Here is a 60,948-nt window from a genome sequence, read left to right on the forward strand (position 1 = left end):
ACCCATACTTATTTTCCTTGCCATAGTTTGAACAGCTGAGGATGTGGGAAGAAAAACTTGCACAAAATAGTCCTCTCCAAGCCTGGAAACAGCAGAAGCAGAGAGGATGGTGCCCAACCACTGCTGTCAGAACTGCAGGATACAGGAGAGCTTACACAGTTATTACAGTTACTTGCGCAGGGCAAACTTTTTGAAATGAAAACACAAGCACGTGCACAAACCTCATCTCCATACAAGCACACGGACATTGTCAATGGGATTTCAGACAAGTAAAACACTTCTTCACCGACACAAATACAGTACACTGGGTAGCACTATAGGTCCAAAGAACTAGATAAATGAAGCAAAGTTTTTCAAAGGACATAATTACTCAGTAGTTTAAAACAGAGAAGGGAAGTAAATTGAAGGAAAAACGTTCATAGAATCACAGAATCATTGGGGTTGGAAGGGACCTTTAAAGGCCACCTAGTTCAACCCCCCTGCAAGGAGCAGGGACATCTCCAACCAGATCAGGTTGCTCAGAGGCCCATCCAACCTGACCTTGAATGTTTCCAGGGATGAGGCATCCATCACCTCTCCAGGCAACCTGTGCCATTGCTTTACCACCCTCAGTTGTTCATCTCTCAACCAGCATATTCACAGCAGGCTTAGCAAAGCCCCTCAATTTGGCTTCACTGTGGGCAAGAGACCATGCATGAGCTCCCAGAACTTTGAAAGAAGAAATGCCCATCCATGTACATATTGCTATTCACAGAACAGTCCAAAACCAGAGAGGAACCCCAGGGACTGCAGCTGCCTGGCCTGCTGGCTGCATGATTCACATCAGAGATCGTCTGCTGAAGCTCAGTCGCAAGGGTTGGCTGGGGATGGATGCCTGGAGAGTCCAGCCTGCCTTCCCCAGCAGCTGCTGAACAGCCACCCTGCGCGAGCTCAGCTGCTCCCTTCATTGCCAAATTATCTGCCTCTCTCCTCTTTCTGCCTGACTTCTCCCCACCGCTCACTTCCCGTGGCGAAACGCTGAAGTGTAGAAACCGTATTTCGTCACCGCGGCCCCGAGCCGTGCTGGGCACTTTGCAGTTTGCTCCCTGAAGAGTTGCTAATGGTTTGGTCTGACATAAAGTTCTCACACTTAAAATAAATGGTATAAACACAGCACTCTCCAGGAAGGTCTAAAAGGAAAATGAAAGATTTGTTTGATTTAAAGAAGCTTTTCCTTGAGTATTTTCAAATGCTTTTAACTTAACCGGTAATTCTGATGACTTTCTTTTTTTATTAAAAAGACAAAGTATTTTCCTCCTTAAGTGTTCTAGTAATTAAGGTCCAAGATTTATAATTCCACATAAAAGGAAAAAAAATAAGTTGTATCCTGTTTCAGCAGAAACAATGGCAAAAACTCTCACTGACTGCAGTTACCAACAGAACAAGGCCCATGTGCAAGCTTAGAAGCAAGTTCTTCTGGAAACTATTTACCAAATACTCCAAACAGGTCACATTTTTTTCTTATTTTCTTCTTTACTTACAGTAACATTTAAAGCAAAACCTCAGACGGTTTTGTTGAACTGTTTTTTAAAAATCTATATTACTGTGTCATATATATTGTTCCTGACTCTTCACATAAATGCTTTTTAATTTTTTAAACTATTCCTACAAAAAGAACATGGCTTGACTTCAGCAGCAGTTGCATAGACTTCAGATTAAATATAGCAGTCATTGACTTTCCCTGAGACTCAGACACTTCTGAAAATAAGCTTTCTGGCACCCACTAAGGAACACACTGAACATCTCCTTTAGTTACAAGTCCTCAAAATAAAAAGAACTTATAAAGTTCTTACATGTATCTCTAAGAATTTGTTCTGAGATCTTATTTAACCCTCCTTATAAATATTCAGGGCTGGTCCTGCTCTCACTGAAGTCAGAATATCTTCAGTGTAATCAGCGGTGCCATCACAGTGTACAACTGGACAAATAAGAAAATAATTAAACATAAGAATAAAATTATTCTGCTTTAACAGCCTCACCTGTATGTGTAGGTTTGTATGGAGGTCATTTAAAGGGCACCTGAGATACAACCCACACCAGACCCCGAATGCCGCAGCTCTAAACTTCTCCAGCGCGCACAGCTCTGCCCTGCAGCCACAGTTCTTAACATGTAAAATGACCTTTCCAAATTTGTTTTGTTTTTAATATGTTAAAAAATCTTTCCCACTGAAGTGAGTAGATTTTCCAGTGAACTCCAGCACTTAACCCTGCAGCATTTTGCTATTTCGAGATTAAAGCATGAGTTTCAAGATTTGTCCTGAAGAACAAATATCTGCATGAAGTTACGATGACGTTGTACTGAGCCTAAGAGTCATCCTGGAATAGAAAACAATCCAAGCAACAATATTTGGCCCTGGATAGAAATTTTCCCGAAGTTCAGGAGTAACTGCCTCAAGCTAAGGCAACAAATAATTCTGAGTCTGGGCTCCTGTGCATGGCTCCTCAGGCTGACATACTGTAAAATCTGTCAAAATGGAATATTCTGTCACAAATAGTTTATGTTATACCTTTTCAAATCCTGTTTTGTTACAAAGATGATTTTCTGAAGGGGGCTAATCCTGAAACATTTTTACCTCCTAATAGGTAATGCCCAAGTATAAATGAAGCCTTCAACACTTACCCTCACAAGGAAATAGAACAGATTTGCATTATTTCTTATTAAGATCATTTTGTTTTGCTATAAAAAAAAAACCTACCAGGAGTGTTTTATTACCACAGCTGACCACAAGATGGAAATCCTTTTCCATAGGATGCCTCCTGATTCAGAAACATATTAACAAAAAAAAAAAACCAAAAACAAACATACAGGCTTTTTCCAGCTTAGTGCTTCAGAAGACGCAAAGCAGGGTGTCTCATCCCATCAGCAGCCTGTTTGGGAGGCCTCATCCATTTCATGTTTTTCTCCAGAAGGTACTTCAAAAAAAGATGGGGAAGCTCCCGTGCCTCCTCCTTTGCAGCCTGTTCTGCCTGGCACCATGGCAGCAGGAGCTGAAGGGGAGGTGGGGGCTGCACCACCCCCACTTTCCTCCCCTGCCCAGGACAAGCGCAGCTCCCCATGCACAGACACAGCAGGGTTTGTACCAGCAGACACCTTACAGAAATCGATAAGCTCCTTTCACCCAGGTGGACAGCCAAGCTGCCATCAATTTCATTAATCTAACGGAAGTTTAATTTAAATTTGATTGAACTCCAAGTCTTTTCCTGAGAAGTCTTCCCTTTCCCAAGAAGGGCAGCTTCACTTGGAAGTCGTTCTGATGGAAATCCCTGGCTGGCTCTAGTTGTTACGCCAGCAGCCCAGATACACCAAGCAGAGAAAAGCACCATCGACATCTGCTCATTGTTTAATTTGGAAATGCAAAGGATAAAGTAAACCCTTCACACCATTAGAGGGTTTCTTCTAGAGTTAAAAAGCTCTCTGAGGAATGGTTCAAGCCATGGAAAGCCCGGGATGGCAGAGCTGGGGAGTTCAGTGGAATTTTATCTAACCCGCTACACCGTATCCTGCACAAACAAAGCCACTGCTCTGGCATCGAAATGCCAAATGTAATTTATTTTTGTTATTGCTTATTTACAAAAGTGTGCAGAGACTTGCACTGGGATGCCACCAGGCACAAAGAGAACAAAAAGGTCATTCCAGTCCCCAGGGGCAGGAGAAGGGTCAGTGCACAGGGCGGCGGGTCGGAGACGTGTCCCTTTCCCACCTCCAGCGCGGCGCGGGCTGCTGCATCTCCTGCAGCCCGGGAGGGCAGGGCTGGCTGCAGCGCTGCAGGGACCCTCGCTCAGGCTACCGCTGCATCCAGCCAAGCTCGCTCCAATCTCCTTTTGAACAAACTATGGCTATGAAAGAGATGAAATAATAGCTCCTCTGTTCTTAATTATCTGATCGAGTCTTCCACTCTAAATCTAATTGAGACAGCAAGCAGGGAGCTCCATTTAAAGAGAGACAAGACATTTGCATCTGTTTTGCTGATTATAGTAGTTGTGCATTTTACTTTAAACATCAATGGGCTGCAACTGCTGTTCAAATGATATGGAAATTGCTACTTTATACTGAAATTTCCCTTAAGCAACAAAGGAAAGGACTAGCACATGGCTCTGCTTTTTTGTCTTTTCTCTTCTTCTTTTCGTTTTAATAAAACACGGTGTCAGTGGAAAACTCTTTAATGGCTCATGAACAGCACTTGTATCTTTTAATATTTTATTCATATCAAGTTACAGGACATTTGAATCCTTTTGTATAACTATTACGACAACAATTTCTAACTAAAATACCCTTCTTTACCTGAAACACTGAATTAACTTCATTTTCACAAGACCTCTTCGCCACAAAAATATACGTACACAGGCTGTATGGATAATTATGCAGGTGAATTAAGGTACCAGCAACAATTTATAATTCTTTTCCGATTTAGAGGAAGCTAATCAACTGGATGCTTTTCTAGAGTCTCTCTTGTTTGCACATACCCAAGAAACATTTCTTATGTGATCAGTGCCTCTCAAGACAGAATCCTACCTATTTCTAGCAGTAAAGAGCACTCAGTGCAAATGAGAATCAGACCACAGTCAAACCACAGTGGGAATTTTTCCCACTGATGCTCTCATAAGTAAAATTGGTTGTGTTTGAGCAGTTTGCAGGATTGATCCTTTAATCCCTCTGCATCTTTTTAGGCAATCCTACAGACAGCAATTTTTAAGTGAATTTTAATGGTGAACTTCAGTCTGGGCAGCAGAGGTAAAAGGTGTAAGGGATATAAAGACAGCTTTACTAGTCTCCCAAAAACAGATTACATTTACAGAAGATTGATTAAAAACACTTTACAGACTTTGAATGTTACTGCAAGTTATTGATATGGTACAGAAACATGAGCAAATGCATATCACTGGCTTCTTACGTACCTCTTCCTTTTCCATTGACTCTGTTGTTACAGCATCTTCGTCATCCCCATCATGTATTTTAATCTGAACACCCCCTCTCAGCATAGCTATCCAGAATCTGCTGAGGAAAGTAAATCACATTACAAACAAAACATTTTAAAAATAATCCCGTGCAGATACATTGACAGAATTAATTTGTAAAACAGTCTGCCTAAACAGACTCATAATGTTTCTATTTTGGTGTCAAAGCTTTGAGGCTTCCGGGTGTTAGGATGGTGGGAAATTATCGTCTTGACCAAATCAGATAACTTTCTTGTTCTTGAAAAGTGTTAATTAATTTAAAAACTAAACCACCAATTTCAGTCACTGGGTTCTTGTGTTCCTTAAGTATCTAGCACAGATCTGGTCAGAAACTTTCAATTCTTCATACGCACGTTCAGAAAAGAAATGCAAACAGAATGATTACACACAGCAACTCCTTTTTCTCAACAAGTTTCAGTGCATCACCCACAGCAGACAGCAATGCCAGTCTAGAACTGCCTGCATCATCCAGGGGCACACATCCTGCTGTCAGTCACGCGTCCCTGCAATCCCACTGCCTTTGGTGGATTTTTTTCCTCACAAACGTAAAAAGGACAACACTACTTCAAACCATTCGCCCCGCATTCATCACACCAAAACCAACACAACAGGGCCAGCGACAATATATTCATTTAAGCGCTCCAATAACCACACTTGCACTTTTGGTTTTGTTAGTCCCACATGAATATTTATGCACAGTTCCATGATATGTCCCCTGGTTTGCATAGGGCACAGGTTGTCAGCAGCTGAAAGCCATTAGCATCTGACAGCTGCTAAAATAGCTCATTTGAAACAAATAGGTGGTCCCTGCATTGTCTAGCAGGCAGGTGATTAAGGCATCATTACAAGCTGCATCATCTTCGGCAGCTGCACGGACAAGGAGGGCCCTTCTCGCACGGCCCAGACCTGCCTGGTGGAGGGGAGATTTAATTATCATCACTACATAATGGGTAGTTTGCAGAAGACGAAGACCTGACAGAAACAGATAGTGGGCAAACACAGGACAGGGCTCGCAGATGATGAAGTAATTACAATCCAAATAAGAGTGTACGAGCTGGCCTGGAGCAGCAGATGTTGCTGCCCATCAGCATCTCCATACAAAACATACGTTCAAATGTTAGTTGGAAAAAAGACAGCAGAACATTATTCACAGAGCTACAAGATGCTTGGGGGTGACTGCTCAGGAAGGAAACAGATTCTTGCAGGGAAAATCCAGGGGGATCTCTCAGGAGCAGAGAATTGGAAAACATCCAGTGCACGCGGCAGGCTTGCATGGATGGATACCAGGAGGGACCAGAGAGAAAGATATTCCTTGGCCTTCAACTTACCAATGTCCTCCCCTCCCAAACCTGCTTCATGGAACTGCTTCTCAGGTAGGGAGAGTGGGAAAGAGCTGATGGATTGTAATTATGCTCAGAGGAAGAGAGAGATGAAACCCGTGCCCTGGGCAGGTAGGACAATGGCTTTCGACCTCAAGCAGGCAGCCATGGGAAGGTCAAATCCTACTCACATTTAACCTCCCTAGGTTGCACACACGGGAAGTAAAAGATGCTACTAAATTTTTGTTCAAGTCGTAGCACCTTGCTTTCTCAAAAACAAAAGCATGTGTTGAGGAGAGATAAAATAGGGTGGTCAAATACAACAGAAGAGAGGTGCAGTGCAAGACAGCCCTTCTGAGGCTGCTGGAAATGCTTGACCTCATACCACACCAATAATTATTCCACTCAAGGCTATTTCATAAGTTTTTTTTTTTTTTAAATTGATGTAAAGGCAGGAAATGTCAACACGTGCACATTACTTCCTTTCAAACTATTTTCTCGGCAAACACCCCATCTGTTCTACCTCAATCTTTCTCCCAAAAGAGAATTAATTTCTCTTAACAAACTTAACATTTAAAGAATTTCTGAAATGACTTACACAGCACCACCTTCCAAGACTTGCGATGCTGCCACTTTCACCACACTTCATACTTTCAGCATTCTTTTTTTTCTTCAGTATCTGGGTGAATAATTACCATTGTAAACACATTTATGCATCAGTTAAAAAAATATCCATACTCAACAGCAACAGAAATTTGGGTTGTAAATTGCCACGCAGCATTCTGTCACGTTAGAAACAAGGACGTACATGTACCGTTTCACTGCCTTTGATGCAAAGCCAAAATCAGAGCTTTTCAACATTTTCTTATTAAGGATAAATTACAAAACAAACCAGAGATGGCCTTGACGGGAATGGTGTGCGGCTGTTAGGGTATTTTGTTTAACATTGATATAGCCTTTCAAAGATTGTAGCCTTTTCTCTGGAAACATACAGAAGTCTCAGAAACAGGATTTTTTTTTAGTAAAAACATCATTTTTAGATAATGTCCACCTAAAGAGAGAATTGTGTCTTTTTATTTTATCATAGAATGGTTTGGGTTGGAAGGGACCTTTAAAGGTCATCTAGTCCAACGTCCATGCAGTGAGCAGGGATATCCTCAACTCGATCAGGTTGCTCAGAGCCCTGTCCAGCCCGACGTTCAATTTAGTTTCCAGGGATACATCGAATCCATGTCTCTCCAATTTAGAGACAAGGATGTCCTGTGGGACCGTGTCGAATGCTTTGCACAAGTTCAGGTAGATGGCGTCAATTGCTCTTCCCTTATCCACCAATGCTGTAAGCCCATCATAGAAGGCCACCAAATTTGTCAGGCATGATTTGCCCTTAGCGAAGCCGTGTTGGCTGTCATCAGTCACCTCTTTATTTTCCCTGTGCCTTAGCATAGTTTGCAGGAGGATCTGCTCCATGATCTTGCCAGGCACAGAGGTGAGACTGACTGGCCTGTAGTTCCCTGCAACTTCCTTGTTTCTCTTTTTAAAAATGGGAGTTATGTTACCCCCTTTTCCAGTCAGTGGGAACTTTACTGGACTGCCACAACTTCTCAAATGTGATGGATAGTGGCTTAGCAGTGCATCTCATCATGTCCCATGAACTTGTGCACCATCAGGTTCCTCAGATGGTCTCAAGCCTGCTCTTTCCTACAGCGAGTGGTTCTTCATTCTCCCAGTCCCTGCCTTTGCCTTCTGTGATTCGGGCGGTGGGGCTAGAGCACTTACTGGTGAAGACTGAGACAAAAAAGTCATTGAGCACCTCAGCCTTTTCCATGTCCTGGGCAACCAAGTCTCCTGTTTCCTTCTGGAGAGGACCCACATTTTCCTTTTATCTCTGACATACCTGTAAGAAGCTGCTCTTGTTGCCCTTGATGTCTCTGGCCAGACTTAATTCTATCAGGACTTTAGCTTTCCTAACCTGATCCCTGCCTGCTCCAATAATTTCTGTATTCCTCTCAGGCTACCTGTCTTTGCTTCCACTCTCTGTAGGCTTCCTTTTTGTATCTGAGTTTGTTCAGGAGCTCCTTGTTCATCCATGCAGGCCTCCTGGCATTTTTGCCTGACTTCTTCTTTGTTGGGATGTATCGCTCCTGAGCTTGGAGGAGGTGATCCTTGAACATCAGCTTTCTTGGGTCCCTCTTCCCTTCATGGCTTTATCCCACGGTACTCTACGAAGCAGATCCCTGAAGAGGCCAAAGTCTGCTCTCCTGAAGTCCAGGGTAGTGAGCTTGCTGTGCACCCTCCTCACTGTCCTAAGGATCTTGAACTCCACCATTTCATGGTCACTGCAGCCAAGGCTGCCCATGAACTTCATTGCTCCCCACCAGTCCCTCCTTGTTGGTAAGAACAAGGACCAGCATAGCACCTCTCCTCATTCGCTCCTTTATTACTTGGAGAAGGAAGTTATCATCAAGGCATTCCAGGAACCTCCTGGACTGCTTATGCCCTGCTGTGTTGTCCCTCCAACAGGTATCAGGGTGGCTGAAGTCCCTCATGATGACCGTGAGGCTGGTCCTATCTATCTATAGAGGGCCTCGTCCACTCGGTCATCCTGGTCAGGTGGCCTGTAGCAGACTCCCACTATAATGTCACCTTGATCACCCAATAGATTTTTCCCATGTTCTGCATACGTAGTTACTATTATAAGCACAATCACGGTGAATGTTTGTCCAAACGATTAACTCTGAATCTTCTTGGTACTTTATACATCTTTGTTACTATTTTTATTTCACTTGTATTTTTGGATACAGTGAGCATGGAAACATACCCCACTTTCCTGGAAGCATATGGCTCTAATTCACAAACCTTGAAGTTAGTAAGAACAGCAAATATTTATGCCTAAAATCATCAGCGAAGAACTGACCTCTATTAACCAGTCCCAAGGCTTACAAATGTTCATCACTGCATGTTTGTGCAGTGTATTTTTAAAACATGCACTGTTTAAAATATACACAATTAATATTAACAAAGACCTGTCGTTCTCAGAGCAAGCGGCTGGAACAAGCACTGCCTTCCGTCTGATGTGCAATGACCTTTTGCAATATTTTTAGGCACTGTCCTATAAGCAATATGTCTTGCACAAATTACTTCTGCCCAGATGTAAAACAACGTTAACTATGAGAAGGAGGGAGCACCAAGGGATGAATTTGTATCTTCTAAAATTGAGGGTAATAAAAAAATGTGTAAACTGCATAATTTTCTCTCTTGTTTAATCCTAACACATAGATTCACACATTCACAATTGACATTCACAAGCGTTATGTGATTCTCCTATTTTTGAGTAAAGGAAGAACTGCTGTAATCAGTTCCTTGTAAGAAACAGATTTAATAGAATCCGTTATGTATTTAATTAGAAGCGTTTGTGTCTTCCAGGGAGGAGAAAGATTAATTTAGGTAACTAAATTAAATTTTAGGTACTAAAAGTTTTCAATCTTCATAGCATTAAGCTAAAAACTAAAAAGTTAGAGGAAATTTGCAAGAAGAAATACTTCTGTGAAGTGATTGCCTCTCCTAGCCATGGGAGAAGCCAAACTGCATTGAGTACTGTGGTGTACAATTGGCTCACACAGTTATCTATCGATATATATCAATAATAAAATCTAGGAAATTACGCGAAGGATTAGGAAAATTTCAGTGAAATAAATAAAATAGAAAGTATAAAGCCAGACATTTTCACACCTCAAAATGTTTATCCAAGTTGGAAAGGGAATCTAGAAACAAAGGAAATGCAGACTCAGATTCAGGAAACTTAGCAACTACTAAATATATGCAAAATGTACATCCAAAACACCTTCTGTAATCTATTTCTGTGAAAAAAATGCATAAAAAAATAACTATTTAACTATCAAATGCTATGGTTCATCAGCTGGAGGAGGAGCCACTGAACACACTAACCTGCTGCCAGCAGCGGCCACAGCAAATCTGCAGAGAGGAGCACCACAAGCAAGGTAAACCCAAGGAAAGACTACTTGCAACACCCACTCCGTGCTACAATCAGCACTGCCGGCACCTCCCGAGACAGAGGACGACTTAAACCCACACTAACTTTAACAGGACAACTACAGCAACCAATTTCTTCCTTTAAAATTAAACTTAAGGTAGCAGAAAGGTTTGGTGCAGGCATTAAATATACATCTATGCAACTACCACATATAGAATGGACAGAAGACTTAATGACTTAATTCAAAGACTTAATGTACAGTGTTCATTATATGAAAACAAACAAAAAAGCCAACACATACTAACACAACTGATGTTTCAAAAATTAGATCTTATTTTTAACCCATAGATTTTTTGCAGAAGTAAAGCTTGCGAAGAAAAGAGAATCAGCTGTATTTTAGCTGCCAACAAAAACAAACGGTTGTGGTTATCCCACAGAGAAAAGCTAATGTACCTGTGTTCAGTCATTCTGTAGCAAATGAAGAGCTATGAGGAAGCTTTTTATCAACAGATCATACCACAAAACAAGCCCTTGCCAAAATTTAGACAGGAGGTATAAGATTAAGGGCCTTGTTCCTACCCACTTACGATTAGAAAAGCCAAGTGTCAGAGAATAATCACCAGCATCCAAAAAATCCAAATGGTTTCTTTATTTATTTAGCGAAGATTCCTGAAAGAAAAAAAAAAAAAAAAAGAAATAAAACTCAATGAAGAAATACTTCTAATGCAGAAAAAAAACAGGGTATGATTGCATAAAGGATCACCCACTTTAGGTGACACTGCCAGATAATTTCCTTCCCTATTACATCACCATTAGGTTCCTTATTAAGCTCATTTCTTTAAAAGTCACCCACAAATGCCCCATGGCATCAAAATGCCTTATGCACAGGCAGCTTTGTTAGTGAGGACAGGGGCCAGGCTCTGCTGCTGTCCAAAGGGCACGCTGAGCAGCTCAGAGCTTCGGGGATGGAAGTGAGTGGTGCTTTCAGTTAGCTGCTCTTGAAGCTCTAAGGCAAACAATTTTATCACTTCGGTATAGACAGTCAAAGCCTTGCTAGCTGCTAGTGTCCGTCTTTCCAGCTGCCTTGGATGTGGACCTTTTTTTGATAGAGTGTTGCAATTCTTTGTCTGACCTGATCTTCTCTGAAGCTCGCTAGTGTAGACTATGGTCAAGCCTGAAGCTCTGCTAGATCTAAGAGAGTCCTGTCAGACAGGAGAGCCAGAATCTCAAGGCATTAGCTCTTTCCAGAGTTCAGCAATAACACATGCATTTCACATAAAAATCTCAATATCTACATTCAGCTCCACAAACACTTGTTCTTCCTTTCCTTGTTAACTATTTGAGCCATGTTGACATGCTCAGTCCAAAATCTGCTCTGACCACCTGTTTCAATAACATCTGTTGTTGAGAAGGACAGACAACAAGCTAAATAGACTGACATCAAACTATGAATAAATAAAATACATTTTTTTTTCCATTCAAGCAGATTGAAAGATGTAATCTGTGGCATTTTTTCTGTTTAAGATTTGGATATTAAATTCTTCTGGTGTAATGGTGCCACCAGCAGATAATAGTTAGAACTGGTTTTAGCTGAAAAACCTAGACAAGAATACAAATTTCTCCATGCAGGTTATTTAAGCTTCCAAAAACATAACCTTAAATTTATTAAAACAATATTCTCATAAGAACAAGGAAGCTAAAAATTGGTTCTAGATGTGATCTACTAGTAGGTAAAACTTTTGATTTGATTCTCTGTGTAAGTTCCTTAAGTCTTCCTCTATGATCTATAAAGACAGGGAAGTGTTTGGGACAGTGTGGGGTTTTTTTCCCACAGTAGAAACCGGTGATTTTTCATGCCTGACAAACACTGGCACAGTAACAACAACATTAAACTCTGAGAACTGAATGAGTGGAACTCTTCAGTTTTGTTTATATGAATATTGATCTGATAAACACAATGTCTTAGTGGAGCAACATCTTTTCTCCAGAGAGACACAGACGGAAAATTGAGTACAAGTGCTTTTCCGTTGCAGACGGAAAATTGAGTACAAGTGCTTCTCCAGCCACTGCAGCATTGACTTTCCCAGCGTTACTGTCACCTTTCTATCTATAGCACCTTTATTACATTTAAAATCGGTTACTTCTCATCCATATTTACTTAGCAGTTTTAGGAACTTGGGATATGACCCAACACATCCTCAGATAGGTTTGCAGCATGAAGAACTCCCAAGAAAAAGTGGAAAAGAAAAGGGGACATTAAGAGGTATCATTCCTCCGTTTGTTAGAAAGCCAGAACAAAACCTTAATACAGAACCTTGACACAGTTCACCGGTGCTTTTGCATTCCCTGGTCAAATTTCCATGCCTCCTGGAATCTACCAGCTCTGGCACTGCCCGGCCCATCTTGGGTGACATAAATCATTCAGAATCAAGTAACTAATGTTTAAGGGGCAGAATTGTAAAATTACAAGCTACACAATACATTTGTTTAATTTGGTATAGTTTAATCTTTAAAACTTATCTTAGGAAAAAAAAAAAGCATGATATCCTTCACATACAACAGAGACAGCTGACAATTTAGGATGGGCCAAACAACACTGATGCTACAAAGCAAAAATGACACATAACTTAACGTCCACGCAGAAAAAATCTCATGTAAACTTTAAGGAGAGCAACGAAACATCAGAATAACAACTACCCCTTTTTTTTTTTCCCATCAAAAATATCCCTATATTTTGCTTGCCCTGACGAAGATTTCATGAGAAAAAATGTTTCTGTGTCAGCCTACAGCTTGACATGGCTTTTTCTCCCGAAAACTTCCCTAGATAGTAAGTCAGTCTTCCACTGCATCAGCTCCAAAACCACACACAAAAAAAAGGGCAACAATGCTTCCCCATTTTCACAGGGGTTTTTTGTGATGAAAAACACGTAAAAGATTTGGAGTTGATCAGATATCGCGGTAAAAGGAGCTTTAAAATGTCTTGGTATAAATTTGTCCCGGTTTTCTTCAAATACAATTACACTGAGATGTTGTCCATACCATGCAGGTATGGATTTCCTTCCATACAAGAAATTGGGAGTTAGATCACAGCTGCAGCAACGTAACTGAGCTAAACTCAGCTGCCCTGAGAAGAGTTGCTCCAGACCAAAATACAAACAGGGCAACACGAGAGTCACATCAGTCTTCAGCAAGATAATTTAAATCAAGTCTTCCATCGGCTGATTTACAGGTTTTGAATACAAGAATATTTGTAGGAAACACATTCTGCAGTAGTTTACAGCCACAGCCTCTCACGGGGTTTATCTGGAGTGCGATGGGGCTGATCCAAGCACCCCTGGCAGCCCCGTGGGGCCAAGTCACCGTCACCCGTCGTGCAGTCACACTGCTGCACCTGCATATTTTATTTTGCACACAAAAGGTCAAAAGCTTGCCAGCAGGCTGCCTGCCTTCGCAGACACACAATGCACTGAGAAAAATCACTCCAAGGAGCTGCTTGCTGTAATTTCCTGCAATTTAAGACTATTTATTTTTAAAACTTTTGCTGCCAACCTCCCCATCTGACTGTCACACTCTTGCTGAATTTTATCATCAGAGCACAGCAATTTATTAGAGATCAAATCCAACCGGTTATTTGACTGTCTTGGTTTTAAATACTACTCAGCCTTTTTAGCTGCTCTGAATCCTTGGGCTCTCTATAATTAATGTTCCTTTAGCAGAGGCAGAAAGGGGACTGGCTGTGCACAGGCCGTGTTAACCCTTTGAGACCAACGTAAAACCACGGTGAGGGCTGCATACGCAAAGGGATCGCGACAAATGAGCCACAGAATTGTTTCTACTTTTGGCATTTGACAATTACTCTTTTACACAAGTGGGCTAAATATAGCCACTATCTACCCACTGGCTTAGAAACTGGCCTGTGCCTGCAAGTGTTAATTAACAGCTGGGGGTTGCATCCACTTATATGGCATTTTGGGGGAGACTGGAACTTCTGCAAAGCTTTTGTGGCAGCTGAAGGATTTTGAGACGGGTGAACAGGAACGATCAAGCAAAAGGCTGAATATTGACAGCACCATGGTACATCTCTGTTGACTGTAACTGTGGAGCAGCAGGAAACATCTATGTGAGAACCACGGGCAAGCTAGCATGGAATATTTGAAGAGAGCACCAGAACAGAAGAATAAACATGTCCAGCATCAAGCACACTGATTTTCCCCTCCAAATTTGACCCAAGACACTGAAGCATAATGGCAGCAAGCAAGCCAAAATGAAGTGCTTCGTTTGAGGGGTGAGAAGGAGGGGTCAGCCCTTCGCAGCCTGCCAGCACACACTTATCTCAAGCCCAATCTACCTGAACGTCCTGGCAACAGAAGGGTTTGCCCAATCTCACTCACATCGGCCACCCCTAACCAGCTGTCAGAAGCTTCTAAAATTGAGCTCTGATAGACTTTTATTTATAATGCCAAGCAGTATATCAAAAAGCACTAGAATGCCCTTGAAAACTAAAAATGAGCCATAGAATCACAGAGCAGCCCAGGCTGGAAGGGACCTCAAACCATCATCTGGTCCAGCCTTTCATGGGAAAAGGAGCCTGGATGAGATTATTCAGCACCCTGTCCAATTGCATCTTGAAAAGTTCCAAGTTGCTGCTTTCCTCTAGAAATGCTCCTTTGTCCCTAGCACAGGTAAATGTTCAAGCCAACTTCTGTGAACTCCTAAACGAGCTTGACCTGACTTAATGAACAAGGCTTACATCTGCATCAGGTTCAACGCTTTTTGTTCTGCAACTTGCCCTGCAACCTCACTCCTCCCCATTTTCCTCACAACCAAACAAGAACCAACATAAAAATATTTATGAGTAAATGTTGAATTTTATTCCTGCATTGGAAGATAATCTCCTGTGCTCTTTAGGTCAATATTGTCATAGCCCAGAGAAGGTCAAATAGCAGGTATTTGGCAAGAAGTGAAAACCATCGCACAGTAAAAGAAACCCAATAATGAACAGATTTTCCTTTAAATTTTAATGTCTTGTTATAATCCTTTTTTTTTCCAGTTATCTGATCTATTGCCACGAAGACAAAAAAAAATATAACCTAGCATAGGAAAACAATGATATTGATCAAGGTCTTCTCTCAGCTATGTATTTTTGCATTAGCGAGTTCTTCATAGTTCAGAGGGCTGAGTATGACCTCAGAACATTCCAATAGTCTGTTACAAAACAAAACTACAGAAAATTTACTATATTTGATATTTACTTTCTAAAAATTCTTACTGCAATTGGAATTCTGGAGGGGCTGCCCTAAGAAAGCTTTGTCCTTTTCTGGCTGGACTATTTAAGGCAGTATCCTTGACTGAACTGCCAGCATTCTAACTCATTTGACCATGTTTGTCTTCTAACCAAAGCACTCCCAGCAAAAATAGCTGCCAGAGCTTCTGTTGTCTCAAGAAGACAGTCTCCAATTTTTGCAGTTCTTTTATACTGTATTTTAAGAAGATTTTTTTTTCCAAGTCTCTCATCAAATAGCTTTTAGTAGTGGCAGATATGTTTGGTGTAAATCTGTTAGTGTCCCACAAGCAAGGGCTTTGGGGAGAGTATATTTGAATTACAGACACTGAATGAATTATAATTAAATATCAAGAATGAATTATAATTAAATATCAAGATCCACAGTGAGCACAAAGTACTGCTATACATTTTGCTGAATAAGTGGTAAAAGGGATAAACTAAACGACCATAATATCAGACTATTGTTCTGTTATAAAACTAATATTAAACATGTACAATTCTATTTTGAACTATATATTCGTTATTTCAAAGAAATTTATACCAAAGTAAGCAAAGAATCAGTGATTTTTACGGACTGTGTGAATATTTTACTGTACTAAATGGAGTCTGAATCCTATAAACAACTTGCACTAATCTAATTCTAGAGGTACTAATCTATGTTGGCACAATTTTTCTTATGACTATGTTACTACCTACGTATTTTGTAATAGTAAAGACAGGTTTAAATGAATACTTGCATGAGAGTTGTACGATGTAAACCCCTATGTCTCTTACACTGCAGCCTTTACCAGTGTGACAAGTCTCAGCAATTTAACTGAACAAAAAAGAAACCTGACTGAATAAATTGCAATATGAGAGCAAACCTTTATTATTATAGTACCTACACTGGCATCCACTTTAGAGACAAGTACCTGTCTTTCCTATCACACTTTCTTGGAGTTTGAGTAGGAAAAAAAAAAAAAAATAAAAATCTATGAAGAGGGAAATGAGAGCAGATTAAAAAAAATGGAAGTGGTTTCCAGAAAACGGTATTCTTCCCTGCCTTTGTATAAGTGTCGGTAGGAAAGGAGCATGCCTCGACATGCAAACCAGCCCCAGAGTGCATCAGAGAGGAACAAGTCTTTGTTTGAAGCTGTGCAAGGTTAGCCCTGCACTTCTTTATTCTGTCAGCTTCTGGTAACCATAGAAAACTGAGATACAGAACACAGCCTGAACGGTGAAGGTAACTGTCTGTTAATAAATGACGTCATAGGTAATGTTGGATGCTTACTTACCTTCCTCACTAATGGCTGGCTAATCAGATTCTTTATGTAATTTTGTCAGAAAATGAACACTATAACTTCTTTCAAAATCAAACACTTCGCTTCCAATCCCTTGGATCTCTGGTAAAAAAAAAAAAAAAAAGTTTTTTTATTCTTTATATAATTAAACCCTAAGTGCCAAGGGCTGGACTGACAGATAACAGCGTTACTTATTGCCTTGGTTTCACTGAGCAATGCAACCACAAAGCTTTTGGATTTTAGTCCTTCCCAGTAAGAAGCATGAGACTGGCTTTGTTTTGTAACTCTACAAAGTAGCATAAAATTATATCATCATTTTTCTATCTTTTGTAAGGCATAAATATAAGCTTGGAACAAACAGTTAATCTAAAACGTCTACGCTGCAAGGAACAGACTGCTGTCAGTGATCAATACGATTTACAATTTCTTTCTAAGTGCACAGTCATCAAATATTGAGTCATATTCAAAAGGAAAAGACATTCCTAACAGCTGAGCATTATGGTAAACGTAAATAAATATACTTATGTGCCCAGTTTGTGCTGATTCCCAGGCTAGATGCATGTCCCACAGAGCACAGGCTAGAATAGAACAAATTTCATCACTTCCTCACTTCCTTACTAAAGCTCTCTGTATCATGCAGCACAAGGACTTACATAAGTTACTTCTTTATTAAGCAAGAGTACACATATATTCAGGCAAGACATATTTTCTCAAGCCAGGACACTCAAAACACAAAACATTTTCCATTTCTAAAAATAGGATTTGATCATGAATCTCATTCTTTCAAAATCTTAGAGGGACTTTTACTGGTTACAAACAACCACAGAACAATCTGAATTCTGAAAAATAAAAAATAATCTTTGATCAATAATTTCAGTGGACATTGCACCAAGCAGTTTTGCCTACACCTATTAAACAGTGGCTGTTCTCTAATTCAGGCTTGCTTTCACGTCAAGTGGAGTCACAAACAGGCTGGAGGGCACAAGATGTTTTTTCACCTGGAAGCATCATCAGGTACCAGCGCACCAGCCACCCCACAGACTGAGCCATTGATGCCTTTGAAAGTTACATTTGTATTTTAATGCATTTTGAGACACAAATACCTCTGAAATTACTTGTATGTTTTCTACGAAATTCAGATGGTTTCACCTTCATCTCATTTACAAGTTTAAGCAGCTAGGGCCAAAATATCTAAAATTGCTACCTAGCTGTTGTGAGACTCATTTTTGAGTCCTAGCCCATAATAGTTAAGCATTTATTTAACAGCAACTATTGATACGCTGAGAAATTTGATGTGCTTTCATTGCCTCTCATTCTCCAATATGAATTCTCATTCTAATGCTTTAGCATTGTTGATTTCTGTGCCTTGTGAAGGGGTGGAATAAAGAGCTAATTTTGTGGCAGGGACGCTGCTTGTGTCCTGTCTGCAACTGTTCACTCTCTAACAGAAAAGCTTTTTGTATTTACTTGTAAAGAAGTCACTGGACAAACTCAAGAAAAACAAACTAATAACTAAGAAAAAAGGTGCATTTTCAAATTAAATATTATTAATCACGTATATTCTCTCCTTCATGCTGCTTAATGGTATTTGTTGTGAAGTAACAGCAGGTAGTTATATTCAAAGGATTTAACACTAAATGGTATTTTTACATTTAAATCACAACCACTTCTCTGTTTCAGAATGGGACTATTTCCTATTCACCTGCCAATAAGAGAAAACATGGTTGGATTAAATCAAAGAGAACTTTCTCCATTTATATCTCATGAAGGAACTTTCTTGATTTAAGGCATAGGATGAAGTTCACTGTCAAGTATATATTTACAAACAGAATCACCGCCTAATGCTTTGTGATAGGAGCTGCATCCTCAGGGTGCAATTACAGCAATTATCTGGATGGATCGTCTCATCAGTAACCTTTGACTCATCTCCTACAAACTGTCAGTCTTCATCATCAAATGGGGAAAGCAACGTATTGTTCCTATTCAATCATCTGCTTCTGAGAAAGAGAAAACTCCGCTATTAGGACAGCCTGCCTGCCCATACATACGACCTCCTGTAGCTAGCCTGCATCTGCCAGACGGAGTGGCAAGCCCAGAATAAAAACCAGTTCACTCCTACACTGTCCTTCTGGCAAGACGAAGCCAGCAGGCACCCTCACACACTTCTGCATTTCTCTTAGGAATTTCAAGACAAGCAGAAAAGAATATCTATATGCAAAGTACAGATGCATTGCCTAATCTTAAAAGCTGCTGAGTATCTCAATCTTCAATGGGATTTGTTGGTTATGCATCAATTTTTGGAAGCTAGCCCCAAAAGGAAGAGACCACTGTCTCCACTCCCATCGAACTGGAATAAATTCACTGAACTAAACTGATTTACTGTAAACTTACACCTATGCAAAGATGGAGCATAGTCTTACATTAACACTATTATGACAAATATTATCACACAATTGTTATTGAACTATAACTCCTGCAACGGTTTTGTCAGAGGGCATGGCCTGGAGGATACATCCCATTGAAAATCAAGCAATTTCAATTCACAGTCAGTAATGCTAAATGATGAAGGGATAAATAACTCAGTTCAAAGTTATAAACTGCTTTATAACTTTCACTTCACAGTGAAACAGCTGATGAGTTAATATAACAGAACAATGAAAAATAACCTTTGCCTTAAAGGGAGGATAGCTTAGTTCTCTCAGCATACAGTGCTTCCAGAAAAAGGACGGCAGTTCAAAAGCTTACTTATAATCACCATGAGCTGCTACCTACCATTTCACTAGTTGATCATAAAAGCAAGGCTCTTTCTTATCAAAGCAAACAGCAGTGTCACTCTTCCTTCGCATTCCTCCCACTAGCTGGAAATGTTGTTATGTGGATGGCACAGGGATAAAACCAGCAACCGAGCCAATCTGGAAAAAAAAAAACAAAGCTAAAAAAACCCAAAATAATTTACAGAGGTAATTCAAACAGCGAACTACCAAAGAAGAAAGAAACCAAATCCTTCATTGTCAAGTGCCAATTCAAAGTGAAAACAGACTGAACCAAAACTGTCAGAAAATTCTTTACCATTTTGTAAAGATCACACACCCATAACGCCAGACAGAGTCCAACTGTTTCAGTGACTAACTTCAAACAATAGCTGGGCTGTTTACAAGCACAATAACAGGGAATGATGCTTGCCTGAAGGCATACTGTATTAGTGTAAATTGCTTTCAAATGCACATTCAGTTTTTTAAACAAAACAAAAAATAGATATTAAACTGCGTGAGTGGAAGTTACTGTTGGGCCATATATAACATTGTTAGCCATAACTCAGTCATCCATTAGTGACTGCAGGGAGTGAGCTTACTTCAGTGGGAAATGCAGCAAAAGGGGCCTCTACTTTTGTCAAAGGAAAACGTTACACATTTACTCTTCCTACATAAGAAAGGTCTGAAGACTATTGAGTCTCTACCTCCTTCAAGAATCTTCCCAGTTACCACCAGATGAAACTCACTGTTTTGTCCTTTTGAGATGCTACACCACCACTCACGCCCATGGCTGACAGTCATGCTGCCACAGTGCCTTTATATCATCTGAAGCACTGACCTTTAAGAAGTTCTAAATGTTATTTCAGTTTTAGTATTCTGAGTTTAATGTCTCTGGAAGAGATTAACAGCACTGGCTTACTGTCATTAGGCCCTTGCCCGTTTGCTCACCACCTTCTGCTAACGTAACTTAATCACTACATGCTGCAACACCCTGGGTTTCTATTTCTACTTCACCAAGATTAAACTAGTAATAAGCAGCAGCATATTCTATCATCAGTGGGCTTCATTGCTCCTGAAGGTAAAAGGATTAAATCAGAGATTAATTTTGTTCTGCGTATCATCTTCCTCATCTGTATAACGGAAACAACATGGCTATGATTGAGAGAGACAGCTTAGGCTTTCTCAAAAAAACCCAACAAAAATTAAATGCCCATCTGTTAAATTTTTGTCAGTTATATCTGCAGTACAATTGTGAGATGGTTAAGAAATCAAATTCATTTTAACTACCAAAAAAGTCATCATGGCAAAGATCTTCACTAGATGTACTGACAGACAGCAGACATGTTTCCCTAATCCAGACTCATTAATCAGAAAAAAACATTTGAAAGACAGGAAAAAGATTAGTTTGGATATGAAGGAGAGGATGGCAAGAATTTAACACTTGACAGTTCAATAAAATTTCTTGGAACATTCACAAAAATGCATATCAGCTGAAAATCCACTATTTCCCTTGTCTACTCTGCCACAATGATGCTTAGATGGTGAGTAAAGATCATCTCATGGTAAAATCTTACATCATAGCATGGAAAGAGAAGACCTGTCTTTGTGTGACACAAATGGCTGTGCACCATTTCTACCCTGTTGTCAAAGCTTAACTTGGAAAAAACCGAAATCTATAGGAGTTGAGAAGCTCCTTACTATGAAGGCTCTTACCACCTCTAATGTTCTGTGCACACACTTCCCCTCACCTTAAAGGACTTCATAAATTTGCCTGACAAATCTGTTGCTTGTTAAAAGCTTTAAAATCTCTTAAACTAAAGATATCCTAGATAAACAGCTTAAAGTATCATTAGACAATAATTTCACATGATATGTTAAAATGATTTGTCAGCAACAGAAAATACATTAACATGCTCCTAGAGCACAGTCCCTACACCTCCTTAGCGCTGGTGGCACTCACCTGGCCTTTCTCTGAGCCAACTCAGTCAGCCAGGCCAGAGCAGAAGACAAACACAGTAAAGGCATGAGCAGGCTTGCAGAGGCATCGCAGTTAATGACTGCAGAGGGAACAGCCACGCTGCTGGGGCTGTGCCAGAGACACTGAGCCCGAATGCCCATTTCAGTAGCAAGAAGGCAGCCCCATCCCAGCACAGCTGTGCTTCAGCAGAAGGCAGACAGGTGTGCACATCCCATCCTCTTTCCTGGCAGCAGCAACTGCACTCTGTAGTGACACCACGACTCATTAGCCTGCTAAGGAGTGGACTTGTTAGCCTGCTAAGGAAAAAAACTACAAAGAATTACTTTTATATAACAATAAGATGCATAAAATCATCAGCAAGATACTTTCCTAAGTCAAAACTGAGATAAAAAAATCGAAGCGCCTTTGACATGCATCGTTTGTTCTGCCTGCTTAAATAGCTGTGAACATACACTGCCATCTACAGGAAGCTCCTCTAATTACTGCTACCAGTCATCAACTCTCAGCACAACGCTTAATTAAACGCTATCACGCAAGCACCCACTTACAGCCCCACTCTTGTTGACAGTAGCTCCTCTTCTCCATTTCCTTGGTAGATTTAGGTTTTGGGGGAACAAGTCTTCAACGTTTCAGAAGACAATTCCATTCTAATCAAAATGTACTGACTTCTGCAGCATCCTACGCCACACATTAGCATCGTTGGAGTCACTATGCTTCAGGGTCTTCGTTGTATTATGGAGCCTAGTTAGTAAAAATGCATCCAAAGTAACGTTTTCACTCTTTCTCTGCTTTTATCTACTGGGTATGGTGTGCTGCATCTGCCTGTGCAGAAACTGTACTTTTCCTCACACATTAACTATTTAAAGGGTAGACCATTTCTGCTTGCAGAGGAAACTCAGAATGCATGCTTCCTCTTACGTGGAAATCTTCTTTTCCAAATAACTGAATTATGTGAGAACACTGTTAGAGAACAGTATAGAATACTTCAGTATTATGTGAATGAATCATTCCTGTATATTTAACAACTCCTCCATAATTAGTAAATTAAAATACTTTTAAATTGGCATCTGTCCAGAATATGTACTGTCTTAGAAGATACTAATACATGTGTACTCATCTAAAATATATTAATACTATCATTAAATTAAATTACCTTTATAAAATAAACATCTGAAAGCCTTAGTGATGCATAATTCTTTGTGGTTAAAAAGGATGAGACCACTAGGAATGGCTCCTGAAGAGGTCAAAGCATTCTTTCTTGATTTCCAGAAGACACACTTCTACCTTCTAACTACTTAAAAAATAATTTTGCAAGTTCAGAGATAACAAGATCTTTTATTATTACATTCATATTCCACGTTATGCAGTCGAATTTTCAGATGTCAGCACAAAATGAGTCAGCTTTGTTATTAACAATTCAAATGAACAATATATATTCAGAAAATTGATCAATTTATACAACTTCCAAAATGAATTTTAACAAAGAAATTTGTTTAGAATTTATGACACAAATGGAAACATCACAACAAGAATAAAGTAAACAATATTATTTAAGCAATTATCACGGACAAAAGTATCCTTAAGTCCTGTTATTGACAAGGCAGCTAGAACAAATCATTATCTTACTAAAACTGCAGAACTATTGCAACTATGAAAATGGACACAAAACAGTAATTACTAATCATTATTAAACACTCACGTAACACCATTATAACAGAAGGAGGACCAATGAGTAATTTTTAAAAATTCAAATACACTGATTTCTCAGTGATTGCTACATAGGTTTCTATTACTGAAGTGGTAATTCCTGTTGATTGAGCTGACTGATGTACTACTTTAGTGTAGAGTGGTCTGTATCTTCTAAAATTGGATAATTTGCTCCTGTAAGACAGCACATATCTTGCTAATACTGACCATCCTTACCTCCTAGTCACGTACATGGAGGTACCTAAGCCACTGCCTGACAGTGAAAGCTCCTAAGCACACCATCGGTTTGGGTCCTACTACCAGCAGAACAGTTGCCAAATTTAAAAAGTTATCCTAGTGAACAGGCATGTAGACATGTTATTAAGTGCAGGATAAAGCTGTTCTTTTAATATACTAACTGGAAAAAAACCTAAGCTTTCAGGCTTTTCAAAGTAACAGAAGTTAACATTTCCAGCATTTAGGTCTCAAACTGCAGTTAATCCGGAACGCACAGCACACAGCAGAATTTACTACCCCTGACCATAACTCCTCAGCATAACTAGCAAACATAGCTTGCTCAACATGCAAAACCAAACAATTTTACACTGGTTGAGTTCTGTATTATATTTATAAACGAAGCTAAACACAGATTTTAATCTTGAAATTAGGATAAAGTTTTGTCATTTTAATTAAAATTATTTACTTTTTACATGACCTGTTATTATTAAAATTGGTTAGCAATGCTAGTGCTTATTTATAATGAAACGTAACATAAGAATAGCAGCATTAAAGATGAATATTTTAAAAGTATTTAAGATTTTATGAACAGGCTTCCAATTATTAATTATAAATGACAAAAAATGAGTGAACAGTGCATAAATGGGAATTGTGATGATTGTAACTAATAATAAAAATCAACAGTACTTACTGTAATTACTCTAACTATATTAGCTAATTAAGCAGTAAAACCAGTAGTTCTTATAACCTAAAAATAGCTAGAGAATTGTATTTGACAGTTAAAATTTCTCTGATTCTTAAGTGTACTATGAACATGAACTTTCCTAAATAACACAAGTATGCTTTATCGAAGGCCTAATTAAAATCAGAGTCACGGGTGCGTTTTGGATCTAATGCTAAATGTATGATCACAATCATACAGGGTAACACTAGCACGAAGGCTATTTAAAGGGGAAGGAAGGGGGGATGGAAACAGCTACCACCTGCACTCACAAAATAGACAGCTTAAGGTGACACTCCTGAAAGGGGTGCTCCTGTACACTCTTCTGACACCAGCATGCACTGTTGCTGCTTCATTTTTGTCAACTCTAATGATTATGCAGCTCTCTGTCTGTCCAGCTAATTGATCTAACCAAAACTAAGAAAAGAGAAAAGATTAGTTTCTAATTAGATCTACATGCCGATCCAACTCACCCTACAGCTGTATGGTTGCTAGAGCTGAAACAAGAAGGAAGGAAAAAAATCATGCTAGGGACGTGCAGAAAAAGACAAGACAGGCAGCATGGTCCAGCTGCAAAACCACATCCCAAAGCTTACAGGAACTTAATATTCTAACAACAAGCCAAAAAGTAAGGAATCTGTTCCTGCTGCTATTTTCCATGTTGATGTAAAACTAAAAGAACTCTTCTAAAGATAATGACATTATACCTATGGAAAAAAGAGAATGGAACTAATAACATTAAATAATTACTAGAAGTGTGAATGGGCAGAAAATCCTGCCTTTTTTTCCACACAAAATTGTATTTTAGCATCGTGAATTCTATTAGAAACTAATGTGTTTGCAGAATGGTGATTTAGTAAATTCTCCTTGCATTAAAAAAAACATTGCCTTTCATGTGCTCACCTCAGGAAATTAGAAATAGCCTGAAGTTCATGCAGCTCTCAATTCTATAGAGCTACTGAGGAATACATTTGCTTCAGGTCAGTATGCAATTCTGTGAGTAAATCTGGAAGAAAAATGAAATGCAAGGTGAAACAAACCTATTTATTTTTTTCAGAAATTGCTCAGAAATTAGCTATTTTTTTTCTTCACTCTCTTATTACACACGTAATAAAATAGGTGAAGGCTCCCTATCAACTTTCACACTTTAGCAATGTTACTTAGGTTACGTAGTAGAAACTGCAGGAAGAAAAATAAGCACAGAAGGGCTTCAACAGCATCTTTTCTAGCTTTCTAACTGGACGTAGTTATACACCTTGAACCAGTTACAACCAGTGAAAACAAGGAAGACCAGAGTCTGTTCATGTGTTATTTGTCCATCACGTTGAGAATCATTTCACAAGTCATTTCTGTTTTCTGTTCTCTCAGATTTGCTGTTTCTATTCCATCTAAAACAGGAACAATCTCACTGGCATTATGTTCGTATTTCACAGTGGAGACATCTTGGAACGATTCCAGGTCAATCTTGCCAAAAGGAAAAAAAAAACCAAACAAAAAAAAATTAAATATTGTGGTGATTAACCAAAAAGACAAGTAATTATTTCAATTAATTTAACAAACAGGCAAATTAATTTAGTGGAGAAAATGTGGCCAATATATAACAACAGCATATCTTTTATCTTCCAGTTTATTTGCAGAATGAATGTATTTTATGTTGAATATTACATTACAAGCCACGTTAGTGAGTAGTAGCCACGGTATTCGTATCAGAGAAAAACTAAGCATTATTTTACTGAAAATGTAGTTCTCATATACATGTATTTTCTTTTTTAATTATTAGTAACAGTAAGTCCTTGACAGCACCAGTCACACAAGTAATCTCTAGTAAAGCCACATACAGGCCCCTGCAAGTTGTGCAAGAAGTGGACAGTGATAGATACTCGCAAATGTCAGCTTTGTGAAAAAACTCTCTGGAACAGCATAGAAATTGCTATTATTTGTGCGGATCAATTAATGGACTGCATATTCGCATGAACAACATCTAAAGACACATTATCTTAGCTCTGGAAAAACCAAGCTTCCAGATGAAGGTATCTGCAAGATACTGAAAAGAAATTGTTTGCATCTAGCAAAACATTAATAAACAGCAAAATCTAATTATTGCAAAAACATAAACACTGCAGCTGTAACACTTCTCTCTAACCATACCATTACAGCCTTACCAGTGAAAACAGAAGTGTCAATGCTAATGTAAACTCAGCTGCTGATATATATTCATTAGATTCAGAAAAGCTCCAACATTTCTTCCTCTCACTATGTCAAATTTTATCTCAGTGTCATTGGCCACAAAACAGCGTGGATACAGTCTGATACATCAAAATGTAAGGTTTTAGGACACTTAGGCCCTACATGTATCTCCATTCTTGTCTCTTTCTCCATAAAAATCACCTGAAGAATCCTATCAAGGGGACTATTATGGCTTTCAAACAGCATACGGTAAGCAGAAGGGCAAAAACCAACAGGATATTCTGGTCAGGCAAAGCTATTTTTTTTTTGTTCTGGTGGCCCTGAAGGTGACCTCTAAAACATAGGACCAGCTCTCACTCTGCAACAGTGCCGAGATTCAGCCTTAGGTTAAACAGAGAAGGCAGGATGAATGAGGATCCAGGGTTCCTGCCCATGGCCTGACTCACCGACCACTGTATATTGTGCTTTGTCTAATTCAACAGAAATGCACGTAAGTGAAAGTATGAACAGACACCTCCTCTGGGTCAAATTTAGACTGTAAGGTGAAACTGCCAGAATATTACTACATATGTGGTGACAGGCTAAGGTTTATTTGAGAGAAAAAATTACTTCATATGTTTTTAGAGTTACAAATAAGATAAAACAGAAATGACTGTGTCAGGAATGTACTAGCATGACCCAAATAGAAAAGGCATTTCACTTATTGCTGCGGAGTTCTTGCTAACAAGACCAACTGACCAATTAGCCTGCCCTTTGGGTCTGCCAAAACCTGAACTTATTCACTTTCTGGGAATCTTAATGTGATGAGAAGAAAATAAGTACAAGGAAGAGAAGGAAAGAGAGACACTATGAACCATCTTTTGGTTTATATTGAAGTTTACAGAATAAATGCTCAGTGCTCAAGAGCTATCCACAATGAGTAACACTTAAGTAACTACAAGTAAGTTTCAGATTGCACAGACATGCTGAACGAAGAGCTCTATAAACTGGCCTGATCACCTCTGCAGTACCACAGAGGAATAACTCTAGCCATTTAAATCAGTAACATTTTTATTATTACTTGATCACTATACAGTCTGGGACAAAGAAGATGAACAATTTCTTCATTAAGATGTGCTAGACCTTTTGCGATTAACATGCAATCTGAGTTCTGAAATCAAAAAAGTTTTCAATTTCGTCTGTTTTAAAGCAGTACATTATAAACCACGAGCTCTTAAGAAAACCCACTATGACTCAACTCAGTAATGATGTGTCTCATCCTCCTTTACAAAGGCAAAGGGAATTTGTAAAAGGGAAAAGAAAAATGCACTTGTAAGCATTACTAAGCAGGGAGTTTAGGAAGATGTTTGCGGGAGCAGGGGAACAGAAGTCTCCTAATGGGTACCTGAGCAATGACCCAACTCAGATGGCAAGAACTACTGACACACGATAAAGACTATTCTGAAGTATTCTTCCATTATTAGCACTAAAATTAGCTTCACTGTGAAACAGTAATTAAACAGCAGGGGAGATTCACTGCCTTAGCCTTTTATTCTTGATTCTAATTTACATGATTAAATTCTAACTTATTTGCTGATTACCTTCTTGCTTAACACGCTTTGGGTTCTCACGGGTTTCATTTTTGCCCTTGCTTCTTTTTCTGGGTGTAGCAGTTTTTGCCCTCACCAATCCACAATTTTCAGCATGCTTATGCATATTCTTCTGTTAGTATAATGAAGCATAAATATATGAATCAAATATTAATGTATGTAAGCAATTTAACACAGACTAAAAACAAATATGGTTCTGACAGGCAAATCTTCCAACGCTAAGTGAAAGGCTGACTTAGTTAACAACCTCCAAAAAACTCCTGAAGATTTTCCAGAACACATTAAAACTCTGCTTTAAAGGAACATTGCCATTTGGCGGCTATAAAATCAAGTTTATCATTTTCTGGTTCCTGGATAAGCAATAAAGTTTTACATATAAAATCTGTATGTGGAAAAAAGATTACAAGTGTTCACAGTTAACCCAAAACCAGAGATAGTTCTCACTGCATATGATTTTTGAAGAAGTGAGTAATTATTTACTTCCCTTTCTGAACTGGTGCTAGCACTCTTCAACTGTCTTTCCAAGTTCTTTAATTTGTCTTGAAATTCGTACCTTCACACTGCTTTCTTATTTGCTTTAAGAAAACTATTGTATTAAACATTAGCAACTTCAATACTGGATTGTACAAACCAGTACCAACTCTGAAAATATGATGTGGCAGGTATTTTCTACCTTAAGAGGAATCCTATAAATTTCTTTATTAATCCCCCAATGTAAGGTTTGGGAATGAAACAAACAAGTTGTGCTGGCTTAGCATTAAGGAGTTAACATTCCAGCCAGTACACTACTTTTTACTCTCAGTCCTTCACGACAATGTGATCTGCAATACTTAGCTAAAGATAACCCCATGGAGATTCCTTAAAGAGAAGCATCTTACCCAGAGCGAATAGCCCTTACCACATTCAGGGCATTTATAAACTGTAGGCTTAATATCAGAATCATGGTGCTTCTTGACATGATGAGTGAGAAGCTGCTTCTGTCCAAAGCTTTTTCTGCAGCACAAGCAAGTGAAAGGCTTCTCACCGGTATGGGTTCGTTTATGTACAATTAAGTGTTGTTCCTAAAACAAAGAAAATATCTGTTACATAACTATCCAGCTATGACACACATTCAAAAAAAACAAACCACAGAGTATCACAGAAAAGTGCAAGGATGTTGCACACTCCTTAGTTATCCTCCACCATAAGCAGATGCTGAAGAACACATTGGTATACTGCCCACTGACTCAGAGAAGGTCAGAGGTTTTCCTCCTAACCTTAAGGCTAGCAGAGAAAATAATCAGAATGGAGTAATGGCACACTCCAACATATCAAGGCCAAAGAAATGCTATCCTAAACGTATTCTTTGAAATAAAATTTTCAGTTCAGACTGAATTTATTCTGTGACACTGCTGAAAAATCACATTTAAGACATAAATATTGTGTTTCGTTCTCATCACCATGTCACTGAAAGTGATTGCTCTTTATCCCTCTGAGCAGTTCATCTACAAAAGATTTATCAAGATAACCTCAGACTTTCCAGCATTTCAATTTTATTGTTCATTTCTTGAACCATTTACCTTGCAAATAAATGTAACTACACTATTCCAGTTAGACTGCAGTCACAAAAGTTTTTATCTTCTTAAGGTAAATATAATCCGAAAGCCAGCTCTACCTTGACAAACTATCAATTGAATAAGTAATAATTTTTCAGTGAATTTAAATACCTGCTTACACGCGTAGCTGCACTGATCACATTTGAATCTTTTTTCATTTCGGTGAGTCTTTTGGTGCTGAATAAGAGCATAGCGCTCATGAAAAACAGCTTCACAGTAACTGCATTTAATTGCCACTGCCATGTAGGAATGTAGATTTCGCAAGTGGACACCTGAACAGTTATTAAAAACAATTAATGTTAATGGTAAATTGTTGATTGCCATGATTTTGAACAAGAGTTAGACTGTGCCTAGCTCTGAGTAATGCATACATTGTAGAGGAAAACACAAAAAAGAACCTTTTGTGTTCTCTGCAGTAGGGCTAAAATCACCAAATAGGCTATTTTTCAAGTTAGTTTAAGATAACTGAAGTTACAGCAAGATGTTGTAACTTGCCAGAGAAATTAAGTAGTTATAAGCCTAAAACCTTACTGATTTCTATGGAAACCATTTATCGAACAATTTCAAAAGTTCTGGTAACTGCCTGCTTTTGACTATACACAAAAAAAAAAATTCATTTGAAAATGCTACCCAAAGTAGTATTCACAGTATTAAAAGTGCAAAAATACATGGACAATGAAATTGTATCTATGTAAATAACTTGTACCTTCAAATACTTAGACTTCAATGAGATCTTTATTTGAAAATACAAATATATACTAAAGGCATCTTTGTATGTCTAAATATTTTTTAATATAGCTTTTTCATATATTTCTGGGAACTTAAAATTTTATATAGTTTTTGTTGGTATTGGTCATCTGTATTGCCTCAAATACAGTAAATAAGCTATGAAATTCAGGATAGGGACAACTTTACTGGTACTTGAAGAAAGTACCGTTCCAAACAAAAATAGCTTAAAAATTTAGTATATAAAACTCCTACAAAACCATGATAGTTTGTATTTCAAGAATGGTGGTTTGTACAAGGAAAAATTTTCATCTGTATTTTCAGTTACAATTATAATTTTAATTTATATTTTCAATATTAACCTGTATTATCAGTACTGTTCAATACTGATGGTAAAGGAAAAAATTCCATTATTTGCATATAGAATGAAAATGAACTTCTGCAGTGGTTTGTTATTGGCATTCTGGGAAAAGGCCCCAACTAGCTAAGAGCCAAATATTTGAGTTTCTTGTACCACCTTAAACGTTTCAGGAGTGTTAGATAGTCCAAAATAATCTTTGAAATTGATGTAACAGCATTTAGAGTTCTAAGAGTTTTGAACACTCAAAGCATAGTAAAACCATTGTCTGCTGGACCAAGGAAGACAAAGTTAACTTGCACTTTACTAATTAATGCAATTATATGTATTTCTTTAAATTACAAGGCAAATATGCTCAGCAACTAAACACACAGTACAATTTTAGATTAAGAGGTAAAAGCTGATTTGGTATATGCAAAAAATATGTATCCTAAACCATTAAATCTATTTTAGTTTCTCATATACTAGATGCATAAACACATTTTCACTAGAGCTAAGGAAACAGAGCGCAAGAACTGAAATGGCTTTATACAGATCTGACTATTTCCTGTGACTTTGAGAAAAAAACAACCTGGACATATATTTTTGTGAGGTACCTTCTTACTGAACAGAGGTCACAATGCCACAGGTCGGGGGGGGGGGGGTGCGGCTAAATACTTGCTACTTTGCATTTTAAACAAATTAAAACATCAACCACAAGATGTCACCACATCTCCTTGCAGGAGGAACTTACATTTAAAACAATGAATAAATTTCCCATAGAAATATTCTTTAAGGATATAGACTCATATATAACATTTGGTATCATTGTAAGCAGTGAAAAAGAGATTTCACCTCTAATTATCTCTACATTTCATTTTCATTGTTTTCCCTTAAACTCACCCAAGTCACTTTTTCGTGCGATAAAGGTACTACAATGTGGACACTGGTATTTTGGCACGTTTTCTCCATGCTTCTGTAACATATGGGTTTTCATGGTACCACTCTGAGTGAATTTGGCCTGGCAAACAGAACATTCATAGGGTTTTTCACCTATTAAAAAATATTAAAATAACAAATGCTTAGAAAGCCTACTTATTTGGTACAAATGCAAAATTCCCTACAGATCTGAACATCCAGACCAACAAAAATGTCACTGGTAGCTGACAATGCACAAAAGGTCTTCTCAGAAAGCATGCACGTTACAGAGTCATGATTGGAACGCACTGCTTGCAATGTTAAAATAATTTAATTATTTGCTGACAAAATTAGTTACTAGCAATTTGGGGTCACAGTAACGTCCTTGTTTTGAACAGACATTTTAAATTCTCCTGTCAGATACATCTCCATGTAAAATTAACTAACTGAGAAATAAAAGTAACAACTTGATCCACGGAAAACACGACCACATAAATGAAATACTTTTCTAACATAAAAAACGTTTAGGAAGAATAGCAAGACTGTAACTACTAGCACTGTACAGCTAGACTTCCAACAGCCAAATCCACAAAGCTTAAATAGAACATGTTTTCCAGGCATATTTTTACTCAAAATACTAAATTTTAAAAGTAGTAATTAGATCTGAAATTAGATCACTCTAGGCCCTTAACATTCATAGGGTTAAGGACATAGACTTGATCATTACATCAGAGTCCTACCTGAATGAGTTACCATGTGCCTTTTCAGTTTGTACGCATCCTTGCTAGCGTAACTGCAAAGGTCACAGGCATAAGGACGCTCTCCTGTATGTGAGCGAATATGTAGTTTCATTTTGCTTGCCTAGTATAAAAACAAGAGTTTTTCCACAATAACTTTACATTAGAGACACAAATAAATACAAGTCATTTTACAGAATATATCTATTGCAATACTGCACTAATCCCAGAATTAGCACTCTCCCCTCTTCCCCCCCAACTCGTTTTTTCCTGTAAAATCAGCCTGCTGTGGTTTTAGGTAACATTTCTGTACTCTTTCCCCAGGTGATCTTACTACTATGTTTAGTGTCTATATAAACAAAAGGAGAAATTTTACAATATGAACACAAAAGCTAGAATTTTAAAATCAGCTGAAGGGGATACCTACTGCCTTCAGGCTACTTGGATATGCCAAACATAAAATTATTGGAAAGTACTCAGGCAAATAAATGAAAGATCAAACTCATTAACCAAAGTCTTTATTCACCTTCAAGTCCCAATGAAGCACTTTCATTGCAAAAGTTTAATTCATTCTACTTTTTCATACTATTCTTGTAATATGTTCTACATAAGTATTTTAGGTTTGCAAGCTAAAATTAGGAGTTACCTATTGTTCAATTCCTCCATTTATAAACATACTTAATGAATTCACTGCTAGATCCACTCAAATCTACACCACTATTCACTTAAATAAAATTAAATATGATTGCCAATCTTTGCTATACACAAGTTAAACCACATGCATGGTGTTACTAGAGCACTCCTTCAGCTCTACTCATTCACGCAAAGTTTGCAGCAATATTGAGAAGAGTTCTGCAACAGCAATGAGTGCTGAATATCTCCTTATCGAAACAAGGGACAGAATAGGATACTTTAATATAAACTGACAAGGTTTTAAAGATACAAGCTATCCAAAATCTAATTAATAAGACAAGGTGCGAGGAATAAAGCTCAGGCTTGCTTACAGCTTTATATCTGGACACAGCACATAAAAAATTTAGATATTGAATATCCACTAAACTGTGACAGTGATTCAATTATAGGTGACTGCGATTCAATCACAGGAATCACAGGTGCATGACTGAAAGCCTACTTTTTCAGTTAGGCAATCTCTAACTTTTTGATTTCTAGATTAAGAAAATTTCAATCATCATCAAGCATATAAATACAATACCTGTGCTTCATTTTAGACATTAGCTAGTCTTCTCTTACAGTATATGGAATGAAGGATAAAGTAGGACCAAACTCACATAAAGACGTTGTCTAGCAGCAATTTTAGTACAATAAAAAGGAAAACACCCTTAAAATGTAACTAGGTTAAAAAAAGCCAAGTAATTGTACAAGAATTAATTTGAAGCAACTAATTTATAAATATTACAACATGGACAAAGTAAGGATTCAAGGAATTCAGATTACTTCTTCCTTTTTCCAGGGGTGATGGGGATGAAAAGACGTGCGTACAAATGAAATGCATGTCACCACAAAGTTTTAGTAATCAGCTATCTTGCAGTAATACAGCAGACACTTAATCCATCAGTGCGATCCAAGACCATTAGCGGAGCCTGATGGTCTTTGTTTCGATGCTGTTCTACACAGGCCACTGATTCCTAGGATCCAGCAGATATCCCTACCTTTACAGTCTGTGCAGCCCTCTTTTACAGTATTGAAGTATTACAGCCACCAGAAGTTTGGTCATTTCTTCCAATTCAGAACACATATTGCAAAAATGTTGTAACTTGACACTACATCAAAATCTTAGTACGTGAAAGTCTACAAACCCTCCCAAAAGATTCAGTAAGGCTATACTTACTTCTACACTAGAATATTTACACACTGAACACTTGAAAGGTTTTTCTAAAGTATGCTTGTAACGTCTGTGTCGTGAAAGCTCACCACTAGTCACAAATGCCATATCACAGTCACTGCATTTATAGGGTCTGGTCCCTGTAAGAACATACTGTTTCTTAGAATTTCATTTAACAACACAATAATATGATTTGTCTGCCTTAAATCAACATGCATAATTTTTTCATGAGATTCTGAATTTTTATATACAATAGATGTACACCACAGGGTTATTATAAACACGATTTATCAATTTGCTTCATATGGTTTCATAGCAAAATGAAAACCATCACAAAAATATCTACTATGCACAGAGGAATCAGACACAGTTGAAGTCAATATTCAGTTGCCAAAAAATTTTAGAATGGTATTTAACAAAATAAATGAATACATACACAGAAAGTTACTAACTACAGATCATGTCTTTCCACTGTGGAACTCCAAACAAAATCAGAGAAACTTCTGAGCACAAAATGACCACAGAATACAGCTCTAAGATAAAATCATTTGCCTGTTAACGAAATTTTGCTCACAATATGTAAAATGAAGTATTTTCACACATTAGATACCTGTATGTACATTCACATGGTTGTGCAGGAGAGCAGCTGTACGAAAAGCCTTAAGGCAGAGGTGACACACATGACATTTCTCATCAGAATGGGTTTTCATATGACGGTTAAGACTTGATACTCTGAGTGAGGTGAACGTGCACAAACCACAGCTGAGAACTGGTTTCTCTCCTGTGAGAACAAAGACACATTTAGATTGCACAAGCTACAAAATAATGACTTTACTTTTTTAAAAAATAGTACCAATTTCAATATAGTTCCCCTACTTTGGGCAAAACTACTTCACACTTCTATATAAAAGGACTTTAAAATACATTAAAAAAAAAAAATCAATCTGTCAGAAATTATTGTATCTATTTAAGGCTTAAGTGATTTGCCCAAAATACTTGTGTCGTGTTAGTGACATAGGTTAGAAACTAATCCCAGGAAATTTAGCTCCTAGCCTAGCTCTCACGTCCAAGACAGGATGAAACTCGCTCTCTTGATAGCATCATTAAAACACAGTTCATCAAGGCACTTAAAATTTGTGCAACACACTTGATGACAACTGTATAATTAGCAGTAAGCAAGCTTGTTCGAAGATTTGGAAACGGGAGGTTAAGCTATTCTCAGCTTTCTGGTAGTCCTGAATCCGTAAAGTGTATGTAAAAAACATTATGATGTAAAAGCCTCTAAATTTATCAGCTGAATTTAAGGAAAAAAAAGGTCAATTCCTTGAAGAAATCAGAATAAAGTTATGCTTTCTGGATTACATAACATTTCCAAGTTCATGGCACAGCAGTAATGAATTTCTTTTGAGCTTAACAAGTTAAGAATAAATGTACAACACTTTTAGTTTTGAAGAAGATCTGAAACTGCGAAATGGCAAATACGTCATATTTGAAGAGACTTTCCAGAACAGTTGTCTCGGCTCCCAAGTGCACTCTTTGTAATGATTTTCATGCTGAGACCAAAATGTATTTTATGCAATGCTTCATATCACACAGAGATGTGCAGCTAACACTTCACTTCAATAGTGGCAAACAAAATCACTTTATTGTTATTTATTCATTGTGGAGTCATGCCCACACAAAAGAACATTATTAGCTTTGTTAAAGCTGCTCAAATGTGCTTCCTATAAATGCAGTAACTGAAACAAGGGACATTAACAATTTGTATAATACCCATACTTTAATGAACCTCAGCCAAGATACCTTAATATCCACATACTACCACACATATGCTTACAGACTCTTCAACATTATTGATGTCATCCAACTTTTACAGTGCACATACACAGTTTCTAGGGAAACAGTCACTTACCTATTCCTTTCTAAGACAGTCCTTAACTTCTGCAACATACTTTTACGTTCCTAAAATCTCCAGCCATTTTCTGTTACTTTTACTTAAGTTCTGGGAGATACTCCTTGCTGGCAGGCATTGACACTTGCCCCCCACACTCAGCCAGCAACTCAGAACCACTCTAAGCTCATCCATAAATCCCCAAAGAAGCACATTTTGAAGCTGAATGTGGGAACTAAGGAAAACAAAGTAAACTACTAGGTTTATTCAAAGCCGTTTATACAGTACTAACTTTGAAATCTCCCTAGAGGTTTCAAATACCAGATACTGTTCAAAAACCCATTAATTTCTAAATGCCATCCAACATGTCTCTCCTGAACACAATGCAGATGACATCAGCCTGAACAAGTACCTTTTATCACTTAAGGTTGAATGATATTACTCCTTCTTCCAAACTTCCACCGAATCTGAACTTAACAATTAACATTGTGAATATTTAATATAAAATTTCAACCTCCCTACAAAATCTAACTTAACATATGTTATCTAAAAAATTAACTACAAAGATTATTAACTTTTTACCTTTTTTCCCATGTGGAGCACAAAGCTGAATTTTTGGATTCTTAGGGTTTCTTACAACTGTTTGTTGTGATGGACTTGCATATTCCTGCTCTTTATCTTCATCGCATGAGTCTGACAAATCATCACTGGCTTTGCAGCTCTGGCTCTTTACTTCCTCAAGAGTGAAAAAAAGTTCCTTTTCTCCCTCCTCTTCAGATGGGGTCAGTTGCTGGACCTTACTTTCAAACTCAATGGTATGATTATCTCTGTCAATCTATTTTAAAAAGAAAACATCTTACTACTTCCCCAATCAAAGGCAATCACTAGTAGCGTAACAACTGAGCTATTAATAAGATGCAAGTTACTAATTTATTTTTATTTCCAGGCTTAAATGTGATGGACAAAACTGGAACAAAAAAATTGCATTTAACATATAATAGCCTAACTGGGAGTGGAACAATTACTGAAATCGAGCCCTAGCTCTTCAAAATTTTATATAAAATTTCAGAGTATAATTTTAAGATTACAGCACTGGGAACATATAAACCTGTATCCTCATTTAAAAAAAAAATTAAATTTAATTTCGGTACATTTACCTTTTAAAAGAGAACAACAAGAAAATACACTCTCAGTTTTTTACCAAACGAATACAGGACATTTGCAGCCAAATTGCAATATTTATATATTTTTCTTAGTCACACAGCAATTAACAAGGTTGTGATACTTTTTGCATTAGATAAACTTAAATATGACTGTACTCAGAAACAATCTAGGGTGGCACATGAATTTTAAAATAAAAAAAATTATTCTAAAACCAATAGCTAACAGTATAAATATAAATGTTTGGTTATCTTTTTAATAAGATGCATTTCAAAACAGACCATATTACACATCCAGCTTTAACAAGGACTGCAGTCTTGTACTAAGGCAGGAGAAGGGAAATTGTCTAATGCTACAAATAGCACCAAACTGGCGAACTGACTTAAAAACTCATCTGAATTTCAACAAGTTAGTCATCTAGAAAGGCTAAAGTTTTAGTCTGCTTTTTAAAACATGGGATAAGATTATACAAAGCTGTACAAAGGATTAGATACTTAAGTCCAACAAATTTAAATGCCTAGAAAAAAATAATATTGAAGTCAGAACGAAATTAGTGTGACAGTAACATATCGCCATCTTCACCACAACCAGAACTTGTACATCAGTGAGTCTGGGGTTTCTCTGCTGGCTTGCTTGCTGAATTCTTTGCTTGCCCTCCTTCTTGCAAAATATTAATCTGTGTCAGCCTTAAGTCATAAAAACCACAGATACCTTCCCACATACTTACAGCCATGCCCACCGGCACGCTGTGCAGCACAACCTGCCACTGCTGCAGCACAACTGCCTCGGCCACTGCTGCCACCGCCATCCGCTCCTGCGGGTGGGCAGTCATCTGGCAGGCTCCCTCCAACTCCTCTTCCTCTGCCTTCAGACACACTGTCTGTAGCGTCAGCAAGTGTTTTTCACCCTCTTCAGGAGACAGGGACCACTCTGGGGAGGGATGTGCCCCTGTCCGCATCTCGAGTCCCTCACTGTGGTCACTGGCACTGCTCCTCTCCTTCACAGGGTTATCCTGTCCCTGTCACACTCTTCTGTCCCCGTTTTCTTTTCTGCACCTCTGATTTTGGTGAAAGGCTCCAGCAGCCCTAAGGCCACCTACGCTGCTGAGTGAACCTGTTCAAAAGGCGAGGTTAAAAACGAGGGCAAATCACAGGCTTTCAGCACAACGCCCTGGCCGTGCCTCGCACCCCGGCCCCTGGCCCACCCCGCTGGCCCGCAGCCGCACGCTGCCTACCACAGCAGCAGCCACCCTCTGCGCCCCTCGACCACCCCTGCTCGCAGCCCCACTCCCAACGCCTCCCGCCCAGCCTTCACCCCTTCGACCGCTCCCTGCCCCTTGGCCAGCGGCTCCCCCCACCCCAATCTGCCTTACAGCCCCACAGCGGGAACCCTCCCACCTGCGGGCCACCGCCCTCCTTCCCCCGCCCGCGGCCGCGGGCCCAGCCCCCGGGGAAGGGAAGGGCGGGCAGAGAAAGGGCTTTGCGGCGTGGGTACACTTCTCGTTTGCGCACCTCGGCATGGCGGCCCCGCACCCCCAGCGGGGAGTCCGCCCCCTCAGCGGCAGGGAGGGGGGGGAAGCCCACTCATGAGCAGCATCTCTCGTGGGGGAAAGCTCGTTCCTCACATGTTAATTCCCCGAGGAACACAAAGCCCTGACATGGGCGAACCATCAGAGGCCTCTCCGTGCAAGGCCCATGCCCGATGCTCAGCAAAGAGCCCGTCTCCTCACAGCGAAAGTGTGGCAAATGCATGACGCTAGGCAGGAAGGCCTCCTGGAAAAGCAGCCTGCCATTTTGTCACGCTCAAGTCTTAGATGAAGATCTCTCTCAGTCTTAATTGTAGGCCCTTAACCTTCTGCTCCCACTTGGCTGGAGACCACAGGGCTGACCTCAATTGGTTTCTCCACTTGCAAAAATATCTGAAGTACTTCCCATGTTTCTCTGTTTTTTTTTTTTTTTTCTGAAACACTTCAGCCCGGGTGCCATGGAGTGCTGCTGAAGAGCCGGCTGACTGCTAGTGCCGCAGCATCCTCTTACCCTGGGAGCTGAAGTATTTTACAAAATTGGCTGAAGTACATTTGCAGAGGCAGTACAGCAATATATAAGCATCATTACATTATACTTTAGGCCAGGATTGGTTATTCAATGAGAAAAAGAAGTTTTAGACTTAAGAGTTCTCTGAAGGCATTATAAAAATGTCTTTCAGGTAAACCTGTACAATTTGAGAGACTTAACATTTAATCTCGTGTACCCTTCCAGACTAGCAATTTCCAACCATCAGACATTTTATAAGGCCCTCTTACTGTTAAATACTCTATTATACACTAGTGCAAAGGACAGATTTGGAGCTTTATCTCTAAATACTAGTTCAGGCATTGCAAAGTACAGTGCATTGCAAAGTGACTGCAGCCCAGCATGGTCCACATCCTGCTAAACCATGTACTGAACTTTAAACAAAACAAAACCCCTAACCAATTCATGGCTTTCCTTGCCTTGGGGGTACCTATTAAAACTGGCATTTGTGAAGCTTCCTCAGCACAAAATAGCAGCAAGTGCTGCCAGCCTGTTTAGTTGTTCTATTCCATCAGATGAAGTGGTGTTTTGCACAAAGCCAATATTATACAGTGTCTTTCTGAGTACATTTAGCACTGCTGGGTCCCCTTCTCCACTAAATTTGGCAGGGACATTATTACTATTTTTGTATTGTGGGTGCCTGAGATAACAGGGCTATATAGCACCACTGGAAAAGCCAGTGATTCTGAGTACTGCAAAGGATGCAGCCATGAAAAGTACATCAGCGGGGCCACTGTAACAAGTGGTAAGAATAAAAAATTAAAACCTTCACATATTGAAAAACAAATCTAATGACAAGCCTGATTTTAGGTTATTGACCTTACTGGGCCTTATCTTCAAAGACAGCAAGGTCCTGTAACTCCCATAAATACCTTTGACAACAACTACTGCTATTCACGAATCTGTAGAATCCAAAATGCAAAAAGAATATAGAATTTTTACATTTAATAACTGCAAATTAGTCATAACTATTGTGTTACTTGGGATCAACAGATCTCAAGCAATTATTTAAGGTTGAATATCTATTCCAGCAATTTAGGGCTGATATTTTAGTTAGATACCACGTTATTCATCATCTACAGAATCTGTGGGCTCTCAAACCCAAAGAGCAGGATGCAGAATACACAATATATTAATATAATTATGCTGCTGGTAACTGTAACCAGAGATTATACTTCTTACACATTTCTGAATCTTTTCAAGTTGCTGCATATACTGTGCAATTATGATAGTTGAAAGGCACTGAAGAAAAAAGTTGTAATAATATACCCTCCTTTAGGTCATTTTAATGAGTTTTTCTGCACTTGAACGGTTACCAGCATCCAAGAGCTGTCCTGCCTTGTACTTCTGCATTATTAACACCAGCACCATCCATGCAGCTACAGTTAAAGGTCTGTCATTATTTCCATTAGAAACTAATATTTTTGAGGATTTATAACTCAAATGCAGAATAGCCCTTCAGTTCATTTTTGTTGAATTTAAAGGAACCACTTGGATCAGCAATCTACAAATTCAACCACTTTCTAATTATGTTTTAACACAGTAAAGGTTAACAGCTCCATAATGGCTGTTACAGTCTATTGTGTATACAATCTCCAGTTACCACTGCTGCCTACTGCATCATCTATCTCTAACTGGAATCAGGCTTCTACCCACTCCTCTAAAGGATCTATTTCTTTCTAACAGGTAACAGCCTGCATGAAAAGTCTGTCACAAAAAAAGAATAGAGGACCTTTTAAAGTCAGAATTGTATTTTGGGGGGGGTAAACATACTCAATATGAACTATTTTTTGTTAGAAGTATTTTATAAGGAATATAAAAAATTTAATGTAGGCACATTTCCTTGTGCTAAAGTAGCATTACATAAAGAAACAAAATTCTGCCACAAAATTGCAGGTAAGTTGCTGAGAAGAATATACCAGTGCATGAAAGCGAATACACAGACTACTAAAATCCTTAATCAGAGAGTGAATTCTATTCTTGACTGCTCTAAGGAAACACAGCAAACTTTGTTGTGATCTGCGTTTTTCCACCTAAGTACAAAGAGCACATCTGACTTTTTTGATGAGTAGAATACTGGATTATCTGTTCAGATTGTCAGTCTGAAATCTGAATATCTTTTATAATATTTATGATGCTTAATGCTTGTTAAATGGGCTGACTTTTTTAAAAGCTCCGTTGCCATGTACATAAAGCATGTTTGACCTTGAAGGTAGTTCTAAGTCTTCAGTTTCATTCCCTTCCTGTGATTTAGAAAATCACTTTGGTTGATTGTAGAGGCTGTATAACCAGCCTCTAACTGCGTATGCTTTGCACTCCCATCTTCCTATCATAGGTCCTAAAGTACAATCCTCTGATGCCAACAGAAGGATTGCCGTCAATTTAAATGGGTTTGGAATTAGGCCCAGAATAGATAACTATGTGAAGCAATAACAGTGTGATTTATTTACACATTTTTGACCTGTCCACAAAACTCAGAGTAAATCAAGACTGTTGCAGTACACTTGAAAGAGAAAAAAAAAAAAACAAACACCAAAGCAAAACAGCCAAAGAAGCCCAAATTTAACCTCCAATGCTCATAATTGTTTAATTTATGGTATTCCATCTTGTAGCTGAAAACTCCATTCTTCTCCAGAACATGACTCTTGTTAGTCTACGAGAAAACCCAGTCTTTGTTGTGACTTATTTTGACAGCTTTAATATAATTTTCCACCTGGCACCTGGAAAGTTTTCCATTTTCACTTTCCTCCAATGTCTCGCTTTTGTTTCCAAGTGTATGTCGTATTCACACTGCACCTGTTGTAGTGGTATCTGTGTGCCCTAACACCGCTCTGAAAACATACACACCTTTACTTTTGCTCTTACACCAGGGACAACTGCTACCTTCATCACCTGTTTTGCGGTGAGATATTGCCCCCCCCTTAATAATGACAGCAGTGGATAACCTCCTTCACACCATCACCTGTTTCAGAGAAAGCAGTATACTTTCATAAAATCTTCTGATTCATGTGGGTCCATTAAATATCGCTCAGTTTATAAAGTTGTCACTAAATGGTTGAAATCTTTTTGCTGTACTTACTGGTGCTGTTGTCAGCTTGCTCTTTTAGTGTCCCACTTTCACACAGATGAAGCACTTTTTCAGAGACCACCAAAAATCTTAATTAAAAAAAAAAAGAAAATGAAAGCATGTCAGCTAATGAGCAAAATTAAAGTTAAAAAAAATATTATATTCTTTTGGATGCTGTTTTAAGCAACTGAAAGTTGCAGATTCAGAATTAACTTAGTTCTTCAGGGCTGGCCTGGAAGACTCTCAAGAAAAATTTTACAGTCTGAACTTCAGAAAGATACTGATCGCTTGGAAAGAAGAATATTATTAAAATATTTCTGTTTTTATTTTTCCCCCTCACACCTCTGGTTCCAAGATGGGAGCTGCAGTTTATTCTAGCAGACATAATTTAGAATTCAGATCTGACTTGGATTTCTTGTCTACTCAAAAGAACACAATTCTCTGGTCCCCTTCTCTATGGTCATATAAAACTAGTCAGACCTCAGACCCAAGAACTTCAGAATATACAATCCTACTTGTTCCCTTACTTACTCCCCAAAGCAAAGGGAAGATGGGAGCATAGCAAAGCAAAGACAGGTGGAAGTTGTCCTGGAGAGTATTGATTGACTAGTGTCTAGTCTGGCTATAAATTATCACTTCTCTTTCTCAGCACAAAGGCAAGGATGAGGAGAGCTGCAGAGGTGTCTTGAAGGCACAGTGCTTGCTTGGACTGAGCTCTTCATTCATGATCAGCTAGATATGGGCTGTGCCTAAGGCATAGGGAAAGCCTTGCTTTGCTCTACATCTAGTGCTCATCTGGACTTTGAGAAGACAAATCGTCTCTTAAAATATGAGCAGTTCTTGTAGAAGAACTGGAGCAACTTCTATTGAGTTAAAAGACTTAATGCTTTTAAGTATTGCCCATGCTTTTAAAATATCACTCTGTACTGTTAACGGTTATAAATATATAGCATAACAAAAAAAACCCAGGGCATAATAGCATACAGATGTGGGATATATAAAAGGGGAAGTATTTAACATAAGCTTATTGGAGCTGAAAGTACCAGGGATGATTGATTACTCAGACACAAGTCAGGGAAGTGGTCTAAAAAATATTAACCATAATTGCAATTTATCTATTAACAGTTTCATCATGATATATTTAGAAACAATTCTACCATCCAGCAATGCACCATTTGCTGCTTGTGGCGAACAGCAGATCTGCGTGCCTGGGTCTGTTTGGAAGAAGGATGTTTACTTGAGAAGCATATTGCTTCTTCCATTTCCAAAGACATTAGCATGGTTATACAGTTAACTGCACCTCACTGACTTCCACTGTTTTTACAGAATACTCTTTAATCCAAGAGATAGCACAGAAAGTTTTAAAGACAACTCCCCTTCATTAGTTAGTAAAGGTTCCTGCTGCTGTTTGTGCAAGGGTCAAAGAGTTAAAAGTTTAAAAGGCAGAAAGTTTTCCTCTTGTTTTGACTAAACTGGAGGAAACGTGCTAGCGCTGTGCAGAATTTGATTGCCAAACACAAAGTGAAGATACAGAGGGAGAAAAGATAGTAAAGGTTTAACTCAACTGATGTAAGAAACAAACTCCAAGGATGCCCATGTTTCCTTGCTTTTATGACATTGTTAATCTTTAATCAGGAAAACAGTTCTGAGAACAGCTCTTTGTGCACAGCTAAACAGGCACCATTGCTTGGAAGTTAATAGGATCACCAGAGAATGAGACTATTAAATCATTGTCCTAATAAATCAATAAGTGAGATGTACCACCCAAAGGAGTTCAAATTCTGCTTCCACGTGGATATGCAGCAAGTGCACATTAAACCTTGCAAAATCAGCAGGAAGGAGTTGGTGGGTTTAGAACAGCAGTGGTTTCCTGTGTAATTTTTTTTCCAGCTCAAATCACAAATCGGCATGGGCACTAAAGTTTGAGGAGCCTGAATCAAGCTTCTCAATTCAAAAATACAGAGACATCAAGAATGGGCTACAGAATTTAAGGGCATATTTAGAGACACATATATTAGTGTGATTTCACTGACGGCGGGTGATTTAGTCCTTGATATTTATCAGCAGAGATACCTTAAATCTTAGTCTTCCACCTTGCTACAGTCACTAATCATCACTTACAGACCAAATCCAGATAGCCCTCTGCCTCTCCATCAGGAACTGGTAGCAGAAGTATGGTATAGCAGGCATAGTTGTATATGGTCTAGCAAACATAGTTGTACATCTTTTGTGCTCCTACAAGAACAAACAAAGGCAGCCTTACAGTTCTCAATCTTTTTAAGCAGCAAGATGAGGAGGTAGCTATTCTCATGTGCTTTCTATGTAGGTGACTTGTTTTGTGAATAATGGTTATTACTCAGTTCAGAGCTGCCTCTACAAACTTAGTCTCTTGATCAGTCATTAATACTTTTGTTCTGTCTTAAACAGTAAGATCTCCTGGGCAGAGCACATTTATGCTTCACCCAAAATAACGAGGTACTGCCTTAGTGCTGTTGCAACGCAAATACCTGAACTATACAAGGTTAACAAGTGGGTTACTTCTTTGATTATATTTGCAGAATGCAAGTTGGCTGCTCTTAATTTATACATGAGCTTAAACTAATATGTACAAGAGGTTCCTCTTTAAGTAGACATCATATGGATGTGAATCATCCTGAATCAGTAAATTTGGAGACAGGTGCAAGCAGTCAGTCAACAGAAGCATGTACAGCAGAGTAAATTCTATCTTCCTAAAAGTATGATCTCTGGGGCCCAGTTGAACTCTTACCTCTTTACTGAGTGTTGTCTGTAGCAATAATCATACTTGTGGTACTTGTCTGGCAAAACAAAAATGCTTTTTACGTTTTAAAAAAATCCCATTGTCATCCACTCATGTTTGCCTTCTCCCTGTTATAAATATGCTATGCATAAGTGTACAGTATGTAAGAGTTCACCTGACATGTTAACACATCAGAGTTTTCCAGTAAACACAGGATCTATTACAGAGGAAATTGGTTTTTTGTAACGTTGATTTTCCTACAGTGGTGAGGTTCAAGAACCAAAAGGTATGTAGTGCTTGACATAGGCGCATTTGCCTTCTGACCTTTAGATGTAGCCTGGCTTTTATTTCTGCACAATCAGCTTCTCTATCCTGTGTTACAAAATGCTTGAAATATTCATCAAAGCTATTTTCTTGGGAAGAAAATGTAGAACAAATCTCACTTGAAACAGAAAACATCGTTCAGCCCAAGTTGGTGCTTTTATGTTGCTATCAAAGGAGAAAACAGGTTATAGTAAATGTTTTTCATTTCAAATAAGAACATACTATTTGCATTACAATGATGTAGAGAGAACCCAGCAGGGACTATTTGTGGCACAGATACAAAGATTAGAAGAGATAATGATCTTGTCTAATTAGGTTTTGAACTCCTCCAGCCAGGAACTATCAACCAAATTAGGAAGAATGCACAAGAACAGAGAGAAATTGGCATTATCACCTTCCAAGCCCCTTCCCACAGAAAGGAAAAAAGCTTGGGGATGTAAAGATACACGTTCAAAGTAAAATGGGAAATTCATAGCAGATGAAGAAACAGAACCTAAACCTTCAGAATCTGCACCCACGCTTACTGGTTAAAGCCATCCTTCTTTAAAGAAGTCAGATCATGAAGGACAAAGAACTGTGTCCAGTGGGTCAAACTGCATATAATGAGAGAGAAAAATGGCAAGAGAGAAAAAAGGTAAATGGAAGCATTTAAATACATGAGAAAAGCACATTGCCAGTCAGGTAGAGAGTTGTGTAACCCTGAAATGACAACTGACAACAGAGTGATGCTAGCAAGCAAAGGATCAAAGAGAAATAACGAACGGCATGCAAGAGGACAGAGCAAGAGGAGCCAGGGATAACTCATCCTAGAAAAAATAATAAACAAGTTTAATTTTAGAAGGTGCTGCCATGTCTTTTCTTAAGGCCTGAGGAGGTGAAGTCTCTGTAAAGGGGCATGGTTAGCAGGACTCTAGTTGTCCACAGGAAGCCAGAAGACTGCTCTTGAGCAAGAGGTTGAAAAATCTCCTGCTGCTTGAACCTGTGTGGAAGGATTTGTCATGTACCCCCTCCACAGGCAGGAAGCAGGGAGCACTTGACAGCTGCAAACACACAGCTCTGTGGTAAACAGATTTCGCTCCGGCAAGGGTTACCATTTTTATTTGCAAAGCTGAATCTCGGTGCCATCTGGGCTTTGTATGACTGAGCAGAGCAGATGTTGCATAGGTGAAGGGAAACACACAACCTTATGCTAACTGTTTTCCACTCTGTTTAGTACAGTTTGTCCCCTTCTCTTCTGGCTGTGGTTCTGCTGTGCATCCAGCCAAAAACAAAAAAGTGCAGTAATCATGCAAAAATCATAGTCGTATTCTTATCAACCTTGTGCTAGTTAAGGTGAACTCAGTTGAAGTCTTGGTGGGCCCATACTCTCCACATGCCTATTAGATCTTCTGCAGTAGATGAGAAGAGCTCCAGAGCTCACACATGACAGGGTTATACGTACCTGGCCACTGGTCAGATACCAGTGGCTACAGAGCTCATCGCTCACATATTCACACTGATTCCTGATATGGGTTTTACAAAAGAGAGGACAGTGTTCCTACAGGGAAGAGTCCCCAGAGTAGAGTCACAGCTTGAGAAATAGCTCCAAAAGAGCAACTACTTATCAAGGTTAAGATTACATGAATCAATCGCATCTCCAGAGCTAATGAGCTGGTGAGAGAGAAGGGTGAACAGTGAATAACATGCTGCTCAGACTCGCTAATTGAGCAAACACCATTAATGGGGAGGCACTTGCTGCTCTGCATGCGGGGTGCCGTCTCTCACCTGAGATTCAGTGCGAAATCAGAGTTCAAACTCCAATCAGAGTCTTGTGCTGCTGAGAAGGGTCACCAGTGTGACAGGAGGAAATTAAACCCCCAGTATCCTTCACAGGCAGTGTCTGGATGTGTCACAGTACCACCCTAGCCAAGACTTCAGTTTTTATTCCTTGCAATAGAAAATGGAAAAGAGAATAAAAAAGAATAAATAGTTTATTTGCCAAAGCAGAAGAATAACAAGCAAGAGACCAGTCGTCTTGTGGTATAGTATCAGCCTCGGCATGGACTGTGGCACAGCCAGGACTTTCCCTAAAATACAGCCCAGGATTGATCACCTAAGCTGATACTAAACTACGGATCAAAGGTTGGTGACTTCTATTGGAGACCATAAACGCACACTAATACATGTTCCCCTCTGCGGAGATTTATTTCTGTTTGTTTTGACAATGTTTGTTGTTTGACATGTTTTAGCATGTCTGTTGTCATGCTGAAAATGTTGGACAGGCTAATGAAATTGCAATCTAATCACAATAAATCTGGGGATTATTTTTTTCCCCTTTCTCATTCCTCTGCCATCAGCACTTAAAGATAGGCAAAAAAAAGTTGCAGCACCTTAGCGATCCAGAAATGGTATATCTTACAGTCTGCCCAAGACAAATACTGCATCTTTTAGGGTTGGAGAGAGGCAGGTAAGAAGGGAAGCACTGTGCTCGTAGTTTACCACTACCTGTTTTTCCTGGTCCCAGAGGCTCAGTCTTACGGTTCACATGGCACACGAGGAGAAAACTGTGCAGCACGTGTGGCCAGAGCCCCCAAACCTCCTGCAGCCAGGTCAGTGCCGAAGGACCGCCTGTAAGAAAAGGGCTGTGAGGCCGAAATCTCACACAGGGCTGTGCAGGGTCTGGAATAAACACTTGGCTCCGTCACAGACTCTTTTGCAACTGCAGGCAATTTGCATGGTTCACGTTTTCTTCTGGAAATTGAGGGAGCCGTCCCTGCCCCGGTCTGTGAGCTGTATGCTTGGAAGGGCTGCCCTTGAATCTGGGCTTGTGCGACATCCCGTCCGGCAGCAATTGCAGCATGCTCACTATCAGTTGAGCACAACTTCACAGCAAAAATAACAGCCAAGAAGCAATGTTCTTCTGTTAACAGAATAGCTCAGAGAATCTTTAAAAAAAAGCTACAATTTTATAACAAAAAAATCCAAGTGACAAACTCTTTGGAGGTGACAATTTGTAGGATAATTAGCAATGGGAGGGGAGTAGAATTTCTGAGTATTATTGTATGTCAGTAACAACTTCCAGATCTCATTGAGAGTGCTTTGTTGCACCTCGGTTTTAGTGATGAGTTAAGCTTTATGACACTTTTCCTGAGCATGTAAGAACCTTTACATTTATTGCATTGAGTTGCAGCAAGTCAGTAAAAGTTGAAGTGCCCAAAACCTCAATTTTGAACAGCCTGAACAGTGTCCATCAAAGCAAACATCCTGAAAACACTCTTCTCAAGGCACTTGTTGAACACTATCATCTCGAAATGTCAGATTCACACTCATTTAAATAATTTGACAGCTTCCAAGAATACACCTGATGAGCATCACATTCAAGTGTCAAGAAGCACAGAGAAGAAGTGCCAAAAAAAGTTTGATTGAAGAAATTGTATCAGCTATTATATGAGTATTATAATATAGTTACTACTAGAAAAAAAAATTCTCATTTAAATAGAAAAACTTTTCATTCAAGACTTTTTTTTTTTAAAAAAAAAAAAAAAAAAAAAAAAGACCTCACATTGCCCCCGAAACACCTCCCATGTTTCCCACTAGTGAGATCTTCCAGCAAACTGAATCCAGAAGGCAAACATGTACATAGCAAACGGCAATATACACTGGTATTGAGTGAACACCTCAAGACCACTGTAACTGAGCTATGGAAGATACTACTTCTGGTTTTGGTTTTGTTTGTTGGTGGGGTTTTTTTTTTGGTTGGTTTTTTTTTTTTTGGTCTTTTGTTTGTTTGGTTTTGTTGTTTTGGTTGTGTTTTTTTTATGGGAGCCACCAGGAGTTATGAGAATTCTCTATGTTCAGATTAAACCTTTAATGCCTCCTTGTGGGTATCTAAAAGCTGAATCTCTAAATGAGAAGATTCTTGAAAAAAAATCTTGGTCCTGATTTACGTATGCTCCAGTTATTTCATTGCACCAGATACTATGCATGTTTTATATAGGGGCTTGAGGCTTACTATGTGTGTGATATGCTTTGAGATCATCTGATGTGAGGTGTTACCTAAATACAAGTAATTTAATGCTTAAGTGTCTAGAATTCTCAGTGGACATCTGCACTCAAGCCCTGCTGCCGTCACAAATGAAAAACATTTGGAATCCTTAATGTGATTTTTAGTGGACATATGTTCATAACACAGTGCCACCAATTTGGCATATTTAGTATCTTCTCAAGAGAAGCCCACAGTTTGTATAGCAAGATTGTGGGAGGTTAGGGCTGCAGTGTGAGAAAATTTGCACAGCACCTGCCTGACTATAATTTAATTGGCAGAAACTAATGCTCCGGGTTTGGGGATTTTTTTCCTCCACTCAAAACTGAAGAGACACTAGGAGTAATTCTGCTGTCTTGCACTGTCAATTTTAAGCTTTTATTCTGACTTTACTTGTGCTCCAATATGATCATTTTCTCTTTTTTTTTTCTGACAAGTGAAGCATTGCTGTTTTACTTTGTTATTTCTATGTATAATGATTTATCTGGCCAGCAGGAAGAACTCGGTATTTTTGTACTTCACTGAAAAAAAGGTCTGCTTACTGAAGATCATCCTGCATTTTTTTTTTTTAATAAATTACTTAATGATATGTTTTAAAAGGAAAACGGTTGACCAAAATGTTTCTGATCAGCTCCACCAGCACCACAGTATGTGGGCTCCAAAGACAAACACCACCACTGTCATTATTAAACTGCCTTTGATTTTACCTTGGCTTATGGCTGAGCCCCATCTGGAGCAATCTTTAGCACCTCTTATCCCACCAGATTTTTGTTTTCCTTTCCAGGAATGTTTGGCCTATCAGTGCATCAAGGACAGCGCCTCTTACTTCACTATTTTCTTCCCTTTACGTTTACAAAACATAATAAAAAGCTTTGCAGGAGAGATAGAGGATGCAGTCCCAGGGGAAGTGTTCCTGCAGTGTGAGGTTCAGCTCCGTGGGGTTTCAGGCTGGCAGGGCAGCAAGGTGAGCTGCAGTCCTGGTCCATGCTGCTCTGCCAGCCCTGGCTGTTCCGCGCTTGCAAGTCGCTGCTGGCTGCCTCGGCAAAAGCCTTGCTGAACACATCTCATTGCTGGCATGAACTTGAGCAGGTGGCAAGTTATGAACATCCTTTATATAGGATACTTGCATCAATTTTGTTGCTTTAAAGATCTCCCTGAAACTTAGCTGGGATTTCTGGATTTCCAGATTTCCTGTCCTGGAAACTACTGTTGACTGTATTTTACATGCATGGTGGAAGCCCCATCAATATAAAAAAAAAATCAGTTTGTCATGAAAGCATCATCTCATCCAGGCCCCAGGTGCTTTGTTGGGACTGAGAGTAAGTGTAGTGAGATGAAGTGGCAGCAGAGTTACTTCTAGTTTTATTTGTCTGAAATACTTTAGTCTTCAGACACCCAGAATGCATGGACAAATGGACGTGAAGATCAGCCTTTCTTTATGGGCATGGTGGTGTAAAATAGAGTAGGGGGAGATAAAGAGCTAAAGACAGACAGGAACATTGGAGGCAAGACTTCAAGAAGTCCGAGGTCACACTCTTACCCTCAATTACAAGCATCGTAGCGGCTGTTGGTGTCGTACACTGCCGCAGCAGATACAGGTATGTACAAGTCTGTATACGTACGCGTGCCTATAGTGCACTTCACACATACAAACTGTGCAACCACATTCCTGAGCGGTTTTGGGCCTTTTCTTTGAGTACTAATTTAAAGATCGGTTAATATTTTATGACCCCCATAAGAGTCCCAGTAAAATAAAGATAACGTTTGAAGGAGGAGGTTAATTACTGAGACAGTTGCTGATCTGCCTTTTCTGAGCTTGTGACACAAAATAGTTCTTCAGTTTGCAAAAGCCTCAAGTGAGCCATAAGCAAAAACTTTCTCTCCAGCACTGAAAGAAGTTCAACATCTAGATTTACATTGCTTGGTTTCTTTTTTAGAATTGCATGGACAAAAATAAGGCCCCCAGGCAGGCATATACAGCGGTTATTCAGACCTGTCAGTGCGCACTGTTGAACTTTATCCCTGGATCAGGCAATGTTCCCAAGGTGAGTAAACACACCTTGGACGAGCCTTCACTTCACAGCCAACTAGCGAGCATCTGCCTGCCAAATGTGCCAACTGCGCTTTACCTGGACGACCCCAGTGTTCCCAGTTCCAGATACTCTTTGTACTCAACCCATCCCACACACCGAGAAGTTATGACACACTTAGTTTCAAAGCCAAATTGTATCAAAGTTTGGTTAAACTGCTAAATTTTGTAACTTCTTCAAAATAGCAAACCCAGGGGCTAAGAAGCTCCACTTCCAGCATTCATTAATCGAACCTGTTAAATGATTACCTCGTCAGGGCAGCTTTGTTGACAGCTCTGCATGATGACAATGTCAGTGGCACTGTCCTAAAACACGTCCAGCAGTGACGTAAATGACAAGCCTCCCTCACCTCACCTAGGGGGATGGACACTACCACAAAGAATATTTAAGGAAGGAGGATGCCTCCTTGGAAACCAGTGATTGCAAGAATCCTCCAAAGCAAGTGAAACTGGATCAACTGAAAGGGACAGCAAAATCCTCTCCGACATCCAACTCAATCTTCTAAAGACAGTAAGTAGAATGGCCTCTTTTTTCCAGCTTGAAATTACCAATGATCCAGCTTCTCTATATTGATTTTAAAGCAGAAGGACGCTATCAGGTCTGTTACAATACATTGTTAGGAAGGCTTATTGACACTGGTTAGAATGTTATAGTATGCTAACGTATCAAATATATTTGATTTTAGATTGTGATCAGTATTTCAAAGCCATCAACAAGATCCACTACAGGTTCAATAATGCCCCCGCAGTTGAAAGCGGAGGTAAACGTCATGCCCAAGGTTGTCCAGGGGGATTTGCAGAGCCTGCCTCCAGAAGCAAGGGATTTCGTTGAAAGAAATGCCAAGCTATGCCAGCCTGAGAGCATTCATATCTGTGATGGTTCAGAAGAAGAAAACAAAAAAATTCTGGACATCATGGTAGAACAAGGCATGATCAAGAAGCTGAGCAAGTATGAAAACTGGTGAGTAGCCTGAAGGAAAGTCAAGTATAATCTCAGAATTGCAATATGCATTTTCTATCCTGTTTATCTTTTAAAACTGCTTATAACCCTTTAATAGTGCTTTCCATGAACATTTTGGCACTGTAGCTTACATAGGTGAAATACTCAAACAAGCTTCTTCCTCTAAAACTGAACATAAAGCATATTGTTCAATTGGACTATCAACTGTACATTGTCTCTATTGATTAGTTACATTAGGGAACTGAAATAATGTCATGAGACTTATGTAACTAATCATTGACAATGGTTAAATATTATTTAGCAAATATATCTTTTGAAGAATTTTACTATTTTAGTCAATTAGTATATTCATCAAATACTTCGTAGCATTCAAATCGCTCTGTGGGTGTTCAAATATTATTCAGTACAGGCATTATTCATATACTGCCGATGAGCTTTGACTGTAATGTATTCAGCAAATACTTTTTTTTTCAAATATTTCATCATCTCTCTCAACTAACCCAACATGAAAGGAGAATATTAACAACAAGTACATACTCACGAATTACGTGCTGACCAAGAGATCCTCATGGAAGAAATCTGCAAAGACTTTTGAGTAACTAAGTGCAGGAATTTGGCAATCTGTTTGCAGACTATTTGGGAGGGAAAAGGGCAAGATTCACCAGATAAATTATTCATTGTTAATTATATGCTTAGCTGTAGTGATGATGGTTATGACAGCCCAACTAGAACATTTTTATACTCATGGAAAATTTCTGTGCACAGAGGTGAAAATGTAAAACAATCCTCTCTATTGTAAATAGATGGCAAAAATTCTTTATAGGGGGAAAAAGAATCCCCTTTAACAAACTCCTTCACTTTTTATGATCATGTTTATACTCAGTATTTCTTTTGTGATGCTTCTAACTTAGTGGATTCCAATCCACTAAGCTGGATTCTGATCCCACAGGCACTTATACCAAAACTTAAAGTACTTTCTTGGCACCCACTTTGCCTGAAGAATCATTTTGTGGTTCCTATGCAAAACAACTTCATATTGATGAGAGTGAGAATTAAACAAGATTAATTCTCATTCTTCCTTTTCCCTGGAAGTTAGCAACAGAAAATAAGACTGAGTCAAGAGCCAGAGGAATATTAACATATAACCAGAATTTCCTAAGACACATAATTTGTTATTTGTACTGGAAAGTCTTGAAACCATTTGTACAAGAGAATGTATCTGACTGGTTTTTGAGATTGTCTGTTATACTGGCCCTGTCACTGTAGTTTTGGCCTTACAAAACTTTGTACCCTTTTGTGCTAAACCAGTGCCACAGAAAGGTAAAGAGTGCTATACTGATAATTGAAGTCTAATTTCCTGGTTTTTGGTGAAATGCAGCTGGTTGGCTCTCACTGATCCAAGAGATGTGGCAAGAGTTGAGAGCAAAACAGTTATCATCACTCAAGAGCAGAGAGATACCACTCCGATTCCTAAAACTGGAACTAGCCAGCTGGGCCGCTGGATGTCTGAAGAAGATTTTGAGAAAGCCTTCAATACCAGGTTCCCAGGCTGCATGCAAGGTGGGCAAGAAAAGGACAGTTCACATAGCAATTCTAGAGTTAGACAGTACTAGTAGTAGTTACTGTAATCTTTAAAGAAGCATAGTAGCTGAAGGTTTAGGTTTTTTAGGTTTATATCCCAATATTAGTCACTTTGTTAGCGTCATACGGATCTTTATCATAGATCCAAGTGCCTGTGCAAGGCTAGTCCTCAGTTTCTTTCCAGCATTCTTCTCTTCATAAAGAGGGGCAAAGTCAGGTAGGAAAATTTGGGTGACTTTTTTCAGGAAGTCGCTCAGCAGCAAAGCAGCAGATAAGTGAGGTGAGAATGGAGGACCTCCATCCCCAGCAATAACTTTGGGTTCAATGATTTACACCAACAGAGAATTTGGTCTCCACTCACCTTTACTACTGGCTAGATAATTTGTCTGAACAGTTGCTTTCAGCATTTAAGATAAAACTTCTTGCTACACAGTTAGACAAACAGACAACTACAGATCTTTAAACATCATCAGAAACACCCACAAGACAAACAGCTTTTAAAGGAGTGAGAAGCAACCTCCATGTTAATAAGATCATTTCAGAAGTTCCCTGTTTTGCTCTTTGCCTTATCTTGCTACTCCCTATGTTGCAGGACGTACAATGTATGTCATCCCCTTCAGCATGGGGCCTATTGGGTCTCCTTTGTCCAAGATTGGGATCGAGCTGACAGATTCCCCCTACGTAGTGGCCAGCATGAGGATCATGACACGGATGGGAACAGCTGCTTTGAAAGCCCTGAGCAACGGGGAATTTGTAAAATGCCTTCACTCGGTTGGATGTCCTCTACCGCTAAAAGGTAAGAGACATTAAAAACTGTCACCCCTGGGAATTCCCAGGGGTATGTTTCAGAGCTGACTGCGTATTCTCAGCACATGGGAGACACTCACCATAGAAGATGAGTGTGGTTTGTGTAACAGCACAGGTTCAGAAGTCAATTAAAGGAATCTGAGCTCTGTAAGAATTTCATGGGAAGGAGATGATTATCCCTAGTGCTTACCAGGGGGTTTCCTTCAAAGCATCTGGTATGGGTTGCTGTGAGAGACTTGATGCTGATGAAACAGTGTGATTCAGCATGGAAATTGCTGCATTCATGAGTACAACATTCTGTTCTGCAGAACCATTAATCAACAACTGGCCGTGCAACCCAGAGTTAACACTGATTGCCCAGCTCCCGGATCGCAGAGAGATCATTTCATTTGGCAGCGGTTATGGCGGAAACTCCTTACTGGGGAAAAAATGCTTTGCTCTCAGAATTGCCAGCAGAATCGCCAAAGAAGAGGGCTGGCTAGCTGAGCACATGCTGGTAAGAGCTATTAAATCATGTGTATTTGAATAGCCATTAAACCCTGAATTAGCTCAACATAAATACATCACATCTTGGTATCAATGAAATTGGTCTCATATGGATAGTCCTGTAATATTGGATATTAATATTGTAATATTAATTTATCATGTGGCAGGCTTATGAGAAATAGGAAACTGCTTGCAGGGTTAAGTACCAAACATTTTAAAATAGTACCTGTAAAATCAGAAACCAAGAAAGACTTGGAACCTTTGACAGTAGCTACTTGTAGGGAGACCTATGTGCTTGAGCAGAGCCTGGACATCATCACTGGGCATCCACATTGCCCCTGCAAGTCTAATGGCAAAGGATTAATGCAAGTTTTCAAAATTGTCTTCCGTATTAATAAGAGATCTATGCACTCCAAAGTCTGCAAATATTACCTTTCCTAAATGACTTCTGCTGCGTACCCTTCCTTAAAATTAAATTTAAATATTCTACTACCATTAAATACTACTGAAAAGAAGAATTTCAAAGTGCATAAGAGAACAGTCTCAGAAAGAAATATCTATGTACTCCAAGAAGTGCAGAAGTATCCATACACTAAGTGCTTTCACTCAGCTCCAATCCTGCAGGCAAAAAATATTCCCTGGTTTTCTTCCACATCAGCTGAGAAACATAGGTTTATACAAGTCTATCTTTAATCAGCAAAATAAAAATAAGTTTGAATTATATACATACCTGACATTTTAAAAATATAAGCACTCCTTACAGATATTCTAAGGGCAAGAAGAGTAGACTTTTTGATTAATAAAATACAGTTTGAGTTATTTGTCAACTGTATTATGTGGTGCTTCTTCTGTAGGAACAAATTTGAATAATTAAATATTTTATCATTACCACTTGCCGGGAGACAATCTTCAAAATGAAAAGTACAAGAAAGACTGTGTTTAACAGTTGCATTAATTTTTAAATAGATCCTGGGCATTACCAATCCAGAAGGTGAAAAGAAGTATTTCGCTGCAGCATTCCCTAGTGCATGTGGAAAAACTAACTTGGCCATGATGAACCCAAGCCTGCCAGGATGGAAAATTGAGTGTGTGGGTGATGATATTGCCTGGATGAAATTTGATGAACAAGGTATGAAACTGAAATGGGATTGTTTTACAGTCCAGTACAGGTTGCTTTTAGGTTCAGCACAACATGCTACAAAATTCTGGATAGAATTAAGACAACTTGATTTACTTCTATTCTGTCATTTAACTTCCAGGCAACTTAAGGGCAATCAATCCAGAAAATGGCTTTTTTGGTGTCGCCCCTGGAACCTCAGCTAAAACAAACCCCAATGCTATTAAAACCATATTCAAGAACACCATTTTTACCAACGTAGCAGAAACCAGTGATGGAGGTGTCTATTGGGAAGGCATTGATGAGCCATTACCACCAGGAGTAACACTGACTTCCTGGAAGAACAAGGATTGGACCCCAGACAATGGTAACCTGGCCCACTCCACAGTCTGTCTTGGCTTTCTCTGCTGAATTCAAGTTAATTCTGCCATTATGACCTTTTTATCCTGTTCTGTGCAGGGGAACCTTGTGCTCATCCCAACTCACGATTCTGCACTCCAGCCAGCCAGTGCCCCATCATAGACCCTGCGTGGGAGTCACCCGAAGGCGTGCCTATAGAAGGGATAATATTTGGAGGCCGCAGACCTGCTGGTAAGAGATGCAACAGCTGAAGTGCCACTGCAGAAGGGTTGGAACACAACTGGGTGTAGACACAGGTTTTGCTTTCACAGCTGCAAAAGCAAGGAAATAACCATGTTAGACTAACTTCTCCAGAATAAAGGGCTGGAGAGAGGTCTGGACCCACTGATCTGGGTAATACGTAGACACATAGCAAATTGCCATACTTGTCTCAATTTGGCTGCAGTCTAACTAGTTCAGATAGGAAATGGTTATAGAAATGAACCAGCTGTAGGCAGTTTACAGGAAAGGAAGTAAAATAAATTGTTAAAGGTCTGTTAAAGGTAATCTAAATTTGGAGGAAAAATAGAAGTAATGCTAGGTCTGAGTCTAATATCATGACCACAGGATCAGTGGTCATGATAAAACTGCTGGGGATTATGAGGTACCAGGTGTCTTCCACTGAGCAACTAAACACAGGCAAGTTCAGTAAGCAGTGGCTAGTTTTGAAAACATTCATATAAACTTATTTGCTGTAAGAAGGCAGGAAATGAACTGATTAAAAATAGGAAAAATTAGAATACATTATACTTTAACAGGTATACAGCAGTATCTCAGGTAGCAAAACCTGTTAGAAGAGTGTTTCTGGACCTCTGAATTTTCTTCTTTACAGGTGTGCCTCTCGTATATGAGGCCTTTAACTGGCAGCATGGAGTATTTATAGGAGCAGCTATGAGATCTGAAGCAACAGCAGCTGCTGAGCACAAAGGTAAATCAAAATTTAATCTGCCTACCTGTATTAAAAGCAATCCTCTTAGGACTGCCTGCTCCGTCCTCCTCCCCTGCTCTTTCACATTTCAGTCTTGGCAGCTAATTTTGCCATCCATGCATTTGCACAACAGAAAATATTTGTACTTGAATTAAAAGCCAAATTCTCTGTAAAAGTCAAATTAAGCAAAATAATCCCCTAGGTGGCAAGCGTACAGAACAAGGTGCAGGCATGGGGTTGCCAGAAGCCTTGATAGGGAGTGCTTGTAATAGTCTGGGATAAATACGCTTAAATTTTCTCTTCTGCTAGAGCTCAACATAAATACATGAACAATGAAAGCCAGCTCTTGAGGATCTTCACTTAGGCTGCTTGACTTGAGATTTAAGAAATTTAATTTCCACTGATTAAAATAAATAATTTAATTTGTACCTTTTTTTGTACATCAAGTATGATGCTCATATTGTTTGTTAAAGTTCTTTGGTTCAGATGCAGAAGGGTGGTTAAGGGACCATGGGTACTAAATCCTGGGAGGATCTGAATCTTTGTGCTTTAGAGAAAATGTGCTATTTATTATCTTAAATTCTCCATTTGTGGTTTGAACAGGCAAAGTTATTATGCACGATCCATTTGCCATGAGACCTTTCTTTGGCTACAACTTTGGCAAATACTTAGCCCACTGGCTCAGCATGGCACATCGTCCAGCTGCAAAACTACCAAGGATCTTTCATGTTAACTGGTTTCGGAAAGACAGCCAAGGGAAATTCCTGTGGCCTGGCTATGGAGAGAATTCCCGTGTGCTGGAATGGATGTTCAACAGAATTGAAGGGAAAGCCTCTGCCAAGCCAACTGCCATAGGTTACATCCCTGCTGACACTGCTTTGAACCTGAAGGGTTTAGAAGAAGTCAACTTGTCCGAACTGTTTGATATCTCCAAAGAGTTCTGGGAAAAGGAGGTAGAAGAAATCAAACAATACTTTGAAGTGCAAGTTAATGCTGACCTTCCCTATGAAATAGAAAGAGAAACACTTGCCTTAGAGATGAGGATAAAACAGTTGTAGCTGATCAAAACCATAATTATTTCTCAATCCACGCTTACTAAGACAGGACAAACACATTTTACCAAATCACCACTGGAAGCATAGCAGCACACTGGTGGGCAGGGGGTTATAATGAAAGTAGGTCTTAATTTAGTTACAATATAGAAAGGGGCATTCTAGATGAAACTCCAGACCTAATGATTTATAACTACATCAGTTGTTGTGAATAGGTGAGCAGCTGTGGGAACGTATGTGCACATGGTCTTCAAAACCCTGATCTGTCTCTTACATGCACATACAGCCATGATGTCTGCATGTACCATCCAAATCAATCCAACCTTCAAGGTGCAGCACATTGTTTCTGTCACAGAAACCACCAGAGTCTCAGACTCTACGGGAAAGAGGAAAGAAGATTAGATGCTGTATATATGTATTACCTAAACATATTTCATGGGTTAAGTATTTTTAGAAAAATGAAGTCATAACTTTTATTGGAGTGAAAGATGACTTTGTATTACTAATGCATATTTAAGATATTGCTATTTTATGTGCCTCATGTTCCTGTGATTTCCAGATGTTTTGAATGGCTTGTTCTTTAAACTATTGAAATAAAGGTTTATACAAAATATTACCTCATTTCCAATATTCTTACTGTTTATAAACTACATGCATATAAATTGGGCTCCCTGTCAATACCACAGCACAGAGGAACTCACATGTGGAAGTTAGATGTTGACTAGCATTGATCTGCTACTCCTAAGCCAACTATTTAAAGCCACATAATGTCTTTGCAACTTTTATTCAAGCCAAAGGCATGATCCGGAAATTATGATACCAGCTGTGAACAGTCATCCAGATAGTGATGTGTCTCCATAACTGGGCATTGTTGGTTATTTCAGACATTTATAAAAATAAACTACGCTCTAGGAAATCCCCATATTAGGACCTTGCTCATTTGCTAAAGTCACAGGATTTGTCTGTGTTTCACAGTACTTTGGCTTTTGCAGGAATAACTAGTGGAACTGTTAAAGTAAAGATGGTTTGGGAAGAGTTTTCCAGATTTACTGAGATGCCTAAAGCCTTAGAGATCAATGAAAATAGGGGTAGGAGCCTGTGTTGGCTTCCTTATAGATCCAAGATACTAAAACCATCCCATGTTCTCCCAATTAAAGATGTCCTTTACGTGCTTCCCATGTCCCTGGCAGGTATCCTGCTTTTTCACTTTGAATGCTTGATCTCCCAAAATATATTGTAAATATTTGCTTCGCAAAAAGAAAATCACTTACATTGCGTAATAACCCTTTTTATACACCTGTCTTCCTTGCAAAACAAACAGTTCCAGGGCTGGTCAACAGATGCCCTTCAGAGTTTGCTAGGAGAGCTCACACAGCCTGAAGAGCCTCTACCTATCTCCTGACTCCATGTTTAGGACTGAACACAAACATTATCTATTCTGAAGTGAATCAAACAGCATAAGTCAATAGACAGATCACACAAAAAGCAGACAATAGAAAGCTGTGACAAAAGCAGGGGAGAGCAGTGCAGTCTCTGTAGAGATGATCATCAGTTGACCTGCTTGCTGGTTAAAAAACCACATCTGCATGGATGCAGGTCTCCTATAGGGTCATCTTTAGCCTGTGTACGCTTGAGTGTCTTCCAAATTAAAAGAAGAATCAAGGTGGAGGACAGTGAATAAGTCAGAGGAAGTGAGCCAAGAGAGACCGGTATACGCACTCCTCAGATTCAAGGAGTACTGTCATGTGTATAAAAATAAAGTTGTTTATAAAGTAATCCTACGAATAGTTGAAGAAAGGCTTGGGCCATTCCCAACTTATATGACAGTATTGGACCTGCTATTTGGATAAGCCTAAAGAAGAACAAGGAAAGCTAAGAAGAATCTGTCATGCTAATGTAGGAGTTATGGCCAGTAACATTCCCAAAGTTTCTTATGGGCCTCATGAGAGGATCCCAGTCCTGAGTGGTGCAAAATGTTCCAAGCACATTTTGAAATGCTGCTCAGGAGATGTACAGAATCTCAGGGTATGTGTTCTGCCTTCTCAAACACCGGCAGGC

At 39.1% G+C, this 60,948-nt stretch overlaps 2 protein-coding genes and 1 long non-coding RNA gene across 3 annotated transcripts in view; 1 reads left to right on the forward strand and 2 right to left on the reverse strand.

Moving 5' to 3' along the window:
* LOC147598715 (uncharacterized) overlaps window positions 1-5,051 on the reverse strand; it is an 8,283-nt gene extending 3,232 nt beyond the window's left edge. The window contains exon 1 of the long non-coding RNA XR_015260302.1: window positions 4,936-5,051. This is a non-coding gene — a long non-coding RNA (uncharacterized LOC147598715). The remainder of the gene's footprint in view (window positions 1-4,935) is intronic.
* Window positions 5,052-25,552: 20,501 nt separating this feature from the next.
* On the reverse strand, window positions 25,553-34,299 carry CTCFL (CCCTC-binding factor like). Its single transcript, XM_010129219.2, has 7 exons — window positions 34,183-34,299; window positions 32,337-32,457; window positions 31,582-31,731; window positions 29,727-29,887; window positions 28,899-29,081; window positions 28,012-28,132; window positions 25,553-25,707 (listed from the first exon to the last, which is right to left on the reverse strand). The coding sequence occupies exons 1-7, from the start codon at window positions 34,282-34,284 to the stop codon at window positions 25,553-25,555; spliced, it is 993 nt and encodes a 330-aa protein (XP_010127521.2). The 5' UTR covers window positions 34,285-34,299.
* Window positions 34,300-52,296: 17,997 nt separating this feature from the next.
* Window positions 52,297-58,896, forward strand: PCK1 (phosphoenolpyruvate carboxykinase 1). Its single transcript, XM_010121987.2, has 9 exons — window positions 52,297-52,520; window positions 53,899-54,080; window positions 54,694-54,897; window positions 55,217-55,404; window positions 56,361-56,523; window positions 56,654-56,878; window positions 56,971-57,102; window positions 57,743-57,838; window positions 58,442-58,896. The coding sequence occupies exons 1-9, from the start codon at window positions 52,297-52,299 to the stop codon at window positions 58,894-58,896; spliced, it is 1,869 nt and encodes a 622-aa protein (XP_010120289.1).
* The last annotated feature ends 2,052 nt before the right edge of the window (window positions 58,897-60,948 follow it).

Source organism: Chlamydotis macqueenii, chromosome 16 (genome assembly GCF_036417535.1).
Source record: "Chlamydotis macqueenii isolate bChlMac1 chromosome 16, bChlMac1.mat, whole genome shotgun sequence".
Lineage (NCBI taxonomy): Eukaryota > Metazoa > Chordata > Aves > Otidiformes > Otididae > Chlamydotis > Chlamydotis macqueenii.

Coding starts and splice junctions, on each gene's coding strand:
- CTCFL (XM_010129219.2), bottom strand. CDS start 34,284: ATGGCATTTGTGACTAGTGGTGAGCTTTCACGACACAGACGTTACAAG. Junction 32,458..34,182: donor GTAAATATTCTAGTGTAGAA/GTAAGTATAGCC, acceptor TTTTTATACTAG/GCAAGCAAAATGAAACTACA. Junction 29,082..29,726: donor GCAGCTACGCGTGTAAGCAG/GTATTTAAATTC, acceptor TCTTTGTTTTAG/GAACAACACTTAATTGTACA.
- PCK1 (XM_010121987.2), top strand. CDS start 52,297: ATGCCCCCGCAGTTGAAAGCGGAGGTAAACGTCATGCCCAAGGTTGTC. Junction 54,081..54,693: donor GTTCCCAGGCTGCATGCAAG/GTGGGCAAGAAA, acceptor CCTATGTTGCAG/GACGTACAATGTATGTCATC. Junction 56,524..56,653: donor GATGAAATTTGATGAACAAG/GTATGAAACTGA, acceptor TTTAACTTCCAG/GCAACTTAAGGGCAATCAAT.